The sequence below is a fragment of the Quercus lobata genome, chromosome 5, assembly GCF_001633185.2.
Source record: "Quercus lobata isolate SW786 chromosome 5, ValleyOak3.0 Primary Assembly, whole genome shotgun sequence".
Lineage (NCBI taxonomy): Eukaryota > Viridiplantae > Streptophyta > Magnoliopsida > Fagales > Fagaceae > Quercus > Quercus lobata.
This window is the reverse complement of record NC_044908.1, coordinates 71,951,207-72,016,292: the sequence shown is the minus strand read 5'-3', so window position 1 is coordinate 72,016,292 and position 65,086 is coordinate 71,951,207. Positions and strand designations below refer to the sequence as shown.

General features: G+C 33.8%; 6 protein-coding genes across 8 annotated transcripts; 2 read left to right on the top strand and 4 right to left on the bottom strand.

The window, feature by feature from the left end:
- Positions 1 to 4,554: 4,554 nt before the first annotated feature.
- LOC115991732 (protein STRUBBELIG-RECEPTOR FAMILY 8) lies at positions 4,555 to 10,683 on the top strand. 2 transcript variants are annotated; one of them, XM_031115607.1, is made up of 16 exons: positions 4,555 to 5,011; positions 5,402 to 5,534; positions 5,632 to 5,703; positions 5,801 to 5,866; positions 5,967 to 6,038; positions 6,142 to 6,213; positions 7,161 to 7,232; positions 7,331 to 7,396; positions 7,478 to 7,543; positions 7,644 to 7,948; positions 8,325 to 8,581; positions 8,761 to 9,032; positions 9,174 to 9,309; positions 9,443 to 9,582; positions 9,712 to 9,868; positions 10,201 to 10,683. In XM_031115607.1, exons 1-16 carry the CDS (start codon positions 4,888 to 4,890, stop codon positions 10,351 to 10,353), a joined length of 2,163 nt encoding a protein of 720 aa, XP_030971467.1. In that variant the 5' UTR covers positions 4,555 to 4,887; the 3' UTR covers positions 10,354 to 10,683. The 2 variants fall into 2 exon arrangements, with proteins under 2 accessions (XP_030971467.1, XP_030971468.1); XM_031115608.1 differs by lacking the exon at positions 4,555 to 5,011 and having other exon boundaries at positions 5,461 to 5,542.
- Positions 10,684 to 14,333: 3,650 nt separating this feature from the next.
- Positions 14,334 to 21,096, top strand: LOC115993115 (O-fucosyltransferase 15-like). Its single transcript, XM_031117393.1, has 10 exons — positions 14,334 to 14,835; positions 15,526 to 15,615; positions 15,737 to 15,836; positions 16,016 to 16,077; positions 16,252 to 16,340; positions 17,164 to 17,284; positions 17,367 to 17,510; positions 17,651 to 17,985; positions 18,683 to 18,923; positions 20,583 to 21,096. The coding sequence occupies exons 1-10, from the start codon at positions 14,437 to 14,439 to the stop codon at positions 20,889 to 20,891; spliced, it is 1,890 nt and encodes a 629-aa protein (XP_030973253.1). The 5' UTR covers positions 14,334 to 14,436; the 3' UTR covers positions 20,892 to 21,096.
- A 960-nt stretch (positions 21,097 to 22,056) lies between these two features.
- On the bottom strand, positions 22,057 to 26,596 carry LOC115989546 (subtilisin-like protease SBT2.4). Its single transcript, XM_031113272.1, has 10 exons — positions 26,528 to 26,596; positions 26,234 to 26,373; positions 25,714 to 26,108; positions 25,180 to 25,275; positions 24,817 to 24,886; positions 24,214 to 24,496; positions 23,782 to 24,122; positions 23,235 to 23,502; positions 22,813 to 23,079; positions 22,057 to 22,728 (listed from the first exon to the last, which is right to left on the bottom strand). Exons 1-10 carry the CDS (start codon positions 26,535 to 26,537, stop codon positions 22,310 to 22,312), a joined length of 2,289 nt encoding a protein of 762 aa, XP_030969132.1. The 5' UTR covers positions 26,538 to 26,596; the 3' UTR covers positions 22,057 to 22,309.
- A 2,509-nt stretch (positions 26,597 to 29,105) lies between these two features.
- On the bottom strand, positions 29,106 to 34,494 carry LOC115993045 (chromatin remodeling protein EBS-like). The gene is made up of 5 exons (XM_031117318.1): positions 34,145 to 34,494; positions 33,676 to 34,018; positions 33,455 to 33,523; positions 32,212 to 32,350; positions 29,106 to 29,423 (listed from the first exon to the last, which is right to left on the bottom strand). The coding sequence occupies exons 1-5, from the start codon at positions 34,215 to 34,217 to the stop codon at positions 29,397 to 29,399; spliced, it is 651 nt and encodes a 216-aa protein (XP_030973178.1). The 5' UTR covers positions 34,218 to 34,494; the 3' UTR covers positions 29,106 to 29,396.
- Positions 34,495 to 37,647: 3,153 nt separating this feature from the next.
- On the bottom strand, positions 37,648 to 42,367 carry LOC115993101 (50S ribosomal protein L4-like). 2 transcript variants are annotated; one of them, XM_031117380.1, is made up of 9 exons: positions 42,162 to 42,364; positions 41,378 to 41,542; positions 41,225 to 41,259; positions 40,912 to 41,038; positions 40,211 to 40,359; positions 39,590 to 39,697; positions 39,380 to 39,499; positions 38,778 to 38,951; positions 37,648 to 38,098 (listed from the first exon to the last, which is right to left on the bottom strand). In XM_031117380.1, the coding sequence occupies exons 2-9, from the start codon at positions 41,484 to 41,486 to the stop codon at positions 37,997 to 37,999; spliced, it is 924 nt and encodes a 307-aa protein (XP_030973240.1). In that variant the 5' UTR covers positions 41,487 to 41,542; positions 42,162 to 42,364; the 3' UTR covers positions 37,648 to 37,996. The 2 variants fall into 2 exon arrangements, with proteins under 2 accessions (XP_030973240.1, XP_030973241.1); XM_031117381.1 differs by having other exon boundaries at positions 37,992 to 38,111; positions 42,162 to 42,367.
- A 15,718-nt stretch (positions 42,368 to 58,085) lies between these two features.
- LOC115991070 lies at positions 58,086 to 60,941 on the bottom strand. Its single transcript, XM_031114819.1, has 4 exons — positions 60,150 to 60,941; positions 59,077 to 60,051; positions 58,443 to 58,940; positions 58,086 to 58,100 (listed from the first exon to the last, which is right to left on the bottom strand). The coding sequence occupies exons 2-4, from the start codon at positions 60,022 to 60,024 to the stop codon at positions 58,086 to 58,088; spliced, it is 1,461 nt and encodes a 486-aa protein (XP_030970679.1). The 5' UTR covers positions 60,025 to 60,051; positions 60,150 to 60,941.
- Between the last annotated feature and the right edge of the window lie 4,145 nt (positions 60,942 to 65,086).

Here is a 65,086-nt window from a genome sequence, read left to right as displayed (position 1 = left end):
AACGACAATAGTACAACACTCTTTTGTCTGTGACTGTGAGTAGTTACACTTATGTCACTCCATGAGACCTCCATCACCATCAAAGAAAAGGATAGCAGATAATTATTATTATTATCATTTTAATTGTCATAAATAATTTTATATATACATGTTATTGTCATAAATCCGTCATGATGGAAATGAATTATCATCAAAACAATATATCTGAGCATGCATTACAATCCTAATTACTTCTAATCATCTTCTCAAAAAAAAAAAAAAAAAAACCTCTAATCACTATCAGAAAGTGAAAAAGGTTATCAGAGTTTAACCAATAAAAAAAAAAGAAAAGAAAAAGGTGATCAGAAACTTTCCAAAGTCTAAAAAGCAAGTGTCCCTACAGCGTACAAATTTAGCCATCTTCTCAAAAACTTTTATTTTTATACATATGTGCAATCCAAGTCTCAGTTTGGTTGTCAGGTTTGGTTTTTTTACTTTTGAAACCAAAACCAAACTACTCGAACCTGACGACTTGGACCTCTCATTCTCAGTCAGTACTCACCACAACAAGTACCAAAAGCTGTGAAGAACAAAGGCTTTTATCGTAATAATGGTCCACAATCATGGGTAACCACGACAACTGATACCCCTTGTTTAAAATACTTGTCGTCTTCGAGTTTAGCTAGGTTAGGTAGACTGGTAGAGTAAGGAATTTTGAATCCCCTGCAATCAGATTCAGAGTGTATCTTAGTAGGTTGTTGTAGCCTCTGTCAAAACCGTTTATATAATCTTGATTATTTTCTCTAAAACTAAATATAATATTTTCTATTAATCAATAAATGAAAATAATATACACCTTATCATTAGCAACAACAAAAGATAATACTCTAAGAAAATAGCCACCTTAAATTTAATATCTTATAGTGGATTGAAACTTGGGTTGTTCCTGATTTGACAGAAAATAATAGGTTGTGTTTGTTTAAGATGAAAAACCTTTATTATAATATTTCATATCCTTAAGGGTGTTGGTGGATAGGAAAACACGTCAAACTGAAATCAATTTTCAGCTGACCCTGAAATAGGCTAAGTGAACTGAAATTAGTTTTACATTTTTGTTTTCCCTATATTCATTTTACACCCTTCACTCAACTACCCAGAGAGAGAGAGAGCCCTCGTTCCTGTAAATGCTACCCTTAACCTCACCCTCATCGCCGAACATCCAATGCCAAATGCCGCTCTTGTTCTCCCTTTTCCTCTCTCTCTTTCCCTTGGACCTACAAAGCCCCGAAGCTCGATCTATCCAATTGAGCTAGCAAGTACCAAAATCAAATCACCCATGACCTGATCTTGTCATCTTTGCTTGAAGCTTGTCGTCACCGCCTTTGCCTCTTGATCTCGTCTTTGTCGCCTTTCTCTCTCTCAATTTGACCAATTTTATGAATGTTTTGTTTTGATTTTTGTTTGGAGGCTAGGAAAATGTGAGAAATTAGTAGAAAGTGTGTTTTCTAAAGTTTTTTTAGGAACACAACTAAATACTTGAAAATATTTTCCAAAACATTTTTTGGAATGCAACCAAACACCTGAAAACTTGAAAAACATTTTACGTCAAGCCAAACACACCCTTAATCATTTTTGTTCAAAGTTATTAGGTCTAGAGTGTTTAGTTTGACAAACCGTGAACAAATTGTTAGTTTTATGTGTCATAGCTTTTATTTTATGTTTTCAAAATCAAGGTTCAGTCCTAAGAACAACTCAAGAAAGGGAAGTTGTTGTCTTTTCGACATAGCTTGACAATCTTAATCGATTGAGTTGTACGTTATCTCTCAATTCACCAATATATATACAAAAGACACAAGGGTGAATTTGAAGATCGGTAGTACTACTATTTGGTGATCAAGTTGAAGCTACAGTACATCAATACAGTTAATTTGTTGTAAAGTTTTTAAGATAGCCTTTGAAGTTATGAGCGGGAAGTTTGTGAGGACAAAATCCACAATAGAAGAGTTCAATTGGGTTGGAGTCACATGGGGTCACGTGAATAAGTCACTTTTGGATGTAACAATTAGAAATTAGGGTTACTTTTAGTTGTAAAGATTTCAATTTTATTAATGGATTTTTGTCTTAGGGTTAGTGGTTAAACCCTTAGAGTGTTTTTTTTCCTTCATTTTTTCGCTATGCTATTGGTTTTTCACTTCGTTATCTATTTGCTTTACCATTCTTTGTGATTGGTAATTTGTTTACTATGGTATAATTAACCTTGAATTGAATTTGAATTACATAGTTGGTTAATTAACATACTCAACTTAATTTTACGGAAATTTATAAACATGGTCCAAATAATACCTTAGGAAAAATAATATAGCTTCTTGGTGTATCCATGACATCTAGGGATCAAATCTCCATTCCCCCATTGTAATGATTGAATTATAAAAAAAGTAAAAAGAATTTAAATGCTTATAAATATGGTGTTTTTAAATACAAACAACTTGTTATAAAAATAAAGAAAACTTTTTACAATATAAAATTCTTTCGGAAAGAAGATATTAATCTAATGATATTTGCATCGTAAATTGGCATTATATTTACAACTTACAAGTTAAGGTATTATCAGAATCTGTGATAGTCCTATCAAAAAAGAAGAGGAAGAAAAAGAATGTGTGATAGCTAGTGTTTCACTTTAAAGCATAATTCAATATGTGGATAGTATATTTGACTCTTCAAATCAGATTATATGCCTTATGAAGTTAACGTAAATCTATGCTCTAAGAGTCTTAAATACTATATTCTTAAATGCTCCGAGAAGATAGGTGCCATCATCATCATCACATTGGCTGTAACCACATTTTTGTAGGATCACAGATTCAATTGAGATTTATATAGAATGGCATTGAAATGGTCGATTCAATTTGAAGTATTTGAATAAGTAGTATAAGTTTTGTATTAAACATACTTCAGCATCATTATTATCTTTGAATTAATCTCACGGATCATTTATTCAAATCATATATAAGTATAAATTTACAATATTTTGAAGATAGCTAAGTTTTATGTGAAATGTGATCATATCTCTTGCGTGCTTTAACAAAGTATCTTTATCTCCCATAACAAATGTCTTACTCATTATTCAAGCAATGTGTCGAAGACGAAATTGTCACCACCAGGGAACGCAATAAACAGCTTTAAATTTTTTTTGGGTTTTTTTAATAGGTCAATTTGTTTTAGTTTCAACTTCAGTCAACTTGTGTACATTTTAAAATCCCACATTTTTTTTTTTGGATTGACGTGAATTGAGTGTTAAACTGGCAATGGTACATTTTATAGGTAGAGACTAGAGAGTGATAGAAGGGAATTGGGATTCAGATTAGCACTTAAAAGAATAGCAGAATACTATAACCATTGGCCACTTCATCCCTCACTTTCTTTCTAAATAACAATAATCACATGTATTGTCACATTAGTAAGATTTACATTTAAAATTTTTCTTTTTTAATATGTTTTAAAGTATTTCAAACCTAAGACGTTGGTTCTATGATGATTGTTTATTATCATTAGGCTAAGACACCAATTGAATCCTAGATCTCTTATTTGATGATAAAAGATTTTATCCGTTAAACTAACTAAAACCCACAATTTATGTATAAAATTTGCAGTAACTTTAGCATTTTCCCTACTATTTCGTTGGCACTCGCATCAGTGCTTGACTGCTTTTATAATAGAAAAAGAACTACATGCTAGCCAACTAAGCCCAAAATTCACCCACATCAGCCCCTATAAAGTTGTGTAAAAGTACATAGTTGCTGTAGTAACAATGTAAATTTACGATAATACTATTCATTTTGCATTTATTTTTTTATTTTTTCTTTACATATTCTAAAGATAAAAAAAGATAGTGGATAATTGTTGTATAGGAAGAAAGATAAACAATTAAAAAAAATATTTTAATTAAATGTTATGTAAAGTAGATAATCTAGTACTATTATTTTGAAAAAAAAAATATGTAAAATAGAATAATTAGAGGAATTTATGTTAAGAGAAATGTTATATTTACAAATTTTTTACAATACTTTTATAATAAATTCTAAATGGCTCAATAATAGATTCAAATTAAAATCATTAATAATTTATTATTTATAATTTATTGTGAAAATATTGTAAAAATGATATGATGAGGGCAAAAGAAGAGAAATTTAGGCACTACCAGTGCTCTTATTTCAAATGCACTCTATTCAATCTTGATAGCCGACATGGCAAATCTCTAGACACGGTGTAGAAATAATGAAATACCAAAGAGGAGAAATTTAGGCGATCCAAAAAAAAAAGAAAAAAAGCCAGCATGGGAAAACCCATAGTCAAAGACCACAGAAGAGAGAGAGAGAGAGAGAGACACCCACCTCAAAAGCTTCATAATCATACGTTGCTTGCCTACTCCAAACAACCTTTTCCTCTGTTTACATTATTTTTCTCTTTACTCTTTTTATTTTTCTTTTAACCAAAATTTCCTTTCTTCGCCGACACACACACACTCTTTCTCTCTCACACACACACAAAAACAACACGTATACACACAAACACACACACACACACACACACACTTTTTTTTCTTTGAATACTTCTGTCATGGTTTGTGTTTTTTTCTCTTTCTTCATAACTCCAAGCTTCGAATCTCCATCTCACTCTCTGTCCCTTTCTTAATGACCATTTTAAGAACCACTTGCTGTGATCTCAACCTCAACAACAACCTCTCTTCCTTTTCTTCTTCTTCTTCTTCTTGTTCCTCTTCTGCTGAGAGTCCATGTTGCTCTTGCATGTACTCTACCTCACCTGAACCCCACTTCTGAAGCTGCCCCCCCTGCAAAACACAACACAACACTGGACTCAGTACTCTCACTCTCTCTATCACAGCTCACAATGGCTAACAAACAAGCTGCTTTTTCGCACTCTCTAACTCGTTCTCAACTCACTAAGTCACTGTTCATTGCCTTGATCTTTCTTGCTCTACCTCTTGTTCTGGCCACCACCGACCCCCTTGACGGTACATTTCGTTTCTCTTTTCTTTTTGTACTTTTTGGTTCATTGCGATCAGTTTGGTATATATTGTTGTGTTTGATCGGCTTGGTTGTATTGGTTTTTTAAAATGGTAAATTTGGCTTTAGATGTTGGGAAATGCGCATTGACTATCTGGGCACTGGGTTTTCTTTTTTATGATTTTATTTTTGCAAAGTTTAATCCTTTAAACCCCGTTTGGTTGCCCAGAAAATGTAGAAAAACTAAACAAGTTGGAAGATGTGAACTTTTTGCTTTTTTTTTTTTTATTATTTATTTTTTAAAAGATATTTTTTTAAACAACTTTCTCATTAACCAAATGGGTAATTTATTTTTTTTTGGTTTTGGGTTTTGATTTCTTGTTTATTTTGAGTTGCAGCTCAATCTCTTCAGGTCTTGTTCACCTCATTAAATAGTCCTTCTCAGCTAACTAATTGGAAAAGTAGTGGCGGTGATCCTTGCGTAGAGTCATGGAAAGGGGTAACCTGTGAAGGCTCAGCTGTTGTTTCCATGTATGAAAGTAAATGTGATTCCTTGATTTGAATTTGGTAGTTTGATCAGTCAATTTTTTGTTAATGGGTCTTATTGTTGTTGTTGTTGTTGTATCAGTGACATTTCTGGACTAAAACTCAATGGGACAATGGGGTACTTGCTTTCAGGCCTCACGTCGTTGAGAACATTGTGAGCCTGTTATTGCTTTATATTTGTTTATGTTATATGGATTGTATTAATTTTGGGTTAAGTGAGTTATTAATTTGATTTACTTTGTGTTTGTTAGAGATCTGAGTGACAATGGCATTCATGATACCATCCCATATCAGTTACCACCAAATCTCACAAGCCTGTAAGTTCAAACTTTTATTGATTGTTTCTGTAGTTTTGAAGTCATAACTTTTGCAGTTCTTTTATTTGATGCAATACTTCTTATCGATTGTATTATGCAGAAATCTTGCGGGCAACAACTTAAGTGGGAATCTTCCTTATTCTCTTAAGATCACACCTACACTCCATTATTTGTGAGTGGCTTTTTGAATGCTATGAAATTTCAATTCACTTATTATGCTTTTAGTTGCAATTTGGAGGTATACTTACTTCCTGTTTTGAAAATCTTTTTTACAGGAACTTTAGCCGTAATTCACTTTCCCAGTCAATTGGAGACATTTTTGCTAATCTTTCTGGCCTCTCAACCTTGTAAGATTACATACCTTGCTATAATTTTTTTTTTAAAATCATATTCATTTGATTATTGTTGATTTCTTTAGCAGTTTAGCTGTCAAAGGGTGCCTAGCAACTTCAATATAATGATCAATCAAATAAATTGAATCAGTTCAATTCTCTTTATCAATCCTTATGTTTAAATTTAGGTCACTTATTGAACTGAATTTAATTTGTAGAAATCAAATTGGAAGCTTTTGATATTTATCCTGGGTTTGAGTGTGGAGAATGCCCTCGTAGGATTTGTTATATGACTGTGGTGTACTGCTGTTAATCATGCCTACTAAATAAGACCAGAAAACCGGTGGTAGGGAAGATCATGGACATGTATCCTATTACATTTAGGAATTTGCTAATTCAACCAAATAAATATATTCATGATTGCTCATCCTATTAGCGGTTGGCTTATTGCTTTCATTTTCTGTTTTACACAATGTTGTTCTTTTTTTTTTTTTGGCAGTTCAATTTTTTTTCTATTGAGACTGAAATTAGCAACCAAAAAAAAAAAAGCATTGCTGAGTTTATTTTAGTGTGATGAAGAATTTTCTCCTTCAGCACCTTCATTTCTTAAATGCAAAAAAAAGTCAGTGTGTACAGAGTTGCACTAAATGATCCCTGGAATTAATTCAATTCAAATACAAAGGCCCCATTACAAATTTATTTCAGATTACCTTGGATAGAATTCATGGTTGAATTGTCAGTGAAGAGGTGATGATGGGGTTTAGATAGAGAAGAAAGCTCTCTAATTTGAGAGGGTACGATTAGCCAGAGGGAGATAGTGAGAGACTTCATGTGATGCTCAAGCCATATCCTCTTCACTTTTTACTAATCCTCATCCATATTTTCAGATAATTTGCAGTAAAAGATTATTTCCTTATTTTTGAGATTGTTTATGTATCGTGCCATCTTGCTTGTGAATGTAGGGATCTCTCTTTCAACAAATTTTCTGGAGATCTTCCAGTTTCCTTAGGTTTGGCATCCAATCTTTCTTCGCTGTGAGTATTTAATTGTGCTACTTTTTCTTGAAGAGGCATTGTTCTAAATCTTTGTGCACTTTTGTTTAAACGTCTCATGATATCTGAACTTGTGGCAGCTATTTGCAGAACAATCAATTGACTGGTTCTATTAATGTTCTTACTAGTTTGCCTTTGACTAATCTGTAAGTTCTCTTTTTATATCTTGTGATCTAGAGTTGCATTATCTACCTTCCTACTGTTATTACACCCTATATTTTCTACAGAAATGTTGCGAACAACCAATTCAATGGATGGATACCTCAAAATATTATTTCAATCCCTAATTTTATGTAAGTGGTCATGCATCTTGTTTTGTTTCTCATATGCCAATTTAATTTGTAAATTCAACCTTTTGCAACACTTTTAACTTAGTTTTCAGGAATGAAACAGATATGATGGAAATTCATTTGACAATGGTCCCGCTCCTCCTCCGCCACCATATACCCCACCTCCTCATGGAAAATCAGCTACTAATCGCACTCATTCTGGATCTCATGCACCGTCCGCACAGAATTCTAATGGAGGATCATCTAATTCTGATAAGGGATTGTCAATTGGGGCTATAGTAGGCATAATCCTGGGTTCTGTGTTTGTGGCTTTAGTTGTGCTACTTCTTGTTTTTTGCATTCGAAAGAATAAAAAGGACACTGGTGCTAGGACTCCCAAGGGTAGTCTCTCGGTTGGAACAAGTAATGGTAGATTCTCTTTCCCTTGTTCTTTGTTCTCTCAATCTCACTTTTTCTTCTGCTATTAGCTAGCCTTTATTGTGATTGGAAATTTTAATTTATGGAGGGCCATGATTTTTATGAAAGCAAATCAATTGAAATAAACTGTAAAATCTGTTAGGTTTGCAACAAAAACAAGTTCATGTTTCTATCTTGCGGAAGTATTAGATGTTAGTAAATAAATTTGTGCAGGTTAATCAGTTGTTCTACCAACAAATCAATCTTCTATAAAATCTGAATATCTCCTTCAGGTCAAAATGGTTTTAAAACTCTCATTGATATTTTAGACTGAATGCTATTGTGTGACATTCTGACTGTTTTTATACTTCCTCCTTTCTTTTTACAGTAAATAATGTGATGCAAGAGCAGAGAGTAAGAAGCATAGCTGCTGTTACAGATCTGAAGCCCCCGCCTGCTGAAAAACCAACAGTTGATAGGATGCAAGGGAAAAATGGATCTGTAAAGAGAATAAGGTCACCCATCACTGCAACCTCACATACTGTTGCTTCTCTCCAGACAGCAACAAATAGCTTTAGTCAGGAATTTCTTATTGGTGAAGGTTCCCTTGGTCGTGTTTACAAAGCAGAGTTCACTAATGGAAAGGTGATTTTACTTTATTATGGTTAAATTTATTTATTTATTTATTTGTTTTTGCTGTTGTTGTATTGCCGTTAAAAATTATAGCAATATTTGCTGTGGTGCTGTCATAACCCTTGATGACCTCATTATTCCCTGTAACAAGGATGATACTGAATTAATCATTATATCTTCTGTTTATCTAGATAATGGCCATTAAGAAGATCGACAATGCAGCACTGTCACTACAGGAGGAAGATAACTTTCTTGAAGCTATTTCAAATATGTCACATTTGAGGCACCCGAACGTCGTTACACTGGCTGGATATTGTGCAGAGCATGGACAGCGTCTTCTAGTTTATGAGTATGTAGGAAATGGGAGTTTGCACGACATACTCCATTTTGCTGAAGATAGTAGCAAGACTCTGACTTGGAATGCGCGTGTTAGGATAGCCCTTGGAACTGCTCGAGCCTTAGAGTATGTAATATGTGCATGAAACTTTAAGTATTCTCTATCTTTTTCACCCATAAGTGTTTATGTTGTGTGGGTTGGGATGTGTATCTGTGTGCTCCAATACTTTCTTCAATTTCCCTTCTAAATTATAGTTTTGATTATCAGGTATTTGCATGAAGTGTGCTTGCCTTCTGTTGTACATAGAAACTTCAAATCGGCAAACATTTTACTTGATGAAGAGCTCAATCCCCATTTGTCAGACTGTGGTTTGGCTGCTCTAACTCCAAACACAGAGCGGCAGGTAGATAAACAAAATTATGTTATGCTTCTGGATTAGTGAAGTATTTCATTTCCTTTGTGCATTTTGGTGCTTGCTGTCTACACGGTTTTTGTTGTGTGCTGGCCTGAAAAATTGTCTGCTTGATGCTTCACAGGTTTCAACTCAAATGGTTGGTTCGTTTGGTTATAGCGCTCCGGAATTTGCATTATCAGGGATATACACTGTAAAAAGTGATGTATACAGCTTTGGGGTGGTGATGTTGGAGCTTTTGACTGGTAGAAAGCCGCTAGACAGGTAGAAGCGTCCTACATTGCTTGAAACCTTGTTAATGTTCTTGGATTCTTTGTGGCAATTTCTTTATTATTCTTGATGTTGTTTTATCCACACAGTTTTCCTCTATGCTTATATTCTTCTGTTGTATAGTTCAAGGGTGAGATCAGAACAATCACTTGTGAGATGGGCTACCCCACAACTCCATGATATAGATGCCTTGGCAAAAATGGTTGATCCTGCCCTGAATGGCATGTATCCTGCAAAGTCTTTGTCACGATTTGCTGACATCATTGCACTATGTGTACAGGTAAAAGACTTAATTAATACTCAGATTGATTCTAAGATAGTGTTTAGATTCTGATAAACAAAGAGGAATTAACCATTTAAAGAAGCTCATTGCTACATAGCACCAGCCAAAAAAAAAGCAGTTCATTGCTTTATGCTTCAAAAATCTTTGACCTGGTTGTAAAAGTTTGGTTCAAACATACTTTCATGTCTATAGTATTAGGTGCATGTCACAAACATGACCTATTCATGTTTGAAACCACTTCATTGTTAGTCCTATAGGCATACTTATTTGGTTGCCTTATGTTTATTTTTTTAGAATCTTTCAACTTACAATTTTGGTCTTCTGTATAGCCGGAACCTGAGTTTCGGCCTCCCATGTCTGAAGTTGTGCAAGCATTGGTGCGTTTAGTGCAAAGGGCAAGTGTGGTCAAGAGGCGTTCAAGTGATGAATCTGGTTTCGCATATAGGACCCCAGATCATGAGGCCATCGACATGTCATTTTAAGTGGCCGAGCCATGTCAGACTTACAAGTCTTGTTGGCAGTTTTGTATACAGCTACTCAAGAGCCAGGGGATGGCCAAAGCATGCAGATGAAAGGTCCGGAAGGTGTATCAAGATTAGATCTATGTAATTATGTCCCCTACATTTTTCCGTTGCCATTTTCAAAAAGCTGAGAATAAGTTGTATCAAAAGGGCACTTAACTTGAAAATTGCATATTAAGGTATATATTTAGCTGGAAAGGGTGCTATATATTTTGTATTTTACAACATGTGATATTCAATGTGAATTCCGAATGTTTTGCGGCATAATAAAAATTTTAACTCATTTGAGCATAAGCAAATTTCTTTCTTTGTTTTTGGATTATCAGCAGTTGCAAATTCCATTTGTTGAGCACTTATATTTTGTATATTCTGGGGCTAATCTTGGCACTCATTTTCAAATTTGTTAGCTAAGTTTTCCTCCCAAACAAAAAGGGTGAGGGAGACCAGCTGTGGCTTACTCGAGCTAGCATGATCATAGTAACTCTTCTACACAGACGAGAGGTTGCGGGCTCCCTCAAGTGAGTTGAGTCATAACTTGATCTCAGTCCCACCCAGAACACTAGTAGAGGTGTTAATAAGCCAAATCAATGCAACTCTGTCATCCTGAAAGGCTGGAACTAAAGATCTACCTATTCCAAGACCATAACCGCTGTACCACATTTCTAGGTGGAAATTTGTTAATCTACTTGACCCACTATGTTTTTAACTCAGTGCAGGTAATTTTGATCTGTAGTTTTGTACTTCGGATTGGGTGTCATCCACTCATTTGAATCAAAATTCAAATCAAACCCAACTAGGACCCCATTGCAACTTCGGTGCAGCTCTTCTTTGTTGGCATGAGATGTCATGCATTGATGTGCAGCCAAACTTGTTAGTAATTGGTACAGTATACTAGTATTGTCATAATTTGTTTTGAGTGCCTTGTAGTCACTTTCAAGTTTCAAATATGCTACTTTACCAGAATTTTCAACCTCCTATGTAAAAGTTGAGTCTAGGAAGGACCAGCAAAATGCCATTAAGACGGGTCGGTCATGTGATAAATCCTTGAATAGAGAATACAGAGTGTACTTCTGAGTGGTGGAAAATATAGTAGTAGTAGACAATAAAATAAAACACCAAAAATGTGGCTTTGCGGGCTGTGAAAGAAAAATGTGAAGTGCAACGCGACAACTTTGGTGAATCAGACCCAGGCTGTACCATCATCACGAGCGTTGGTTATCATCATATACTATAAATTAAATTGATCCAACTGCTTCAAAGTGGTTTAAGCAACTTGGTTTTACTACTACTTTTATTCAATGAAGTTTCAAGAATACGTGAATTCTAGATGGATGTTTTGTTCATTTAAAAAAAAAAAAAAATAGATGTTTTGTTTTACCTGTTTGGTTTTTTTTTTTTTTTGGTAAACAAAGACAAAAATTATATTAAATAAAATCAGCAGTTACAACCTGAGTGACTCGGTTATACAAAATAGCATTAGCATCATTAGATAAGACCTCCATAATACCAAAAGGGGGGTCACATAGTAAACAAAAGGTTCAGACAGACTATGGCCTAGTTTAGCAAAGAAATCAGCGGCTTTGTTGGTCTCCCTATAGCAATGTTGCAGCTGGACCTGGAAAGCTTGGAGAATGGTCCTGCAATCACCCACAATGGGTTGGGTTAGCCGATTGGTGGCTTTAGTGTTAGATAACAGATTGACAACTTCAAGGGCATCCACATTTACAATTAGCTTTTCAACACACATATTTCTAGCCATATCCGGTTTGGTTTTCAATAAAGGTTTTCTGTCAAAAAAAAAAAAAGAGAAAGAAAAAGAAAAAGAAAAAAGATGTTTGAAATGAATGATTTTACTTTAGTAGTGTAGTGGGTTCAATTGCAAAGAGGGGAAGATATTAGAGGACTAATGATTTTTTTTTTTTTTTTTTTTTTTTTATAGAGTTTCAACTTATACCATCCACAAGACACCTAATCAGTTTTTGGTGTAAGCAGGAATTGAACTCTAAGGTTGTGTTTGAGATAATTTATATTGGACAATTTCTTTTACTATTTAGCTTATTTTTGTTACTATTCATGGTCTCATTGTACTTTTTGGTACTATTCATGAATTTCACTATACTATTTCAATTGACTTTTAACTTTCTCTACCGTACTTTCAGCAAAAAAATTATCAGTTTCAGCTAAATAAACTGTTTCCAAACGGACCCCAAATCTCTTATTCAATCATCAAAACTTTTACCAGGTGAGCCAATTGGAATTATATGACTAATGAATAGTGTGAAACATAAATGACCATACATTTCACCAACAACGATTTTTCATTAATAAGATTCAAGACTTCTGTTTTGTGAGGAATGATAGATACGATTCATAGACAATGTTATCCTAATACTGAAACCGAAAAGTCATTGAAGGGTACTTGCCAACTTTCAATTATATATATATATATATATATATATATATATATATATGAAAATGAACTATTAATTAAATAATTTTTTTTTTTTGAAAATATTAAGTATTTTTTAATACACACACGGGAAAAGGAGAAAAGATTTTTTAAAGAAACTTACAGTAGTGTATATCCAAAAGGGTTTAAGGATACACAACATAGACTTTAAACTTCTTCAATTTTTTTTTTTTTTTTTTTTTGAGAAACCAGTCTATGGGACTGGGACAAAACCTCTTTAATTATTATAATGCAAATATCATATCGTTTTGCTTTATTAGTAAATTAAAGTTCATCACATCATCGGCATGTAAACTAATATAAATTAGTACTTTTTAATATTTATTCAAATTCTAAATCACGCGTTGGTTTCAAATATATAGACAATAAAGTCTATTGCCGTTGATCAATAGACTTTTCTTTTTAATAAAAAAATGGGAGTTGATCAATAGGCTTGGAATTACATAATAAAGAACCTAGCTTGAGTTCATTGTTTTTGTGCATTGGATCTATTGAGATTTGGGCATGTGTCAAATAATTGTCATTTGTTCACATCTTAATAGGTCCAGTGTTTCTATGGAATGGATCTGTTGAGATTTAGGTATATGTCAAATAATTGTCACGTGTTCATGTCTCAACGGATCCAGTGCAGACCCAACCATTCCCCAAGGGATTTACTAAAAAAAACAACCCTATTACTATCTTATATTATTATAATAAAGAGAATTTATCATGAAACAATATATCAATAAATTCAAACCATATTATATATATATGATAAGAAAATCATATTATATTCTTTCCTTAAAAAATCCATTATCTCTTACCAATATTAATAGTTATTGTAAATTGATTAAATTGCAATTTGCAACTTTAAATTTTTGAATAATTTTGGTTTTACCTCTTAAAATTTTAGATGTTGGTTTCATAAAGAGTAAGGCTAGTGCCACAAAAATTTTCACTACTTTTACCACAACTTGTCTATATGACGAGTTATAAGTGGTGAAAATAAAATAGTGGGTCTATGTGGATCCATGATTTCACCACTTATGGGTCGCCATATGATAAAATTGTGGCAAAGTTATGAAATCAGTTATGATACCAAACTTACTCTTTCATAAAACTAAGTTGTTTGAATTGAGGTGATATTTAGCGTACATCTCATTACAACACTAAGATGAAATTGCTTACATTCAAATAATTGTATTGCTAGGAGTTCGAGTTCAAATTTTGATACTTTAAAGTGGTAAAATCAAAACTTCCCAAAACTTTAAGGCTGTAAATTACAAATTGGTCTAATAAATTACTATTTTTTTTTTTTAAAGTAAACAACTGTTATAAAACTACCTATAAAATAAATAATAAATAAAATGGAAAGAAGGTAAACGACATAGAATTCAATTCAAGAATACAAAACGACAGCGAATATCTAGTGATATATATTTAGGAAAAACAAACGAAAAAACCGCGAGCTGAGTGAACAGTCTTCAAATATTTAACGCTCCCATTCCTAGGTACTTTTTCCCAACATTCAATTCAATTCATTCCGCAACACCAAAACGCATTCATTGCATTCGGGTCGGATCTCCCGACCCATGGCGACAACCCGTACCCTCTCAGACCCCACCCTAGATCTCCAATCCAACAGTAAGCTAAACCAGCACCAAAGCGCTTCTCTCGACTACGAGACCGGCAGTTCGGACCGGTCCCGGTCGAGCTCGTTCCACGCCCGGCCAAACTCGCCCGCCACTCCGAGTCGATCCCGTGCGGCGGCGGCGGAGGAGGCGTCGTTTTGGGATCTGAAGGTGAAGGTGAAGAAGCGAAGGGCTGCGAAAGCGTGGTACAGTCGAAAGCGAGTGAAAGGAGCTGTGGCTCTGATTGGATTGGTGGCTTTGTTTTTCTTCGTCAATTGGATTATGCTTTTGCGATTGCAGGATCGACGGCCTGATCCTGATTCTAAAACTCGGGTTTCGGAGAATTCGGTTTTGGTTCAGGTATGTTGTGAAATATCAATTTGAATTTTTGAAAAAGAGCTCTATATTTATTGAAAAAAGATTAGAATTTCCATTATTGTATCAAATAGAAATGCTATTTGGAATTTGAGATTTATGACATTTCAGGTTGGGATTGATGTAAAAAAGAATTGAATTTTTGATATGCGAAATGTGAGAACGAGTGAGAAAATTGTAATGAATAAGTGAAATTGGGAAGAAATATGAAATTGAATACAATTTGTCAACTTTAGGCCGAGTTCATAGCCGTAGGTAAATGTATCGTGAACTCTTCGAATAAAAATCTCCTGTTCCTCTCTGAGTGTTCCACTTTACGCGCTACCAAATACTGCATTATGTCATGTGTCTTATTGGCTGAATTAGCTGAATTTTCTCATGTTGTCAGCATTTAAGCAAACGTCGAATGGCACTGTTTTTGTATCTATTTAGATTGTTGATAATGTGACGAAATCCAATCTATGTAATGGTGTTACCTTAAGAACAATAGAGAACTGTAATCCCTCTGTATAGCATGCATTGACAATATCTTTTAACTCCATTTATAAAGAAAACATAATTGATGTTAGTTAGGAGCAGTGATGTATGTTGAAAAGTTTAAGAAAGGTTAGGAAAATTGATGTCTTGAGGTTATTGAGATTTTCATTTTGGTTTTTTTACTTGAAATGTTTGCAGGAAAATTTGAGAAAGTATGCTAAAGGTAAAAGACCACAGACAGGTATTTACGGAAGGTTGTTGGCTTTGGCTGCCCATGCCTTGGCTGAGGTATTTGGATATCATTTTTTATCTTGACTCTTTATAATTCTATAGAGGAAGAACACTGTTTTTTTTTCCCCCTTTTAAGTGTTTTTGCATGATTTCATTGGATTTGTGCTATGACACACAGGGAGCGAATAAACGTGAGCCAAAAGATTTGTGGCAGGAGCCATTTGTTCCTGCTTCTGCTTGGAGACCTTGTGCTGATCAACGTAACTGGGAACCTAGTGGTGACTCTCTATCTCTCTATCCCCCTGCATGCATGTGTGTGTGTCTTAAAGTTTTTGTATGGGTGACTGCTGTGAATGCATTTGTATGTGTGTGCATGGGTATCCTAAATATTTTTAAAGACATGGATCTAATGTTTTAAGCTGGTTCTCACAAAGCATTTTCTTTGATATTGTAATAGAGGGAAATAATGGGTACATTTTGGTAACTGCAAACGGTGGGATTAACCAGCAGCGAGTTGCTGTAAGTAATACCTGTGGATCAAATTTTGCTGTTATGATTACTCTTTATGTATCTCAATCTCATTAATGATGAATCTACATTATTCTTTAGAAAAGAAAAGGCTTTGCTTCTAAAGGAGCAATTTTTTGTTATGAGTACCTTTTGTATTTCTAATGTCATTCTGATTTGCAACAGGTTTGTAATGCTGTCATGGTCGCACGTTTACTTAATTCAACTCTTGTTATTCCCAGATTTTTGTACAGTAGCGTATGGAGAGATGCAAGGTGACATGCTTCTTTTTTTATTGTTCTTGTTCTTTTTTTCTTCCTCTTCTTTTCTCCAATCACATTATTTGTTTCATCGATTGTTTCTTTTTGCCATGGTGATTGTGCTCTTGCATTAGGAAAAGGCTATATTCAGTGGCTGGATTCAAAATCATCTGAGCTTTTAGAATGTTAAAGCATCCAACTCAAAAGCTTAAGCTAGTAGGTGGAGAGGCCCAATAATACATATACCTGTAACCAAGTATTCACCCAATTAATATTGTATTTCTTAACCCCATTTTCTCACTTCCAGATGTAATAGAAACTGAAACAAAGACAAACAGATCTGATGACCTATCTGAAACCAAAACAAGGATAAATGAGTCTGGCATGTGGTGACAAGAACAAACAAATTTGACTTTGATTTAATGTTAAATGACTACTTAGCCCAAAAGACTAAGCGGATAAGACATAATGAATTTGATTATTTAGAATATATTTTTACATAGAAGTCCTTTTTAATATTGTTCTATTGTTTTTTAGGCGTATGCATTGAATCTTCCTACAATAGAGGTGATATTAATATGAATGGTGGGGAAAAGGAGGTGTTATAGTTTGCCCTTGGTGTTTGTATGTATGTCTTTTGCTCTAATGGTTATTGTTGATCATGTATTCTAAATGGAATTGCTTCATGTAATGTGTGTGTGTGTGTGTGTTTTTTTTTTCAATGTTGTTTTAGTGACTTATATTGGTTTGAGATTGTGTGTGTGTGTGTGTTTTTTTTAAATATTTATTTTTAACTTTAGATGGAAATGTGACAATATCAAATTGTATAATTTCATAGTCAATTCAGCGATATCTATCAGGAGGAGCATTTTATTAACTACTTGACTCCTGATATTCGGATAGTGAAGGAACTTCCTAAGGATTTGCGGTCATTAGATTTGGAGGCTATTGGTAGTGTTGTAAGTTCCTCAAATTAATGAGTATTAAGTATTAATTCCAAATGATGGGTTATTCATGGTGATTCTTGAAATGCTGTCCCAGGTGACGGATGAAGATATCATGAAAGAGGCAAAGCCAAGGTTTTACTTGAAGATGATTCTCCCTATTCTATTTAAAAATAGAGTTGTCCATTTTCTTGGATTTGGGAATCGCTTGGCATTTGACCCTATACCGTTTCAGTTGCAGGTAAATCACTAGCCTTTGACATTCTAGTCTATTACAAGTTTTCGATAGATTTATTGGACTGTCATTGTTACTTGGGCTTCCTTAGTTTGTTATGACCTTTTCACCTACTTTGCTCTTCCTAATTGGGGAACTTCATATAGAGACTTCGATGCAGATGTAATTTTCACGCTCTGCAATTTGTTCCTAAAATACAAGAAACTGGTGCTTTGCTTCTTCAAAGGTTACGCCAGCATGCAGGTGACACTGGGCCACTGGATCATTATCTTATTGGTCCATCTGCAGTATCAAATAAGAAGGAAAGCAGAAGTCATGCTAAGAAACCTTCCAGATATCTAGCTGTACACCTGAGATTTGAAATTGATATGGTGGCTCATTCTTTATGTGAATTTGGTGGTGGTGAAGAAGAGAGACAAGAGTTGGAAGCATATCGTGAAATCCATTTCCCTGCATTGACACAGATCAAGAAGACCACAAAGTATGTGCCATGTCATTTTTGTTTTATATTTGTTTCATATATGTGTGTGTGTGTGAATATATGGCTGCTTTATTTTGGTTTTAGTTTGTCATTCTATTTGGCTTGTTTTCAACATTTGTGAAGTTTCATAGACATTTTAAAGACTCAATTTTTCTAATTAAAGAAACTGTTTTGTCAGTGGCTTGACTTAGTCAAGACACATTGACCAGCCTAGTCCTAGTTAGACTGGGAATTGAATTAGTTGGCCCTAGACTACTGTGGAAAACCCAATATTGAGCTGACAAAAGCTTAGACATATTCATGTGGTTATGCGGCAATTGTTTCTTGGGAGCGTGCTGAAATATTAGAGCTATAGAATAGGGATTTCTCTATTCTTTTTGAGAGAGAGAGAGCTCTCTAGGTGTATCTGGGGTTTGGGTTTTGTGAGATTGCTTTGTGCTACTGTTATAATCTCCCTATTTTATACTGGTACTTTCTCCCTGTCACCACCTATGGATGTAGGCACACTGCTGAACCATGTAAAATCTGTGTGTTCATTTCTTTTCTCTCTTCTTTAATCTTGCGTAATCAGATTATTTCACAACGGAAACACCCACATTTTCTGCCTTCTGTCTTAGGAAGAAAAAGAGAAAAAATAGAGCACTATCTGTCATCAACATTTGTTTATTATCTAATCAAAATGTTTAAATCTGTGCAGGTTACCTTCTCCTGCAGAACTCAGGTCAGAAGGCCTATGTCCTTTAACTCCAGAGGAAGCAATACTTTTACTTGCTGCTCTTGGTTTCAAACGTAAGACCCATATATTTGTGGCAGGTTCACAAATATATGGAGGTCAGTCAAGATTGGCTGCTTTGACCAACTTGTATCCTAAATTGGTTACTAAAGAGAAGCTGCTTTCATCAACTGAACTTGAACCGTTCATGAATTTTTCATCTCAGGTAATAGCATTGCTTTTATTGTTATTGTTTTGTCCAGCTTAAGTGTGATTTCAGTTACTTGCATACTCCCTCAGTCCCATAATGAATGTCCTCATTTCCCCTTTTTTATGTCCCAAAATGAATGCCATTGTTCAATTGTCAAAACATTAACTATATTATTTCCTATGTTACCCTTGACTATAAAATTGAAAGAAATCAAATGAGTGACTGTCCACTCTTCAATTGTCAAAGCATATAATAAGGGTAATTATGAAACCACTATCAAAGCGATAGTTGTCCTTTGATTTAATGTCTTTTCTTAATCTGTTTTTTTTCAAATACAATTTTCATCATGGACGGAAAGGAGAAGGAAACTTTGATGTCATCTTTTTTTCCTTGCACAAGAGCTAGCTAATGGTTGTTTTTTTTAAAAGGTTTTTAGTGCTAATTTTGGGTTTTGGCACTGATGATCCAAACTCATATTGTTGAATCAGTTAGCATATAATACAGGTTTTTTATTTTATTTTTTGGGGGGGGGCAGGGGGGTGTGGGGATGAGATGATCAAGTTTTATTTCTTAGACACTTGTATTGAATTAATTCTGTGCTGTATAACCAATAAAGTCTTGTTAGATGAAGGCTCAAAACTTGTGAATAACAGTTCAGTGGATGTGCATTCTGATGCATGACAGTTAAAAAGATTCCACCATTAATTTTTGATCAATTCTCAAGAAAACAATATTATAGACAAAATTTGTCCCAGTGCCTCATGAATTTTCTGAAGTGGTTACACCTGAAAAAGAATTCAGACCTCAGCTAAGTTAGAGGATAATTTTTTATATCAAGCATGTCATAATTGATGAATGAGACATGAATTCAGGAAGAAAATGAATCTGCTATAAATTTTTTTTTTTTTTTCCTGAATTGTTATAACTGGTAGTTCACTCTAAAATGGCTAAATTCCTTTTAAATTGGTGCTATAAATGTCATATCGCACCTTGTAAAAACTTCTGATCAAATTGTCTATTTGAGAAGACCTAATTGGTAAATTCACTCTAAAATGTCTAAATACCTTTCAAATCATGATGGTCATCTTTGTGATGAGAGGACATAGTATTGGACATAAGACAAACTTTAGAACTAAAAAATCCTGAAGACCCTTTGGAAACTGCTCACCATGTGATGGACCTGGAATTACCAGCCAACCAGAATTTCATTGTTGGTTTGCTTCTGTCTGACTGCAAAAAGAATCCTATATCTATTTGACTTTATATGGAAAGCAACTCTAGATACTTTAGCTTTCATTGGAAAAAGCATCAAGTAGGTTTCTCTTTTGGTAGCAGATTGAACTAAGCCTGTGCTTATAGTCTTGTAATAGCCTGAAATAGCAGAAAAATATGTACATGGTCAAGGATGATTGTTGGCTAGTTTTTTAAAGAATATTTATAGTTGTTAGCTAAGCTCTTTTGGAATTTTCAACCAATTCCAGTTCTCAACCTAGTAACTTGGCACTCACATTGATAGTGGTGCTTCTTTCTTCTCTTTTAGTTATCTTGCACCAACAAATGATTTCATGAATGGACAAGTTCTTGTCCATGTTATGTACTATACATAACAAGTTTAATTTGTTTTCCCTGTTCCTGTCAATTGGTTGAAGAATAATGAGCTTATTTCTTCTGTAGTTAGCTGCCCTGGACTTCATAGGCTCCACTGCTGCAGATGCATTTGCTATGACCGATTCAGGGAGTCAGTTTTCATCTTTAGTGTCTGGGTTTCGAATATACTATGGTGGAGGGAAAATGCCAACAATACGGCCAAACAAACGCAGGCTTGCAAGCATCTTTTTGAAGAACAACACTATTGAATGGCGTGTGTTTGAGCAGAGAGTGAGGAAGGCAATTAGACAAACTAAACATGTCCAGACAAGACCAAAGGCGAGGAGTATTTACCGGTATCCACGATGTAAAGAGTGCATGTGCAGGACAGACTAATGCATTTCGTTTTTTAATTTTTTATTTTTTAAGTAGACTAGGGTATTTTCTGTGGTTCTAATGTTAAATACTAATTGTAATTTATAACATTCATTGTCATTCTTTTGTTATGATTCAGGCTTTGTGCCGGTTATAGTTTAAACCATTGAATGTTCATTAGCTTTTGGAAGCTGTGACAGAGAAAGAGGACATCTGATTAATATTATACCTTTGGAAAAAAAAATTATAAGCAGCCATTTTTTTTTATTCATTGGCTCATGTAATCAAAGTCCTTTTCCAAAATGGATGTTGATAAATAAATTTAGTTTATATCAAATTTTAAGTGTAAAGTGTCAAATTTATTGAGAAAGTTATCTGACATAAGGGATGTGGTGAGACTCAAACTCAATGCAGACGAGGGTGAGTTTGCATCTATATGTGTAGTGTTAATCAGGTCTTTTTTTTCTTTTTTTTTTGGATGGAGTGTTAATCAGGTCTTTGAAATATGTAAATCTAAAACTATTAATCTGCAAATTTTATTTTCTATTATTTATTATTTTTCCTCTATTCTGCCTCAGAAAAAGTGACAGCAGTGATTGAGTTGTGACTTGTGAGTTGTTTGGACTTCGGAGTTTGGACCAGCCCTGGGGCAATGTAGGAAGAGTGAACTGTGTAACGAAGTTGGGACACGATTGACAATAGCGGGTCAAGAGTTGGCAGCCCACTAATCTATATCTATTTATGTATTAATAGTAAAAACTTAGAAAAAATTTAATTGATTTTAAATTGGATTTCAATTGAAGTCCAATTTTTCGCCACGTGTTCATTTATTTATTTTTTTTAAATTTTTGTGGAAAGTAAATTATTAGGTGAAAAAAACCAAAGAGTCTAAATTCAACTAAATTCTAAATCATATATATATATATATATATATATAAAACGAGAAATTATTACATATTTTAGAAATTTATGATTTTAAAAAAGTGTAAGCTAATATTATGTATAATTTGAATTTATTCTTAAAAAAAAATGTATAATTGTGATTTTTTTTAATTGTACTTGTGCGTAGACATAGGGCTACACATTAGTACAAGGGTAATGACAATCACACAATTCTTATTACCCATTTATCATACACATTTTGTTGACTGAAATCATGTTTTGAAAACACAATTTCAATTGCGAGTGTGTAATAAGATTTTTTGCTAATATATAATTTGTGATGAATAGGGGGAGCAATATGAAAGCTCCGCCCTATAATATTGCAGCAACAATTAGTTGAATCAATTCTCAATCACACACACACACTCACTTATTTAAAGCATGCATTTCTCTGCAAGTCCTGTTCATCCCATTATATTTCTTTCATATTCTTTGTTCTCGAACAATGATATATGTACCATGATATTTAAAGCCATGGATACTGTGAAAGAAACCTATCAATTCTTATGAGGACATTGAAATAAAACTGACAAGGTTATTCTCACAATGTGATTTAAGCTGCCTGTTAAAACTATTTCACCAAAGCTCCAGTTATTCATTGCTTTGGTCACGTTAATTTGTATGTCCAAATCTTGGGTTCCTTGTGGAGCTATGGTAAACCAAGGTGGATTCAAGTTAACCAGTGTCCCATTTGGTGGCATCACAGAGCACAAGTATGTCTCTGGCTTGAGCCCTACATTCTTGACAGTCCGTCGCAATAATTGAGCCCCAGCCAATGATGATATTGTCACTGAAGGAAGGTTCAGGTCAGCTGGGTGGCTAAGAGAGTGATTGCACAACTCTCCAGTAGAGTTTTTGACTAAAGCTGGATCCATATTGGGTAGAGAGCACAAAAAACTGATGTAGTCATCATATCCTGCTTAAGGATTAAATTATAAGATATGGAAGAGGAAGAATCATCAAACAAGTTTTTTGGTGTAGTATATGGTAAATTTTTTACCTGAGGATAAGACTAGACCAGGATCCAATGCACGGGTAGGATTGACATGGCCAGCACCAAAATCAAAAGGAGTGGAGGGATACAAGTTATCTGATCCTTCTGCCATTATATGTTCTCCATTAATGTCATACTTGTTGGCTGTGGTTGAAATTGCAGAAGCTATCATTGATGGAGTCCACAAAGGATTATATTGCTTGATGAGTGCAGCTATTCCTGCAATATGAGGTGTTGCCATGCTGGTACCAGACAGTAGTGCAAAATCGTATCCTACATTAGCAGTTAAATTTGATCAGTTCTTAATTGTAATAACATAGAAAGCAAGTATCAACATGCAACATTGTTGCTGCTTAATTAAGTAATTAACAAATAAGATACAATGAAAATAACATAAACATTAAATGTTAGCATTTATATATACTTACCCTCTAATGTGGGTTCTAAGGCACTAATGGGGCTCCAAGCTGCCCAAACTTGGTGCCCTGGAGCAAGAATATCAGGCTTAAGTATATCAGCAGGATTTTTGTCTTTGTCAATGAAATCTGGTCCCCTTGCAGAGAATCTACTAACTATAGGTGCCTGCCCCTTGAAAGAAGAAACCCTTCCATCTCCTATAGCCGCTCTAGCACCAAATTTGGTCACAAATCCTCTCCCATCCCTTTCTATTTGCTGCTCATAGTATTGTGATATAACCTACATAAAAACAATGATGTATCCCTAAGCATGATTTATTGTTCTTAAGGTAAATTTAGGTACAGTTCTTTAGGTATTGTATCTTAAGTTCCTCAACTAAATTCAACAATGTGATTGTATTGATTAGTAAGTCACATGGTTAAATTTAATTGTCATTACAGGAAAATGTGTTGCATTGATTAATACAGCAACATGTTTTCATTTTATTGGAGAATCTAAGCTACAACACCTAAAGAACCGTACCTAAGTTTTGCCCTTGTTCTTAATACTAGTTAGTACCTTGGCATCAGCAACAGAGGGTATCATAATGCCAGGAACAGCGAAGGGAATGGGTTCTGCAATAAAATCACCATAGGTTGGGTTTGCAACTAGAATAAAACCCATGATTCCTAAAGTTCTTGCGGTGTCCATGATGGCAGTGAGAGTGGAGATCCCGTTGTAGAAGCCATCTGAGAAGGTGCAGATGATAACACTACCTAGCACTACATTACGGTCCAATGCTTCTGGAAATTGGCACTCTTCAATATACTGTGGAGTTCTTGGAAATGTCCCATTTATCTTAATTGCATCCTTAGCTAAAACCAGCTTATATAGAAATAACCCGTCTCCCAAAGTTGGTCCTAAGGAAATACATTAGCAATTCCATGAATAGATTTGGTTTGAGTATGAACTATATTAATTTTGCATATTTTGGAAACTGGAAATTAGTACCTGATAATCCTACACCACCAACTTTTTGTCCATTTCCCAGGAGAAGAGAACCAGGGTAGGTCCTGTCTGTGCCAGAAGCAGCTACACCAACAGCCCAAGGGCTATAAGACAGCACAGTAGAAGGCCCTGGGCCATGATTACCTGCTGCTTGCACCACAAAAACTCCAGCTCTTTGTGCAGACAACATGACAATATCAAACACATTTAAGAAGGTGAATTTATCTTCTGGTGGTTCATCTGGTCCAACAGAGAGTGTAATGATATCCACTCCATCTTTTGTTGCCTGATATAATATTATGATCAAGATTCAAGAGGACCTTTAAATTATATTCATTAATGAGAGAATGGTGTGTTATATGCTCCAAATTTTGAAACTTAATCAATAGTTGTATGCATGCATGCATCAATTTTATTCATGCACACTAATTGCAGAAAATTTGTTGTACATATAATATATTCAAATCCAATCATCATATTGGTGCACTTGTGGATTTCTCCATAAGTGATATGATTAAGAAACCATCAAAACTAGCAATTTATTTCGTTAAAAGAATGTATGGTATAATCTTTTCAGACTAAATTTTAGCTGGGAATTACTCTTACTTGATCAATTGCTGATACCACATCTGCTAAAGTTCCCACAGTTGGATAGACAGCTTTATAAACGGCAATTCTGTGGTTTAAAAAAAAAAAAAAAACATAAATAACATAAAAATGTCAACACATTCAAATTTGTCCTGCACTGCTTATTCAAAAGCTTTGGTTATTATGACATACTACAACAATAATCAAGCTTTAGTTCAAAATTTTGGGGTCGACTAGGAATCCTTAACATATACAAATCTGTCCTAAACTCCTCATTCAAAAGCTTTGGTAATTTTGATATACTAATCTAAAAATAAGACAAGGATTAGCATTATTCCCATCCTTATAAAAATCCTGCATAATACAGTAGAGATAACATACTGTGCGCGTGGTGCCATTCCACTAGCTCGTCCATACAAAAAGCCATTCACCAAAACGGAAACTCCCGTATTTCCAGCTGCTGTTGATGCCACATGACTAAAAAAGGCAAAAAGAACAGTCATAAGAAAAGCATATCATCACCCTTATAGTTCAATAGCATCTTGAACATCCTCCAAGATGGAATTAATTAATGGAGTACAAATCATTGTCACCACATGCACCGCAAGAAATGAGTTTGCTTTGTCAACACGCAATATCTCTAGCCCAAATGATTTAAGATCATAGTAATAGATAAAAGTTTAAGAAAATATTAAAATTACAAAGGCTTTTGAACTAAAATGGCAATGAATATAATTAGTGTTACATAAAACAGAGATAATAAATAAATTTTTGAAGTACTATTTTGTAATGTATTAGTTGACTGGTCAATTTGTAAAATTTATACGGTAAAAAATTTGCAATAACTCATTACTCACACATTAATTTATGGAAACTACGAACCTTATATCTATATAACCATGGTGGTGACTTTACCTGCCATGTCCAACAGCATCAAAGGGTGAGAGAAAGTCCACTGATGTATTAAGAGTTGCAGCCGCTTGAGCCCCAGCTGAGAAGAACCTTGCTGAAACTATCTTTCCATTGCAAGAACAAGCCGGGAATTGAGGACCCGTCTCACAAGCTCCCGAAAAGTGAGAAATATTTGAGGTGAAAAGCTTCATGGGATCATAAGCAAAGCTTGGGTGGCAAGGATTGATGCCTGTGTCTACGAAACCAATCACAATCCCTTCACCTGCACTTTTCTCTCCTCCTTCCTGTGTCCATACTTCTGGTAAGTCAAGGAATTGAGGAGTGTATGTTGTCATCAATTTGGCCCCTCTATCTCTCTCTACCAACCTCACTCCTGAAGCATCTTTGAGTCTTCTAGCCTGAAATTTTCATGGCCAACAACTTTCAAGAACCTTCTTTCTTTCGAGCTAGGAAGATATATGGGTTTGAAGTTGGAAACTAATTCACACATACACAGACATGGATAACTAAACAAGGAGAGGACCTGGGAAGGGGTGGTGTGGACTGCAAAGCCATTTACAATGTGTTTGAAGCTATAGAGCTTGTTGTAACTTCCACTCTCTAAAGTTTTCTGCAGAAGTTGGTCATGAGAATCCACCAAGTGCTTTGCATGAGCCTCGGAAACTTCACTATTTATCCATGCACATGTAAAGAACTTTATGGTTCAGTTATTAATTATTGAGCTAATATTGTTCACCACAAAATAAGGTGCAAACTAGAAAGAAAGAAAGAAAGAAAAAAAAAACAAGAGTTAGACTTCTTAATTATATGACTCCACCTTTTTGCATGCTCTTATTTCTCTGGTCTCTACCATATAGAAAACGTTGGAACAGTCGTTATATTCACAGTTCATGTTGGAGTATTTAGAAGTGGGCTTTCAAGATACTTCAACATATACCAATCAATTAAACTAAATAAATAAAAAACGTTGGAACAGTTGGGTTTATATGAATCAGTGTATTGAAACACGATCAACTACTATACATCTACTACTTTCTTTTCTGAGTGGAAGGCATAACTGATGCTGAGGATTGTATATCTATGCATTTTAGTGAAAACTAGGGAAAAATGGGTGACACAACACAGATAACCATGTAAAGGTAATTTACCTGATTGCCAGTCTGTCTATATCCACAAGAACTGTCTATATCCACAAGAATAAGTGGCTAATATTTCAATATCACAAAGAGAATAGGGTTTACTAGTGATTCATAAAGTCTCATGAGATCCAAACTTTAGCTACAGTTCTGAAATAGATTAAGTTCTTCAATTAAATTTAAACATATAATTACATTAAATTTTATTATTTTTGAAAAAGATATTAATATTGTTTATGCATCAATACAACTATATGTTTGGTCATAAAATATATATAACCATATGTTTAAATTTAATTGAAAACTTAAAGAACTGTAACTAAGTTTTACCTCTATATATACTAGCTTATAACTCCATGCATATGCATAAATACACTTAAAAATATACAATAAGATGCATAATATAATTTTTATATATAATTTAAATACTATTGATAGTCATTTTTATATTTTGTTAACTCTTTAAAAATTTTGTAAGGATATTATTAGGTATAAAATGTTAATTGTCCATTTAAAAAAAAAAAATAATAATTGTGAAGCACTTTTTTTTTTAGGATTCATTTATTTTAGACTCTTTGATTTTGTACTTAATAACTCACACGGATGAATATTTATGATATGGTTTCACATTTGATTCTAAAATTAAGAAATAAACTCTTTAAGAACAAATAATTTAGGACACATGACATAAAATTGAAACTCTAATTTAGAATTTTAATTTATGTTTCTCTCAACTTCATATATTATTATATATATAGATTTATTGCCGCAGGTAAGACCCTCCAATATATATTTACTTGCCTAGTTAAAACCCTAAACCAACCTCTAGAGATCAGTGTTATTTTCCAAAAAACAACTGGGGACTAGGCAGTGCCATTTACTAGGAAACAAGTTTTTAATCCAAACCTGTTCAGCTCAAGTCTTCTTCCATTCTCACCAGGTGAAGAACCTCTATGGAAAGCAACCGGGTCTCCTTCCATTAAAACCAAGTATATTGCTCGCTCTTCTGCAATACAAGCCGCGAAATTCACGTAAAACAGAAGCAACATGAACTGTAAAGAAGCCATCATATCAAACCCTCGTCCCATGCTTCACAGTTTTGGATATTGTTCAATTCAAAATGGTGGTGAAGAAGAGAAGCTCTTAACCCTTATAAAGGCAAGCAGAAAGCCAAATTAATGATGAACCACACTGTTAACGTGACTAAAAGCGTTTTGAGCTTTATTATAACAAAAAGATGAAACCCATTTTGCACCAACCGTTACCATTCTCTTCTACCTAGATTCAAAGTAGGGCGGGAATGAGGATTGGTCACTAAAGTCTAAACGTACATTCATGCATGCCTTGCAATCTCACGCCAAACAACCTTGACTAAGTCATTTATTTATTTATTAATTAGCAAAAGAAGTTATTTAATTATTTATTTTAAGGGGTAGAAATGAAAAGGGTTTAAAAAAAATTGGTAAGGATTGCTTTTGTGAAATTACAATTCACTCTGACTTGTCTAAGCCTTAGACCACAATTTGTAATGGCTTTATCAAGTACTGAAATTGCCCTAAAAATATAGTATCAAACAAGATTTTGTTACAGATTTATCCTATAACTTAACAATCTCCAGGGTGAGATGAGAATTGAGAGAGCATAAACTACCACAGAGGATTGGCTTCATGAATCATGACATACACCGATGAGTCAGCTATGCTACCAACTAACCACCTCATGTCACCGTCAACATTGTCTAGGCGTTTTCATGCAACAGGTTGTATTGAGCTAGATAAAGCCAATAGGAAGCAATCAAATACTATATTTGACCAGCTGCTTTTCCATGTGATTGTGACTATAGCAGTCATTTGTAGCAAGATTTCCCATGGATAGAAAGCTAGGAATTATCACATTTTCAAACATTTTCCAGTGGCTACCAGACTGGAAAGCATTGCAGAAGGCATTTAGACAAAAAATCATCCCTTAGATGGTTGAAAATATGAGGCTTCCAGAAGGCCCAGGTGTATCTCTGTTCCAACAAGGATGGTAATAGAAGCTATTGTTTTTTTCAGTAAGACAGAAACTTGACTTGCAAAACTGCCACCTTGTTCATCCCCCTCCATTCCCAAGTGCTTGTTTGGAAAAAGAAAATTAGGAAAAACACATTCTACATGTTAACAATATACAGTAGATGTGCAGGTGCATAACATGGTGATTTAAAGATGAATTAGTGAATCTAGATTATAGAAAAATTACCCAACATAACAGACGATGAGGAGGTATAATGGAAATCACCAATTACTACTACTAGAAAATCAGAATCCACAGTTTCTTTTTCACTTAAGGTTTTCAGTTCAATGTGATCTTAAAAAATCACAATTTGAACTGAAATCTCTTTATGGACAAAAACAAAAACCGAAGACTAATATTCTAACCCTAGCAGAGATACATATATTAGTCAAATACTTAATAACAGTCTCCAGTCTAAGCTGTACATTCCACATAACAATAATCAAAGAGCCAAATCTGCAGCAAGAGTTGTCTCCTCACAGAAGCTCCAAATTGTGGTCATCGCTTTCTTCGCTTAGGCTCCACCTGAGAGATCAAAAACTTCATTTACAAATCATATATTACAAAAGAGAGAAGCAGAGAAAACATGCAATTGAGAACAGCTGTATAAAATCTCTACATATTCCCACAGCCCAAAATTATTTCAGCAAAACTCTCTGTGCATAGATATGAATAATTTAAAACAACAAAGGTACTACTAATAAGTTTCTAGTACATCCTGGAAGTTACAATTATTTTTATTCAACAAAAGGACTAATTATTGCTTGGCCATTCAAATCCATCAGAAGTTCATGCCAAATTTTAATCACAGGGTAATAACTTTTTATCTGAGTGGATCATACACCATGTCATATGTTTGACTAGAAGTCTTCGCAGATACATCAATGAGTAAGATTTGTTTCTAGCTGAGTGTTTTAACACCACAGAAAATTTAGATTTAATGTTTTTAAAGGTTCATGCCTCTAGATAAAATCAATGCAGAGTATTTTTTAAGTTAATAGCTCTAAAAGCAAACTAATCAACTATGTATACTACGAGATGTTGATTTAGTTGCCATATAAACTGAATACACATATCCACTACAACTAGGAGTAGACCAACCAATATAAACATGGCAATAATACAGAATATTTTCTGGATAATCCATCAAGATTGAGCCTTTCCTTACATAAACACCATTTTACTATATCAGCACACATATGGTAGATAAATCAACTAATGAAGATCTAACAAGAGAGAAAGAAACATAATGGCAGACATGAGAATAAATTTTAGGATTTTTTCCAAAAATTAAGAAGAAAGATGATAGAATATAAAAAAAGAATCTGCATCTAGCAGCTGCAATCCATAGCTCAAGTTAATCTACCATAAAAGGCACAGAAAGATGACGAAAATGACTATCACAACCTTATGAATTATATATGATAGTGTCAGAAGAAGACTAAATAAGGTTTTTCATATGAGCACTTCAACATGTAATATGTGATACAGAAACTTTTACACAATGATATTCTAGCTTGACCTATAGCACCATAAAGAACATAAAAAATTAAAATTAAAAATAAATAAAACACATATTACAAGTGCATGTGTATCATAGCCATACTACTCACAGACTAAAAGGAGATCAGCATTGTAAGATTAAAGGGAAAACGAAAAAAAAAAAAAAAAAAAAAAAAAACCCTTCAAAGGACAAATTACTTCGAAATGATAATATGATTACAACAGGCCAAAAGTTTAGTAAAGTAAAAGAAAATTTCAAGTTTCAAGCAGGAACAGGAGAGAACAGGAAAGATTTAATTTATTGTAAATACAACCACCATTGACCTCTATAACACTGCTTTAGCAGTAGTATTTAAATCACTAAATCAGATATTCTTGTGTCTCCAACATAAACGTTGTGTTATGTAGATCCAAAATGAAATGTAGTAATAGGATGATAAAGATAAGGGAAGGATAAAAATCAAAATTGGGGATTGCCAGATGGAAGTTCTATAGAGCAGAGTGCATCAAGGGTAGCTTAATAGCATTCTGTCAATCATTTCAAATATGTACGTTGTTGCCATAGTAAATACTTTCCTCCTAAACACTTCTTAGTTCTTACTAAATTGTATATACTAGGACAAGATTCAAAATGAAAAGGGAATAAAAAACTCAAGACTAAACTACTCCAAAGTCCCTTCAAGTTCAAAGTTTTGCATGTTTCCACATTCTCATAATAAAATGAACAGGTGCTTTTGTCAACAAGAACTACATGATGATTGGGGAACTGTACAAAGAAAAGATGCATCTCCTATGGAAGTGGCCTAGAACAAAATTGCTAACCAACAGCTTAAACCCAGCAAGTTACAATTTTTGACAACAAAATTGAAACAAACGTATGTGTGAACAAGCAAGCATACCATCATAATGCATAACCATAAACAGAAGCAGGATAAAGTATCAATTACAGTTGACGGTCATTTAGCTCAAGCAATTTTCATATACAAAGAGAAGAAGCAAGTACTCCAATATCTATATTCACAAAGTGATAAAAATCACAAATTCATCTTCAGTAGTGAGAATGAGATATGAATATCTACCATGCAAAAGGAAAGCTCCCTAGGAAAATAGGAAAAACAACTACACCCAACTTAGATAAGCATTAGCAGCAATCCCACTACCATCAGACAATTCAATCTAAATAGGCATTTAACCAAAAGAAATACACTAAAAGCAACATTTTAGACTAGGATTGATTGTCAACACTAGAGAAGCCAGAATTCTGAGAATTTTCATATGCATGGATAAACCGCATATCATGACAAGTTTAACTTCTATTATGGATATAATCTGTAGCCAAGCATATCCATTTAAACCTTTAGATATTCACCAATTTACCAGCAAATAAGTTAGAAGTACTTATTAACACTATAGCTCATGTGATCAGATTTTCTCATATATCTTCTTCAGGAAAATAGTGATTCTCACTATAGAGGAAACATCATATATTTTCCTTTACTAAACAAGAAAATTCTACCACAGGATCCACTACACCAACAACAACGATATACCACAGAATGAGTTTAAGATGATATACCTCCTTCCCACCAATTTTTTTAAAAAAAGGCCGGTTTCATTAAAATAAAATTTCTAAAATTTTCTATGGTTTCCTTTAGCCTCCAATTATGCAAACCCAGAGCCCACTATTAGCCCAAAAATAGGCACATTGGGCATCAAGCACAAGCTGAGACAAGAAAATGAACTAATGCAAACAAGGACACCAGACATGGAATTATAATTATGTGGAACTGAGAAAAAAATTTAGTCACACCTTGCCGTCGGCTGCTGGAGATGCTGAAAATGCAGTCAGGGGTTTTTTCACATCGTCATCGGATGAACATTCAGAGCATACAAAGCGATCCAATTTTTTAGCTTCTTCAATAGTCATGCCCACACAAGCAGGATGATACCTTTAAAACAAAAGAGTAAGATTTACAATAAGCATTTAAGCAAGTTACAAGAAATTCGAACTCAGTATATCATGGATTTCAAGGTGCAACCAAAGCAGCATAGTCAAATGCAATAATAACATCAACAGTAATGAGTTTTCCATTTTTCTACAGAAAGAGTTATCACACACCAATACAACATGGATTTCACAAACCAATATGTTGCAATTAATAAGAAGTTACACATGAAACTAGTGGGCCTCAAAACCAACAATCTTACCCTCCACCTTGCTCTGGCAAGGAGAGAAGGTGCCATTTGAGCTAGAGCTCATTGGCAATTTGACAAACCAATATCCATGCATTGATGTTAATGGGTGAACATCTAAGCAATTAACACTAGGAAATTAAGCCTCCATACGATGCAATTTACATCAGTTAACTGAAATTACAACAAGAAGTCATAGAAAACCAGAATTATGGCACAGTGCCAAAATAAGACAGAGGGACATATGCCTATCTAGCAAATTTGGTATCTAGATAGAACCTATTAATACTCAGACTTCAATTAGTAGTAATTCACCAACTTCACATGCCAAAAGATGATAAGCTCTTTTCCATTTTTTTGCTAATTATCTTCTAATTGGCAGGATAGTAGATTGCTTCTCCCATCAATGTGCACTTCATTTATAGAGTCTCGCATATACTTTTTTCTCATCAAAATTAACATAGACCCTAAAGCTCCTTCCTTTTCAACAATCTCTCTTTTTGAGGCAAGGTGGACAACAGATGGATGGATTTTCCCTCTTCACTTCACCACATTAATTTTGGATTTGCTTTTCCTTTTCTTTCAAATCCAAGTTTTGACCTTTTAAGTCTTTAACACACTTAAAGCAGACTATGCAAATAGTAATCCAATCTTTCAAACCTCTATATTAAATATGAAAACAAATAAACAATTCACATTCAACATAGAGAGAACTTTAACATTAAAAAAAAAAAAAAAAAAAAAAAAACAAAAACAAAAACAAAAAAACACAAACAAACTTAAAACTAGTCTTACCCGCAAACCAAGTTTCAACACACTCAAAAACAAAACAAAAAGAAGAACCCAGATCAATTTTTTACCAGTCCTTGCACCCCTCACACTGCACCATGAGGTCGTCCGGGTTGTAAGGCATCTCACATTTGCAGTACCTTCAACAACAAAAATCCCACCCAAAAGAAGAAGAAAAAAAATCAAAACCCATCAATGTACCAATCCAAAACTCAACAAAACCAATGAAAGAACACATTTTTATCAAAACCCACAAAGCCAAAACCAAATAAAAGACTAAATAAACACTCACACAGCCACACGGTCTGGTGTGAACCCCCCAGTAGCAGCCTTATACTCGAATCTACAATAGTAATCCTCAGCCCCAACATTCTCAAGCTTAGTATAGTTCTTGAAAGTGTGAACCGTGCACTTCCCTTCTATAGTGTGAGCACTCTGAACATCATAGTGGTCAGAAAGGAACAGCTCTTTAGCTCCATGGAACTGTCTCCTCCCTCCGATCGATTCCTCAGGTCTATAGTACCACCTCACTCGAACTTTGATGTTGTTCCTATTGTCTGACTCGATCTTCTCGATGCGTGCCACGTATGGAGGCTTACCTGTGTCCGATGGTCGCATGAGCACACAATCCCCAGCTGCCCAAAACCACAAAAAACCAAAATAAAAAACAAAAACAAATTGCATTTTTTTTTTTTTTAAAAACCCAGATGAAAAAAGACATTTTTATGAGATGGGATTGTGTTAGTTGAAAAGTTCGTTACCTCTAACAACCTTGGTAGTGCCTCTGATGGTGTAGGCATCCAAGTCCTTTTTCCCAGGTCTAGGTTTGGCCATGAGCAAAGACAGATTAAGGATGTTTGAAAATAAAAAATGTAGGAGTTTTTAACAAAATGAGAGAGGTTTTTGTTTTTGTTTTTGTTTTTTTTGGGTTTTGCAAGTTTCAAATTTTGAGAGAAGAAGAGAAAGGAAACCCAAAAGTCCTCTCCTTCATGGAGGTGGAAGGAGGTGGAAGGAGGAGACAGAGAGAGAGAGAGAGACAGAGAGAGAGTGACTGTGACGCTTGACTGAGTTACAGTGACTTTATTGGTACAAGAGAGAAGCGTCGTCGTTTCAACTCCCCATGTGTTAGTGTCACATAAAAAGTCGTTTACCTTCTTACTCTATAGATTTCAAATTTTATCAAACGGAGCAATTTTTTGTCCGTCTATTTTTCACTCTATAAACATTTTAGTGCTTCTCTTTCTAATAACCGTTATTAACGATGTGTTAATAACTAATAGTAATAGTTAACTTAATGTGTCTGTGTCTTGGGTTATCTATGGTTTACTCTCGATCCATCCTTTTTTGAACTCTATTACAACAACATTTAACTTAGAAGAAAGGGTACTATTAAGGTGGATTAATTAATGGTCAATTTATGAGCTATAAACTGTAATGCACATTTTTCAAGGAAAATATTTTCAGAGTACGAAGAGATGATGTTTTCTCCTCTCACATTTATAGTGGACCTCACCATGAATTTAATGAGTAGACTCCATCATGAATGTGAGAGGAGAGAACATCACCATCTCTCCCAGAGTAATTAGGAATTACTCATTTTTCAAATAAGAAAATTTACTTGTTAATGACTTATTGACTCATATGTACAAATTTATTGTCGTTGTGTGTGCAGTTTGACTTTTTTTTTTTCCAAAATGTATTAAAAATTATTTAATAAAGTATTAAACGCATCTTAATCATTGTTTTTAGAACATTTGTTGATAAAAGTAAAAAATAAAAATAAAAATTAAGCAATATTTAGATAAATTTTGTATTTGTAATTATTAAAATAAAAATAAAAATATTTATTTTAATGTGGTTGAGTTTTTTTTTTTTAGAGAAATGTTGTTGAATCAATTAGTATCAACATAATATGTATATATGAATAACAAAGTTCTGAAATTTGTTATTGAATTTTCACAAGATGAAAATTCTTGTCAATACCTTACTGGATGTGGCTTTTGTTATGAAATTTAATTTATTATAGACTTTATCTAGTGTCACACTTAGTTGCCCACTTAATCTTACCCCAAATTTTTTTTACCTTGTAATGGCACTAGATTGGATGAGTTTGACAACTCTTTCTGAAAAAGTGGTTACTAATTGCTGAACAAAAATGGACTCATGAAAAGTTTTAGAGGATTTAGCAAAAGTTGAAAGAAAGTGCAGTTTCAATAATCATAATATATGGCTAACAAACTAGAACTTACTAAAACTTTTGTTTGAGGTTTAAATTACCAAAAATGACAATATATATATAAAAGGAAGTCTTTTATACTTGTGGCTTTACCTTCTCATAATAATAATAATAATAATAATTCTAAAAAAAAAAAACATATATTATGACTTATTATAATAATAACAATAATAATGTTATTAAAGTTTTTTTAATTAAGGAAAGATTGTAAAAAAAATAAAATTATTATTATTATTAATGATAAAAGTAAGGGTAATTTAAGGATAAGATCCAAATTCTCAACGGACATATTTAAAGCAAATTGGTCTCTTTATTGTGTCTTCAAAATTGCAGCTTCTAGATGCCATTTGAAAAATGCGCTTAGTAAGCTAATAATTGTACTTTGGAAAACTTACCAAACATACTAGATAAGCGTTTAAATTACGTCATTGTGATTTTTGGCCCAAATATTCCTAAATAATACTAACCAAATGGGCACTTAATCTCAGCCAACACCCAACACTCACACATGGAACACTCAAATAATTTATGTGAATCAAATAAACACAACCCACAATTCAAGTACATAGTATATACGAATAAGCACACAGCGTATTGCTTTATATCAAAGTACAAAGGAAACACTAGACTTCACATCACCAAAATCTGCCCTAGTCTAAACACAACAAAAGTCAAGTTTTGGTGGGAATGGTCATAATGCATTTTGGATTTTTTTTTTTTTTTTTTTTCATGAAATTGTTACTCTCATTCCGAGCTGAATTCCTACTTCCTCATCTTGTCTCCTGTTCAATGGGAGTAAACTACAGTCTTTTCATTTATTTTAGGGGATTAGACAAGGAGACTTGCTTTCCACTAGTTTATTTTGTGCGTGGAGTTCCTTGGAGCTTTCATGACGAAGAGGTGTGGACTCTGGTGAGATGTAGTGGACTATACTCTAAGCTTTTAGAATGGGCCTGAGGTTTTCTTGAATCTTTATTGATGATCTAATATTATTTTCCAAAGCCAACTCAATAAATAAATATAAATAATGGTGGACCTATTGCCGAAGTGCTTGATTCCTTTAAGGGGAGATATCAGAAGGTACCTCTCTCTCTCTCTCTCTCTCTCTACATATACAATTTTTCTTTTTTAACTTGAGATTGCAAATTTATGATTAATGAAACACCTCTCTTACATAATCCACCTCTTACACTATTTTCATAATACACAAATGACAATATACCAACTCAATATTCTGCAAAGAGTTATAAAAAGTTTTGTATAGCCAGACCTATTATTGAATATACCAATCACAAATTTATTAATGATTAATGAAACATTACTCTTACATAGTCCGCCACATACATGATACATGCTATATTCATATTATACGCAAATCACAAAATACCAACTCAATATTGTGCAAAAGTTTTGTACCGCATAACTTATTGAATTTAAATGGAATACTGTCGAATTTCCAAAAGTCAGAGATATCATATCACCTATGGCCACAGAAAATTACAAAGGTATTTCTGGAAAAAGGGATGTGTTTTCATTGAATGCAACGAACTCACAGGACGTGGGCCCCACAGGCCATGAGTGTCTGGCTGCATGCATCCAAAAACACAGGATACCCACCTCGTATTTCAAACCGTTCAGAGTTAAAAGACCATTTCAGACAAGTTTGAATATGAAATCATTCACCACGCGGTGTAGGTGTGACATCAAAACAATGTTTTCTCACACTGAAGGCTGATGACAAAGCTATTAACATTTATTTATCATATAAACTGACCTAAAAGTCTAAAACATAACATCATGATAAAAGAAAAAAAAGCCTTGGGTTTTATCAGCCATTGTAAAAGACGACCATGGTCTAGTAATTGTCAATACTAATCGGATATGTTTCAAAAAGCACAGGATACACTGAACCTTAAGAGCTTCGGCACACCAAATTCTTTGTAATGTGAGTAAGTGGCACATCAAGAAGAAACTAGCCACTTTATAGAAACCACGTTTCCCGGCCATTCTAATTGAAACTAGCCAAAATTCAACAAAAAGGATTATAGTTAAAGATAAAAGATCAATACAAAATAAATAAAAATAAAAATATATCCACATGTCCAGACATGCATCTGCATATTTGGGCAGGAAAAAGCATACAATTATTTTTTGGGCTTTTCCAAAATTCAACAAAAAGGATTATAGTTAAAGATAAAAGATCAATACAAAATAAATAAAAATAAAAATAAATCAACATGTCCAGACATGCATCTGAATATTTGGGCAGGAAAAAGCATACAATTATTTTTTGGGCTTTTCCTTTTTCTTCTACAAAAGAGATTTGATACCTATTCTCAGCTAAAATTGGAGTAGAATTTATGGAATGGATGATGCTTTAACGGTTAATTGGAGTGTGCATCCTCTCAACAATTTTGTTTACAGCATTACGGGACATCACCAAAGTGTCATGGAGCAGGATACTATAGACATTCAAGCCCTGCAAAACATGACTAACAAGTGTCAGCTGTGATATGCAAGTTGGATTAGGATCCGGTGCAATACCCTGGGTGCAATTCACCTCATTTGTCTCACAAATTTTTTTTAATTTTTACTTTTCATAAAGTTTTTAACTTTTTTTAATCAATGGTTGAGATTGAAAGTTATTTTTTGCAACTATCAATCTCAGCCATTAAAAGCAATTGCATCAAGTGCAATAATACCCTAGGAATTGCACCTGATCTCATTCCCTTTGCTAATGATGAACACAGTGAAATTTTTGGTTTTTTTAAGAAACTGTTTAATACCAAAAACCATTCAGTCAAGTATTTGAGAGAGAGAGAGAGAGAGATCCAGAGTCATGAGGATATAAAATTCAGATACAAGTAGTATGATTTTTCATGTATGATACTCTTTCTTTTTTTGCAAATTTACTCATGAACCCAGGGTGAATTGAACCCCCAAACCACACTGACCACCCCATATGGGGAGGATGATAATCTAATATTTCTGGGAATCTGAGAATTTTCATCAACCTGTTGTAATCCTGATTTCATTGGCCAAAGAAAATGAATCCTATTACTTCTAGGAACACGTTTGACCTTATCTTGACTTAGACCTACAAATTAATTAATTTGCTTCCAACTGATAAACAGCAAGGATCAGAAGAAACAACTTACAATAGATGGCAGTACATTGACATAATGTAGATTTTGTGTGGCCAGCTTCAGCTTTTCATTTATGGAGTCACCATCCACCAGAAGAAGTTTTTTAGCGTTCTCCATTTGCGTGACATAGTTCACAATATTCTTCGTTTTATGGTTAGGAACCTCCAAATCATCAAAAACCAAAAGCTGTACATTTGACCAACTTTCTCTAGTTAAGTTTCATAAATCAGATAGGAGAAAAAATCAGTGTTCAATACATGAAAGCAAATGTAAAAAAATGTGATAGCAGGCACTATAGCCAACTAAATTAGAATACAAAAAGAGTGTTCATAGGCACAAAGAAGAATTCATGATTGATATTCTAGAATAATCATGATATGCTAATTTAGTTAAACAGGGGACACCCCGAGAAACCCAAATAGAGCAATATAAGGCTTCTTGGTTGTACATTCACAACAATGATGATGAAAATGCAAAAAAAAAAAAGGCTCAGAAGAACTCCCCTAAAATAACAATAAAAGAAATTTTGCATTACATCATATTGCATGAATAAATTCTCAACAACCCTAATCAGTGTAAACCACAAATGGAAAATATGGGGGAGAGAGACTTGCCTTTCCTTCAGCTGCACGAGCTGTCAAAGCAATCTTCAGGCCTAGACGCCGAACCTTCTTGTTAAGCTTGATAGCATGACTTCTTGGCTTAGGGCCATGCATAACACAACCGCCCCTAAACTATAACACATTCCATTGATTAAAGTCAACCAAGCATCTTAATGTTAGAGCAACACTGAGAACCTTAAAATACATAAGAAGAGTAATTACCTGGGGCCCACGCAATGTTCCATGCCTTGCTCGACCAGTACCCTTCTGTCGCCATGGCTTTTTCCCAGTGCCACTAACCTCACTAATGGTTTTTGTAGAATGTGTTCCCTGCAGACCACTCAATCAGCAATAAGTCTTACAGACATCCAAATCTAATACATCCCCAAGAGTCACATTAGAGAATTAATAACCCTTTTATTTTCCCTTTTTGGCTATTTAGGCAGACTAACCATATATAATATGAAGGTTGAAAAAACTTTAATGGACCTGAACATTCTAAATAAAAAATGACAGGTAGCCATGCAAAAACAAAACAAAATGATCAGTAAACTTCCTTTAATGAGAGAACCCAAAGGCTTGATATCAATCAAGAACAGATTTGCCCTCCCTCACCATCCTAATCCTAGCAAAATGAAAGAACCTAGACACTTCAAAAAATGAGCTACTAATTGGAAGTCAATACTGCAAGTTTGCAACAGTTTCAGGACAGATTGCAGCCACACTCCCAGCACTATACATAAGTGTATTAAATTATTAATTATAGGATATTAATACCATTATTGGCATTATAGCCACATATGCTTTAGGCACCAAAACTTAAAAATACTGATCAATAACTACCTGTTGTCGTTTTGCAAGCTGCCATAGTACAACACGATGCACAATATCCTTTCTAATAGGCACATCAAAAACATCACCAGCTAAAACCATGAAGCCCTTGTCTTCATTGTGAAAATTTGTCACTGGAATTATCAAGTCCTGACAAAGTCCTTCACCACAATACTTAACATCATTATATATACAAAGTTTGAAAATAGTAGCAACAGTTAAATTACTCTGCAAATTTCATCATAGGCAACAGGATAAAATTTAGGAAAATAGAAAAATGAGAGAAAGAAGTCAAAATTGAAAATGAACAAGAAGTATATAAATATGAAACATTTGCTAAACTGTCACATAAGATTGATAAAAAATATACCTACCAAGAAAAACAATAAGGTTGATCTATAAAATATAAAGTCGATTTCAACAAACTCTGGAACTTCCAAAGAGAACATAGTTATTAGTATATTTATTAAAGGTGAGCATGCACGCACGTGCGCGCGCACACACACACACACTCTCAATAACTATTATATTTCTCCCAAGAAGCAAGATACCTGTAAATTTAAGCATTAAATGTTTTTACTTTTTCCCCATACCTATACAAAGGTGAGCACGCAGGCACACACACACACACATTCTCAACAACTACTATACTTCACCCAAACAACATGATAATTGTAAATTCATGATGAAATGTTTTTAGTTTTTTCCCATACCTATACTACGTTCTGCTGTTACCATAGGCTTGGTGGATAATAAATCTGTGGGAAATGCTCCTTCCCCTGAATCAGGAGTTAGAATGGAAGTTGACAGCCATCGATTAGCAAGGACAGATGGCCCGCCCTACAATAATACATACAATATAGGCTTGTAACTGAAACTCCAAATGTATAGAGAGCAAACAAGTTGGTTTACCGAATATGATTGTTCTATAAATTTCCTTAAAAATTCTAATAGTATATCTTTTGACATCCCTTTAAAAAAATCATACTTTAGAAATGGAGGGAAGAAAATATAATGAGAATGTACCTTGAAAAGACCTGAATATCCCAATGTGGACAAATCTGTTATAAGCAAGATAAATAAAGATTTAGAAAAGTCACAAAAGCAACCAAGTTTGCACTCTAGAGCAATAATTATTGACCTCCAATGAGAAAGCAATTAGATACAAATACCCCTTACCATGAGAACCATGAAACGATTGACACGTAATACTTGGAGAATCACAGCGGCTGAACGTATACAAGGAACCAAAGGAACGTAAAAGCCTTCTGGACATCCACGCCGCCATACTCTCCCCCGAATTTTATTTTATATAAATTAAGGCAAAAAAGACACAAATTTTCCCTGTTCATATACACTCCAAATATTAGTTTCCTCAAACCTTGGTAGAAAACACACATCTTTAAACCTTGACAAACAGATAACAACAAAGCCTTAGTCCCAAAACTACAGGAATTTATATAGATTCATTCATGAAAAGTGACTAAATTTTACGCGGGCCATCAACCTATTGCAGCCATCCTCCTTTGTTCGGGCTTAAAAACATGAATTCATAAAGATCCACAAACTCAAAAGCTATAAAGTGTGTGCCCAAGTTATATTCACATTTTCAAATACTGTGTTTTAAGGCAAATTGATTAGAATTACAAAATGTTATCATTTGGTGTTAATTAGGGAACTAAAAATTATATTTTTCTGCTAAACTTGAGCATTAAGAAGCAGTATACAGCTCTCTACCAATGACAATGTGAGTGTCTACGAAGTGTTCGACAAAATTCCCATACCAAAAAAAAAAAAAAGTATAAAACAAAAATAGCGGAGAAGCTGTTTGGATTGCAAAAAGCAAGAGATATGATACAGTTTAAGCTTATCTAAATTTCTTAAGCAGTTTCGATAAGAAAGTAATAAAATGAATCGTGGCTGGCTACCAAACGAAGCAGAAGCTAGAGAGTAAAAGTGGTACCGTAGTCAACGTCTGGGTTACAATCTGGCCATCGAAATGAGTCCGGAGATTGATCGCCGTTGATGCTGTAGCCGCCGGAGATTGTGTTTGGTTGGAGGAGGTGGAGGCAGCTGAGAGAGTGAGGGGTTTTGAAAATGAAAACCAGTGAACGAGATACGTGGGTTTTTGGTGAGGCAACAAAACGCAGAGTTTTGTTTAAGGACAAAGTGGCATGTGCAAAAAATGGCATGTGCTGCACATGATTAAGTTAACCCAACAAGTCCTAATTAATGGCACTTTGTGATGCGGTTTACCTAATATCATAACTACATTATATTTTATTTTTATGGTCACATGTGTAGTGCGGTTTAGAGTTCAGCTAAAATCATAATCACACTGCACCTTATTTTTAGGGACACATTTGCAGTGTGGTGTATAAAATACAGTTTGAACGGCTTGAAGTTGATATATTTTTCAAATTTTGGGATTTTTCTACCCAACCCTAAAACTAAAATTTCCCTTTATTTTGGGCCAAGTTTTAAACTATTGAGCTAATTTTTTTTTGGGCTAGCTTTCTTAGTCAACACTTAGTAGGGTTATCAAACTATTATTATTATTTTTTTGAAAACTAGGGCTATTGAACTATTAATAATATATTAAATATTAAAAATAAATAAATATATTAATATATAGAGAGAGTGCGGTGCAATGTGATTTGGTTTTCTTATTATAAAACCGCAAATTGCACTGCACCATGCGATACGGTGCACTATTACTTGCTATGTGGTGCGGTGCGGTTATGCCATTTTGCGGGCAATTTTGATTCGATTTTTGCGATTTGTGAGGTTTGGTAAACACCCCTACGTACACATGCCATTTTTTACTTAAGTAATTATGTGCAGTGCAAATGCCATTTTTTCACATGTCACTTTGTTTATTAGAGCAATTTGTAACCTTAAGTTATAACTAGTTTTGTAACTAAATTTTGTTCTTTAATTAACTAGTTTTTTTTTCCCCTTCTACTAAGTCTTCATCAGGGGTGTACAATAAATCTACCAAAGACCACCAAACTCAACCCAATGTCTTTAGTTGATTTTTGTGGATTGGTAAGTCGGGTTGGAATTTTCAACCAATCTAATGATATGCTTGAATCATGTTAGGGGCGAATTAATAGTTTTTTCAATTCATTTGACTTTGTTTTTCTATGAATTAAAAATTTTGATTTTTGCTTCCTAAGGTACCAAAGGCAATAACTGAATTTCAATTTTTAATTTTTAACTATTAAATTATTCACCAGACACTTTCTTAGCAACCAAGGTTTGGGTTATTAACTAGGGCTTGAGGATAATCACATATTCCCATCCAACATAGTAGCAAATGGCCTGTCTCATAAAGATTTTGGTCATGTATTGGGCTTTGATCTTTATTTTTAAGTCACTTGAACCTTGAACCTTATCCTTTAATCTTCACAACATTTTATTTATCTATTTTATTCTTATTAATTATGGCCTTTTAAGTACTTCAATTGAGGAGAAGTTTCTTATTGTTGAATAAGAGAACATACGATAAATAGAAATCATCATGAAACAATCAAAAGTCTATAATATCAATCTCATACTATCATGTCTATCTCAATTATATGCCAATGACAGCTTCCTAAATACCAAAAAAAAAAAAAAAAAAAAGTCAATTTGGGAATAGCTTAATTAGCTGAAACTGAAAATTTTTTTGTTAAAAGTATTAAAAAAAAAAGATTTAAAAGCTAGCTTAATAATACAATAAGACTCATGAATAGTATCAAAAAGTGCAATTAGGCCTATAAATAGTACTAAAATGAAGTTAAAAATTCAAATAAGCTGAAACTTGTACCACATTCCAAACGAGCTCTAAAGTTCAAGGAAAGCTCATTTTTACTTAAAAGTCCCTCATCAAGTAGTTGAGGATATGCTTGAAAATTTGACTATTCTACCAACACATTGGAAATCCCCCATATTTTTTACATCATTGTTCACCATATCCGAAAGGATCATTACTGGGTTGAGATAGACCATTAGAACATGCACTTGGGAGTGTTACTTGCTATTGACAACTTGCAATAAAATGTTTATTGACAGGATTCAATTGAATTGTGGAACCCAAATTCTGATCCATTTCATTGCCAACTCTCTCACAATTTTCCACCATATTCTCTTCACCCTCATTTTCACAAACATCAGGTAAACCTATAATCCATATTCCATCATTTTTCTTCCTTCTTTTTTAATATTGTTTTCAATTCTAAATAAAATGTATTTCTTTCTAAGCTTTAAATGTTTTTTTTAATGCATAAGCATATCAATGTTTGTGAAAGTGCCCAGATGGTTTTTTCTTATATACATTTTTGTTCTTGGTTCATAATTTTCTAGAACTTGGATATTTTACCTTTGCTTGGTTATTTAATAGGTTATAATGATTTTTTTTTTTTTTTAATGTGTTTGGATTTAGTTAGCTTCTTGCCATGGTAATAGCTATACTCAGCCATGCTTGGCCAATCCTTGCATTTTTAGGATAATGTCTAGATTCTGTTCTTTTCGTTTCTTTTGTTAGATAAAAAAAGGGTTTAGGCCCTTTAGGGTGACTTGGTCGAATCGGTCCTAATGCATTACTGAAATGTTTTAGGTTCCCACTATTTTTGTTAGGTTATAAATATTTAGTATTAAATGTTTAGTTTCCAAATATTTGTATGTTGGTAAACTAAGAACAAAAACATATCTAGATTAGGTGTTAGACATTGCTTAAGTTTGTTCAAGTCAAGTTTCAAGAACTGTCATGTTGTAGAAAGAAGAAGCAAGCCTCTATGAAACTCGACCAATCGAAGGTTAGGTTCGACCAATCGAAAGCTAGGTTCGACCGATCGAAAATCATATTCTACAGATTTTATATCAGGCTCAAAGCCTGTGAATACGTTTAGGGTTTCAGTCCAATGCTGCCTAGTATAAAAGGAAAACCCTAATCACTTTTTAAAAGCCCATGGAAGTCTTGTGAGTTACTACCGTGAGATTTGTGAGGTTTCTGTACCTTCTAACTCAACAAACATCTACCGGAATGAGATCTACAATCAAGAACTGGAGGAAACAAGTTGCTACATAAAGATCTACTACTGATGGTGATCTGAAATCTTTGAGTAGGATCTCAAAGTCACAAACAGAGAGTTTGTGTTTAGCAAATTCAAGATAGAAGAGTCCGTGGAGTTAGAGCTACATGTGGTCGTGTTAGTAAGTTCTATATGAGGTAGTTTTAGATTTAGGGTTTAAATCTATTATAATCTTTCATTCTATCATAGTGGATTTGTTCACCTTGAGGATAGCTAAGTTAAGTCATTCTCAGGTTTTCACCTTGAAACGGTTGATTTCATTGGTTTTCCTATGTCATCATATTACTGTCTTCTTTATTTTTCCACACCAGGTAATATGTTTGTATGTGTTTAATCTAGATCTCATAATTAACCTAAGTAAATACTTGGCTAATTCATTAGGTTAAACTAATTTGTTTTTAAAGGGTCTAAACAAATCTTCCAAAAAAAAAGGGTCTAAACAAACAAACAGTTTTATTCTTTCATATTCTGTGGCAATAGTTTATAGTTGTTGTTAATGATACAAAATGCTTGTTTTGTTTTGTTCTCTAATAGTCTCATTATGTTTTGTTTATGTTTATTTATCTAAGAGTCATCTATATCTAAAATGGATTTTTTTTTTTTTTTTTTTTAAGTACATGTTGATGATAGGTGGAGTAGTTACTGGAGTTGCGAAAGGGGACATGGTTACATGGCCAGTAGTATTGGCCTGCTTCTTAAGGCTTGTGGACTCCGTGTTACATCCATCAAAATTGGTCTCTGCTTTTGGATTTTTTTTTTTAACATAATCTTCAACAAGTCAGTTATTCTTTTTTTTTTTTTTTTGGTTAGCTGATTTCTTCTCTTGTATATTTCCTTTTTTCTTGACAAAAGTAGCTCTATATATATCTTTTTCTAGGTCCCTAATAAGTTTTATGGCCACATTATTACCTTTTTGGAATAAGCTCAACCCCCTTCCTCAAAACTCAGATTCTAATTTTTAAGTTTAAAAGAAGAGATAAATTTCCAAATGTATACATATTATTTGTACAAATGTTTATAATAAACTGGGTAAAGTTTCATTTAGTTTTCCTCATTTAATTTTTTTAACTAATAATTTTTTTGTTTTTCTGGGCTTCTCTAATTGAGCAGAAATTGGCAATATCATAGAACCATATATCTGTTTTAAGTTTCAATACTGGGTATCTTTTCTTCTTTAAACTCTTGATATGATTGCCTTGTATTGTTCTTATTTTCTTCTTTTTCAACGTTTCGACATATGATTTGGCTCCATTTTATCTTTTGTAATTCAAATCCTTACTTGAACACAAATCCTGGAACAATGTCCCTTTTGATTGAAAGAGAAACAGATTCTTTAGAGAGAATTGAGAGAATCCACGAAATGGAAAATTGTATTATCAACACTAATGAAAGATTACATGATTTAGATTATATACAATGTGTAGCTAACATCCTCTAACTAACCAGGGGGATTTAAGCCAAAACTAACTAACTTTCTAATGAACTAATCACAGCTGTACGTACACATGGCCACTAATCAGAATTAACTCAGCCACTAATGCTATATACTGAGCTACAAGTAGTTTTACAGAAATTATACTAAACTACATGCCGTTTTCTGCTGTTTGTGCTGCTCTTCCTTCTGCTCTGTACCTTCTGCCTTTACATTGACCACAGGGAAGTTTGTGTTAGGTGATTGCGGTGATGTATAAAACTTCATTCTCTAATTTCCTTGTTTTGTTAGTTTTATAGTATAAATGTATGTCGATGTTATTTTCCTACTTACTTTAACACACTTTGATGAGGTTTATAAATTCTTGGAAGATTGGTCCCCTTTATGGTCTAAATGGATTCTATGGACTATGATGACAAAAAAGTTGTCAAAACTGCTTAAGTAAACATGTTGGTTGGTGTCAATGCCTTGTGGTGGTCGACCACCCATCGTGGGGATGCTTGTGGGCGAGCCAAAGTGCATGACTCAAGAGCTCGGGTGCTATAAAGAAGGATAGACCTCTGGTGTGTGACTTGAAATGAGTCAATTTTAACCTATTATTACCAAAGCTAAGTGAAGTCGCCACCAATCATTAGGTTTTTTTTAAGGTGTGATTGGTCACTTGACTTTAATTGATTTTATTACCGATCCTAGGCTAAGAAAAATGTCATTTTTCCTACTCTAACATGGATGGGTAAAAAATCTTGATTCTTGAGTTTGGAAGTCTAATTACGTGCGAGGAAGGTGTTAGGCACCTCTCAACACCTGTCCGGAGACAATTCTTTTTTTGGTAAAATCTTAATTTTTGTACTTTGGCAGTTAAAACAAGCTATTGGTGTTTGCTTTTGGGGCTTTAAGAGAATTGGGCTTTGAGGTTTGATTTTGGAGGGGGTGTGATGCTGATCAATACTTTGCTATCATATTTGGAATTGTTGCCAAATTTCTACAACGAAAATTAGGTAGCATTTCGCCTCTGGTGAATCATAGCACACAAAACACTATTCTCACCAAGCTTTTGCTATGAGAATACGACAAACAAAGGTGCCCCATTTTCACAACGAAAATCTGCCAGAGTTTCACATTTGGTGCGTTATAGCACACCGGCAGGGTTTTGCGCCTGTGTATACTGCGTGCATCAACATGTTTATGCATGTCGCATACAAGGAGAAACCAATATCACTAATTGACATGGATTGAGACAATCATATTGCGATGATCACGCATACAATATGACATGAATATGCACCTACGACAGTTGCCTTGAATGCATACCCACATCACAAGGTCAAAAGCACCCACAATTATGAGAGATTTACTCTTCTAACCATGGGAGTCCATTATACAAAGGGCACAATCATCCATAAACAAGCACGCACGTGCGCACACATATAGACATACATACATTATGCACAATGCAAACACACAAAGCAAAAAAGTAAAGTAGACATCATCAATGTTCCAAGGGTATGGCTCAGCAAGGTACGAGAAAAGTAAATCAGACATTACTATATCCAAGAAACGCGACCCAAGCAAGGTACAGGAAAGATAAAGGATACGTGCCTACATCTATAGGGTATGGCCTAACAAGGTACAAAAAACGTAAATCGAGCATTGTCATACCCCATGAATGTGGCTTAAAGCTAGACATAAGGAAAAGGAAGCCTAATACATGGTTCTAAAGAAGAGGCTAAGAGAGAGAAAGAGATGACCATATGGGGAGGGGGCTAAGCGCCCTAAATCTACAAAACATTACCCCTTTTAGGCTTGCTTCTTCTCACTTGCATTTGCCCTTTTAGCTTACATCTTGAAAGTTATGTCCTTACTCCAAGCGTCTACATGCAATAACAAAAGAAACACAAAGCCAGTAGACAAGCCACAGAAAAGACAAAAAAACAAAAGAAAGCACACAAAGGGGCAAACGAAGGAAAGCACCCAGAATGGCAAACAAGCATGTAATAGCACGCAAAAGCGACAAACAAGCATATTATCAAACAAACATGTTATCAAACAAAAGAGCAAGAAAGGGTGTTCTAGAAGGACAAATGTGGGTTTGGATTGAGGTCCATAGTTCCATTATATTGGAGTATGAACGACACTCGTGTGCCATTAAGCAAAGTTCCCAAAAGGGACTTGAGATCTCGTGTACAAAATATAGGTATGAACCCATCCGAGATTATATGTAGGAACTAAGCTTGATGACACAAACAAGTACACAAAGACACATGCATGAACATATAGACAAAGATGCAAGGATGCAAACAAAGTAAAGAAAGCCAAACAAGATGGCACAAAGCAAGCAAAACGAGCACAAAGGAAGCAAAGCATGTTATCACACAAAGGGGAAGGGTAAACATGTTGTAAGGCAAATAGAGAGTCTAACAAGAGAAACCCTAACATGCAAAGCTAACAAAGGAGAAAAAGGCAAGCAGCAAGCAAACCAACATCATGAAGATTTTCTCTCACAAACATGGTTGCATTCAAACAAACCACCAAAAGGGTATGCATGCAACCAAACAAGCAAATGGCCCAAAGACCAACAAGCAACAAACCCTCAAAGGGAAAACAAACAAGAAACATGGCAAGGATGCAAGAAATGAGATCTAAGCATACAAGCATGGATCTAAAGCAAAAACACATGGAAAAGCATGGACAAGGGCAAAACAAGCATAAACATGCATAGAGGCAATAATCCAAACCCTTTGTTGTAGGCCTTGGTTTATGGATATGGTCTTAGACTACAAGATCTAGATCCATATCCTACTCACTAGCCAATGCACAAGAAAAAGGCATAGGCAAGAGACATAAAGACATAGCCAAACACTAGGCACAACATCCAAACATGTAGATCTAAACTTAAACATGGAAAAAAAATGCACACACACAAATAGACATATAGATCTAAGCACAAACAAGAAAAAAAATGCATATCCTAGCCCAAGACAGTTAGGCCAACAACATCAAAAAAATAAAACATGTTATAAAACAAGTAGACATGCTAGGAAGTAAGATAAAGCAAGATAAATACTAGGAAAAGCTATAAAGCATGTTAGATACTAGGAAAACTAAATGGGTGTAGATAGTAGCTAAAAAGCTACATCTACACCCTTAAACCTCAAATCCAAGGTTCTAAAACCAAGGAGAGGAAGATGAGAGCAAGAATACTACCTTTTGATTGTTGGAAAAAAGCAAAGAATCAAAGGTTTTTGTGTGTTTTTGGAGAGAGAGAGAGAGTCTGCACAGAACAACTCCAAGAATTGTCCAAATTCCTTTTTTATTTTTTTTGGTCTTAAGGGGTCAAGGGGTATTTATCTTGAAAATTTGACCCTTCAACTATCAGTGGTCCCAAAGGGTGCGTCGGGGCTAATGCTAACATCAACAATCCTGACTTTTTCCTGGTTTAAATTTGGTTGCATATTTAAATGTCTTTCCAAACTCCAATTGAGTTAACCTCAGTGTCCTTAGAAAGGTCTAGATGTCTAGTTTCCATAACACTAAAGAAAATGAAATTCCAATGGTCAAATCAAAAGTTATGGCCTCAAGAAGTGAGTTAACTTGCCTGGCATAGTTTTCAAGATATCTCAACCGTTTTAACTCTAATTTTGACCAATGAATAGTCATTGGAAGTGAAATTAAATAATCTTCACAATGGCAGTGGTTTCAACTCGTCCTGACGATCATATCAAAATTTGGGTTTCTAGGAGTCAACTTTAGGTCAAACTTGGTCAAATGTGACAAAAATCTCCGAATAGCTCGGGTTTGACATAAAAACCTGAAAAAAGTGGTTTTGGAGTGATTTTGACCAATTTTTACTTTCGGTCAATCCAAGGTTGATCAGGAGCATTTTTGTCATTTCGACCTGAAAATGTATTTTGAGGGCTTCGATGCCCGAATGGGTTGTGCCACATCAATTTAAATGTTTCCGCAGTCCCATGGTGAAAATTTAATATCTTTAGAATTTTCAGGGTTCAACATGAAAATCGAGGGCAGACAATATACAATATGAGCAAGACTTAGGTACAATATTTAAGTACTGTTTCTTAAGTTCATCTCTTAAAATTCTGCCATGTGGCTTTTTTTTCATGGATATTTTTAAAATTAAGTAACCACGTGGTAGAATCTTAAAAAGGGAACCTAAGGAATAGCACCTAAAGTACTGTACATAAGTTTTGTCCATACAGTATATACAATTGGCAATTTGGTTGTCTATGTAGATTGGAGTACAACTCATTAGATTAATCTCATGTAGTTTTTTGAGAGAAATACATATTAATTTATCACTATCAAATGTGTACAATACCCTATTTCTTTTGTATAGATAATAGTTTAAAGTTTTGGTTAAGTATGATATTTGAACATAAATTAATTGAGACTAAATTGTGAAGGTTTTGAAAATTATGGAAGATTGGTCAAGACTAGCAGTAACAGCATGAAAAAAGACTTGTGTTGTGTTTAAAGGTGAAAATGGGCTTTGGAAATAATATCACTACTAGAAATATTTAACAAGCAAGTTAATTAAACTACACATCTCCATACCTATATTAAATATTTGCTTCTTGAGATGTTGAATATTATTATACTCCCCACTAAAACCCAATTACTAAAACTATAGTTATCTTTTCTTCTTGTATGGTAGTCTGATATTGATAAGTAGTGAATGGGAGATTATCTGGGGAAAATTATGTTGGATATTTTTTGCCCCTTTCCTATGAATAAATCCATTTTTATTTTCTTGTTTCATTTGAAAACTTGCTATAAATCTAGGGTCCCCAAGTTTGTTTATTCTTTGGTGATAAATATATGTTTATGTATATGTATATGTTTATGTTTATGTTTACCGATATGACATGTACCAAAACTCTACATCTCCATCAACATGTTTTATCTGAAATATATATTAAATTCAACATTTTCATTTGCAACCACTTTCATTTAGGAAATGGATTTTATAGATTACTATAGAAGTATATGTTATGGATTGCTTACAATTATTTCTTTTATTCTTAATAAATATAATGCATACATAATTTCATAAGAAAATATATATATAATTTAAAATATAGGAGGTTTTTTTTACGGATTTTCAGAATTTTAACCTAATTAAAAATTAAACCTAATATATATATATATATATATATATATATATATATATATGTATATGTATATGTATATGTACGTGTATATATATTAGAATAATAATATTAAAAATTTTGTGACCTCAAATGCTTATGTAGAAAAATTTAGAGATTAACTAATAGTTAAAAACTTTTTCGATTTATTATTTATAATATATATGTATTAGATACTCACTAGAACTTTCTAGTTGGAAGGTCGCATTCTCATATTTTGATTATCATTATACATTATGACCAACTCTATTACCATATTTCAATATCATCCATCCTTAGTAATTTCCTTGCATAGAAAAAGTAAGCCAATGTTATCATTGTGTTTTCCTATGTCTATCGTAAGCAAGCTAAGCTTTTTTATTTTAATGTAAAATATCATTTTGAAAAAAACTACAATGTTATTATCTACTATTATATATTTTAATTTGTAAATTAAAACTTTTCAAACAATCATGGAAAAAATGAAATTATGATTGAATTCATTATCAATATTATGATTTTTGATTAATTGAATCCAATTAATGTGCAAATAAAAAGAATAAATACAACAATATTGTAAGATATAGATAAGTATTATGCTCAACAATAGAGCCTAATAATAATGTAAGAACCCATTCTCTTTTCCCTTCTTTCTTTTTACATTTATGTCTTGTTTCATGACTAACCTCATTTTTAGACTTAGGAGATCCCTACTCTCCAACATATTTATCATGGATACTCGGTCAGTTCTACTTCGACCAGTGTATCTTCATTTATCTCTTCTGGCCAATTAAAGTGGACTAGTGGGAATTATAAATTACCTATCTGTTCCAATTACTCATGTCGTCCCCGATACAAACACTAAACAAAACTTTAAAGCTTTAAGTTCCTTGCTTTTTCATCTCATCCAGGAAAATGATGTAAACAAATGGATAATACTCAGCAAATTTTTTAAAAGCATCAATACCACAATTTCCCAGCTCTCTCAAGCCAAGGCAACTTCGGAGCAAGCAGAAAAGCAACTTGTGGATTATAAGGTAAAGCTTGCAACTCATGATAAGTATTAGTCTCGACTTAATTTTGCTAACTTTAGACTGGATGAAACATCTAAAGCTGAAAAACAGAAAGACCAAGTATTGAGAGATCTTCAAAAATAATTTGAGATCACGAGAAAAAAAAGAAAAAGAAAAAAAAAAAGATAAGGCTCATGATTATATTCAACAACTCTTGCTCCAAAAAAATAATGTTAATGAAGTTTCTAAGACCTTGTCCAAATCTCAAGTAGAAATTTCAACTCTCTAGGATGAAGTTGCTTCTATTTTATTAAATTAAATGTTTGTTTATGTTTATATTTACATTTACATTTATATTGAGATTCATATTTATTTATGTTTATGTTTATATTTATATTTAGATTTAAATTTGTATATTTCTCAATCATATTGTTTCATACACTTATATATATATATATATATATATAACCATACACGGTTATAAACATAAACATGATGGTTTATTTTTTCATACAATAAGTTGATCGCGTCCAACTAGTTGAGGATGTGTGAATTATCAAAAAGTGGTACACTCTTGTCAAATCTACTTCAACTAGTTTCTCTTCAAGTTTGATATTTGTCTTTAATTTTACGATTTTGCCTAACTTCACATCAATGACCTACCCTTTTCAGTCTTCACCACTCAGAGAGAGCAAAATTTTTTTTTAATTGATCAAAGAGACCAAATTAAAATTTTTCTTTTCCACTTACCCCATTTTCCTTACCAAGTTATTGTTTTGTAGTGTACATATCTACCATAAACTAAATGTAGAGTAAGGACGCCATGGCCAACCACTTTCTAGTGAGCCGGACCGAGCCAAACGAATTGCCCAAGCAATCATGTCGGAAAAAGTCTTTGTTATTTTTTGATGTATATACATGTTGACATCCCATTTTGCAACATGCATTTAAACTCACACGGAGGGTAAAATGGTAATTTCACATTGAAAATAGGCATCTTAATTGTGGCCATTAGATCCTTAATTTCATTTCATCAAAATGATCTTGATGTTGTAACGATCAAATCGATTGGTCATAAATCCTAATTAGACCATCAGATTGAAAATTATCATAAATCAAGTTTTAATGGCCGAGATGCACTATTACAAATTGAGCCTAACTATATGTGATTATGAACAATTGATTCCAATTGGTTATAATTATAATCAATTTGAAATTAATGATGTGTCATAATTTCATTGGCTAGGACTACATCTTATGGTAAGGTTGCACACACTTGATTAATTAGATAATCAAACATTAATTATTCAATGAGCAATCTATGTAATTATCTTTTTAATTAGGGTAAATTTGGAACTATTTAAGTCTGAAATGAGAGTGATTGGAGCCTATTAATGTTAATTGAAAACTAATTTGAGACCTATTAATGTTAATTGTGCTGAAATTATTTTCTAACAAATGACCTCTACTCACCATTTTGTTGATATCTCTTAGAATATTTTGAACTTGTGAATGAGGTTAATTTTCCCAAAAACTTGACATCCGAGGCTTCAATTTGAGCACAAGAACGAGACAATTCCGATCAAAATTGAGTAACATATGATTTTTTGAATTTAGCTCTATAGGTTATTACAATAGCTACGGAAAAACTGAATTTTGCTTGATAACATATTGGATGATGTGATATAAATGTTGGCCACCATAATCTAGAAGACCGGTTTCACCGGGCAAGGTGTGTGTCTAACATCTTCCCTGTAATGCCCTAAAATCATAAGCAATAAAAGTTTATTTAATCTAAATAATCTATAAAAAATATTAAATAAAAGAAACTAGCAACCTAAAATCTCTTCACAAATGTTAAAGCTCTAATCCATCAAAGACAAAATATCCTCAAAATAATTTTCCAGTATAATGTTTAATGCCATAAAAATCATGATAAAATTCTTAGTTCCACAAAATAATTTGTAACTGTTGTCTTCCAAGAGTCTCTACTCCAATAATTCCTCTAATGTATCTGTAAAGGGAAATAAAGGGGGGGTGAGATAACACAATAAGTGGAAATCCATTCATAATTCTCAGAATATAAAGATATATTCACACATACAAGTTTAAATAAATTTAAGTTGTCCCACAGGTGTTTCATAAAACGAATAGTCAATGTGTACATCAAACATTTATAAAATATCAATTTATATGTAGAATATCAACATATTTCTTTGATATAGAATAGTTTAATAATCAACACTGTTTTGGGAAAACCCCCAAAATTAGTAAACACTACTTACCTCTTAGTTGCAAAAATAAAGGAAATCAACCTCCCTTAAATCACAACAATTCAGTAGAATTAGAGCCTAGCAACACCAAAAATAGGTCCATCAATACACGAATTTCCCACTAAAATTTGTTTTCATACTTAGACAATATAATCCTAGAAAACACTGACATTTCCAAAATTTTACATTTATTTACGTAACTCTCCAATTCACTTTCAGCTTTAATCTAATTGTTTAGTTTCACATATTTTTACTATCCATTAATAGGAATGATTGTACTGCAACTCTATAAAACTCTAGCATTTCACTAAAGGTCAAGCCATCATATATTCTACTATTCCTTAGAAGCCACATGATATATAAACCTATCTGATCAATCTAATATTTATATCTATTAATCAAAGTAGAAGCCACATATTATAGTTCTGTGAAATCAATCTTAAAGCCTATGGAGAACCATATGGCTATACATAGTTACATACTATTTTTACGTAATCAATTTCAAAGCCTATGGAGGACCATACGGTTATATATAAACAATTCCTATTATAATATTGTAATCATCATGGTCGGCTTTCCCATCAATATAGTGATACGTTTAGATTCATGAACCCAATGCCAATTGTTTTACTTGGTACCAAAATACAAATGCACAAACTCATGTCTTCCTATAAGCGTGGGGACAATTGTTAGCCATAGAATAATTCCAACTCTCTAAATCTTTCAACTTCTAAAATTACAGCAAGACAAACCATACTTGAAATACTTGTGCACAGCTGTAGAGAAGAAAAGAAACAGCTCACTCGAATGTTGCAGCTGAAAACAAAAAGGAACTTCTTATGTGCATACACGTGTAACTTAAAAGGTAAAAAGGCTAGGATTATCAAGGTCCATATATTTACTTATGCCACCTCACTTGGGTTTCATATCTCATAGTATTTATCTTATTATTAATATCTTAGGCCCAAATCAATTTAATCTATTTAATTGTAGGCCTCCTTTATAATTTATGCATAATAATTAAATTGGTATCAAAATTATGGGGTGTTACATTCCCACCTTGTAACATAGCCTCTGAGCTTAGATCAAGGGTTGATAGATCAATGCTTATCCTTGTAATTTTAAATTTCTAGATCGTAACTAGGAAATAAAGTCATGCACTTTATCTTAGATTATATCTAGGACCAAAGTCATATAATTTCCTATAATCAATGTAAATTCAATTTCAAATTAATAAAATGATGAATTTTTCAATTATGGTTTTCTTATTTATTCTAACAATTAAATAAGTGGCGACTCCATTGTAAAACCATTAATCTAAAGAGAAAAAATAGGGTAAACTACATAAATGGTCCCTATCCTTTACATCATATTTTAATTTAGTCTCTAACCTTTCAATTGTGTCAATTTGATCCCTAACTTTTTAGTGTCGTGTCAACTTAGTCCCTGTCGTTATCTTATGGATGGAAAAATCTGACGTGTCAAACGGCCTAATTTTTTATTGCCACGTCAATGGACACAAGTCTTGCCACGTTAGTTTTTTTTTTTTCTTAACCCAAATTAATTTAACCCAAATCATTTTTTTTTATATAAGAAAATTTGCAGATTTTATTAAACAGGGGCACGCCCTCCTTCCGACGGTGCATTCTCTCTTCCGCCAACACCTTCTCTACTCCGGCAACGCCTTCTATCTCTTCCGACAGCGCCTTCTCTACTCTGGCAGTGCTTTCTCTATTCTAGCAGCATCAGGTGTGTCTCTTTCTATCTCACGATTTCTCTTTCTCTCATCCTTACTTCATGAGATAACGGCAGTGGAGATTTTTATGTCTTTTTTTACTGATTTTTATGCTCAATCTCTCATTAGTGGAGATTGGCCCTATGGATGCTGCAATGCAGAAACTCCATTTTTTAACCCTTTAACTTTGTTATAGTCGCAGTAAAAAAAAAAAAAAACTTCGTTGTAATCCACTGTGAAACTGTTTGAGACCATTTCTACCTTAAATTGTTGGACCCACTTGTAGTAAACAAGTGAGTTTGTTTATTATCTATTAGGCTTAATTTCAATACAGGGTAATAGTAATTTTAAGCTTTTATTATGTTTATATTGAGATTTTGGTGGTGTAAGAGTAATTTTAAGCTTTTATTATGTTTTTCTTGAGATTTTGGTGGTGTAAGAGTAATTTTAGACACTCCTTAACTTGGGTGTCTAGGGGAAGTTTTTCTTAACACTTCAACAAACACTTTATTTTGCAGGTGGTAGCCCTTTCCATTTGTAAGTGAATGATTGTATTGATAAATGAACATCAGGGATTTATATATATATATGTGTGTGTGTGTGTGTGTGTGTGTGTTAATATAAAATTCTATGTGAAGACATTATTTTCTATTGCAGACCATGGATTTTTAGATTTTCTTTACTTTTGAATTATTCAAAGAGTTGTGTGAAACACTTTATTTTGCAGGGAAATGCTAGAAGGCTACTTGACAAACATTTGATGAGAATAGCCACTAAAATTTTCAAAATTAGGACTTGCCTAGATACTTTGGTGTTTAATATTTTTGCTATTGGTGACTTACTCTCAATCTGTCATCAATCATAAGTTTTAGATGATGATTTCTTATGATACTCTTGTTTGGAGCTCATATTCTTTGACTGTTTCTTTTATGTTATTGTGGGTTTTTTTTGTGGCTATTCATTTGAAACTAATTGTAATTTATTTGTACCAGGTTACAAATGTCTTCAAGTACCTCATATGGAGGCTCATATGGAGGCTTGCAACACAATGATGTTAACTTAAAGGCTAACTAATGTAATAGTTTCAAATGATGTAATTTTGAGTTTGTAATAGATACTACGATGTAATTTGAGTTTGCAATCATCCAAACTCAAAATGACACTAAACAAAAATATCCATTCAAGCACATTGGCAATCATCCATATTTTTTGGCATTAAGAAGTACCAAACTGCAAAGACAATAAGGAAAATAATGGACACGATACATAAAAAACTGGGCATCATAAAATGACACTAACAATAACATCCATTCAAACCTGTTGGTAATCATCTAGAGTACTCAATAGTCAAATTACATGACATATTAAACTTGTCAATACACAACATAACTTAAAATGAAAATCCAAAGTGCATGAACGAACTGGTAGTTGACTTAAAACATGAATCCATAATAGAATAGAAGTCAAAACAAATAAAAATTCCAACTGGTCTTTAAAATGAATATAAATAAAAATTAGCCACGACTTCCTTCCTTTCCTTTTTTCACTTTGTCCCCTAAATGATGGTGGTACATGAACTAATTCCTGACTGCCAAGTATGTTGAATGTCTCCCTATACCTTGCAATTTGACTAGCAGCCATCAGTGTTTCTTTGGTTAGAGAAGTGTTTCCTTTCCGTGAAGGAGGTGGACCCCATATTTTTGGAAGTGGTACATTGCTGACCCAAGGCTTTATTTTCCCCCTTGGCGTATCAATTGCTTTTCTCCTAGGCCTCTTCGGCTTTTTACCTTGTGGTAGTGGAACAAATGGACCATTTTCAACATTGGTAAATGTCCTAGCTATTGCGGAGGTCACTGCTGTGGCTATTGCATTTGCAGCTGATTGTGTATTTGCACCACCTTCAGAATGTGCTTGTGCACTTGCAATTGACCATGGTGGTATTATTGGCTGTAAAGGTTGATTTTCATATGCACCAGTACTTGCACTTGCACCAGCACTTGCACTTGCACTTGCACCAGCACCAGCACCAGCACCAACATTTGCACTTGCACTTGCACTTGTACCCTCTCCCTAGCAAAGCAATAAGAGACAATTATCACAGTAGTAAAGCATAAAATGAAAATTACTATAGCATAGTTTAATTTTTTTTTTTTTAAAGACGGTAAGAATGACAAATATCACTTTTATGTAGTAACTAAAATTATACCGTAGTAGGCTGTGTGAAATTACTCTGTTGTTGACTTGTAGGCTGCCTTTGATTGCCACCAACTTTTCCTTTGCATGTCCTCTTGTTATGACCAACCTTTTTACAATATTGACACTTCATAACTAGATTCCTTCTCAATTTTGAAGATTGTGGCCTCTGCTCATCAGCATCTCTCTTTCTACGCTTCTTAGGCCTACCTAGAGGTCTCTGCTTACGTGGAGGTCCCACAGGCTCAAACCCAGTATCTTCCCACATATCTGTTTCATTCATAGGCATGACCATTGGCTCATAACATGCTGCATAAGTTTGCATCTTGAGGCACTCGTTGACATAGGGCTCCACAGGCTCTTTTTTGTAAAAAATGCAACTGATTGCATGACAACAAGGCACTCCAGTCAAGTCCCACCTCCTACAAGTGCAAGATTTATCTGCCAAGTCAACAATAAATTGCATTGCACTACAATGCACCTCAAACTTCTCATCGCCAGCCCATGTTGACATCCAATTACCACTAGCATTTATGTTCTTCTCTAACTTCTTTCTAGTTACTTTACATAACTCATCTTCAGATTTCATCATCTGATCCTTACATGATTGGAATTTTCTCATTAGATACAACCTTAAATCTTCTACCAAATGAATGACTGGCTTCTCTCTAGAATCTAAAATAACCGAGTTGAATGATTCACACATGTTATTAGTCAATGAGTCACACTTAGGGTACACACTAAATGCATGTTTGCACCACTGTGAAGGTGAATAACCACTAACCCATTCAAATGCTTGTGTGCTAACTGATCTCAACTCTTTCATTGCCCTATCCCATTGCTTATAATAAGTTGCAGTAGCTATCCTCCAAAAAATATCCCTCAAGATCAAGCCAGGATGTTTCTTCTTAAAGTTGTTGTACAAATGCCTAACACATAGTCTATGGTCCACCCCAGGCATCAACTCCTCAAATGTGGGTATTAAACCCTACATAACCAAGATAAACACACATCAACAACAAATAAATAATAGACAAACTATGAATAAACAAACAACATTAAAAGTAAATTAAAATTTGGACAAACCTTTTGTTGATCAGAGATGAATGTCAATCTACGATTTGAACCGGCATTAATATCACCTATAAGACCAAGTCCACGAGTCCTTTGTCTCAACTTCTACAACGGCAAATGCTAAAGGGAACAATTGATCGTTAGGGTCTGTAGCCACAGCAGTCATGAGTTGTCCACCATAGTGTCCTTTCAAATGGCATGCATCCACACCAATAAAAGGCCTACATGCAACAAAATCCTTCTTACATGCATCTAAACAGACATACAACCTCTGAAACAATGGACATAATGTCCTCCCAGGCCTTTCAATCTCCTCAATAGGTAAGTTAGCTGTAACCACATTCAATAGGACTGAACTACCTCTATTTGTCCTCAACAACTCAACACAATATTCTCGAATGTTGGTAAAATGTGCCGCTTGGTCACCAGTAATCATGTCTTGTGCACAAACCTTTGCTCTATGTGCTTTGCTCCTTGAAATGTGCACAACATATTTCTCCTGACCTTTTTTTACAATTGTGGAACTTGTCGTGTTTGGGTGGTCACTCAACTCGCTCACTAGTGTCTTCCCCAACCATTTACTAGTGCATCTCATATTCTTAAAAGTCCTAGTACAAGTATGTCGACCATAGTATGTTCTCATCTGAAATGTAATTTGGTCCCTCATCTTTGCGACATATGCTATCCACTTACACCCATCTTGACAAATTGCCCTCACTCGAACTTTATCATTTTTTTTAAACCGAATTCCCCAGCCCCCATGAACAGCATAATCATTACAGCATTCTTAAACTGTTCAAGTGAAATAAATAGCATTCCCTTTACAAAGTTGGTATGTTTTGGGTTTGTTGGAGGTACAAACACAGGATAAGGAGGTATAGCATTGTTGTCATCATCATCATCCATACTCAAAAGCTCCTCAGATTCATAAGGTTGGTCATTGTCACTAAGACCAGTTACAATCTTGGCATTTGACCCCATTGCCATGTTACTATCTTGTTCTTTGCTTGCTTGGCCTAAATCTATTGGTCCCATCGCCATCTTATCAAAAGCATCATCACTACCACTTGAGTCGTTAGAATTGTTAGAATAGTTTATATCATCCCCCACATCATCAATTATGTTAGGCACATCCACACAGTGCTCTACATACAACTCTATCACCTTATGCCCTTGAACAGCATCTGCCATACTCATAGCCAAATCATCATTGTCAATAGATACATGCCTAAGCCCACCATCCTCCAAGCTCACCATAGGCATTCTATACCACAACTTACCATAACTCATATACCCCAACTTCTCAACCATATTTCTCAATTCTTGGGCAGACCAACAATCTCGTTCATTACCATCAAAATAATTTATAGCAACCCCCTCATACCTAATTGGATCGCTCAAAAATTTCCCACCATGATGAACTTCCACAAAAAATTCATCCATTCTTGCAAAAAAAAAAACAAACAAACAAAATAAGATACATAAACAATATTATTTTTCACTAGTACCAGTTAGGCTTTTATGCACTTCTTTTATTTCATTAAAGGGAGAAAAAGAAAAATACAAATTTAATCTTTTGTTATCATTCTTAGAAACAGGTCCTCATTCTTAGCGTTTTCCAAACTCAGTTTTTTTGTTTTTAGTGGGTCTCGTGCACTGTTCACAGGACCCATAAACTACTTTTTTCAACAAAAACAACTTTAAAACTGGGTCCTACAATACTATTTACATATTTAAAAATTATTTTGTTACTATGTTTTCAGTTTTCAATTTCCAGTTTTCAGCAATAAGTAGTACCAAAATAGACCTTATTTATAAAGAATGAAGTGTCAACTTGACCATCTCCATGTCTTGACTCTTTTATTGAATTTTCTATGTGAATCTGGTACCTTTTGAATCAAATGACTTATCATGCAAAGGTTCATTTGAATGTGTTTGTCTGTATGTGTATATTACTACAAGTGGGTCCTACCATTTAAGGTAGAAATGGTCCCAAACAGATTCACAGTGGACTATAGCGGAGTTAAAGGGTTTAAAAAAAAATTGGAGTTTCTACATTGCAGCAACCATACAGCTAATCTCCACTGATGCGAGATTGAGCATAAAAAATTAGCAAGAAAAGAGTATAAAAATACGGGGGAGCCAAAGGTATAAAAATAAGAGCAGGAAAAGACTAAATCACGATATAAAGTAAGACACAAAGGTTGAGCCAAATGTTGAGCCAAATTGATCGAAGGAGCCAAACATGAAGTAAGAATGAGTGATAGAGAGAGAGAGAAAGCGCGAGATAAAGAGACAGACCTGGGCTTGCTGGAGTAGAGAAGGTGCCGCCGGAAGAAGGAAGGCGCCGCTAGAAGAAGGAGCCGCCACCCTCACCGTTAGGGATTTTGGATTTTAGGAAGATGTGTGTTTTAGAATTAATTTGGGTCTGCCCCTGTTTAATAAAATCTACAAATTTTCTTATCAAACCAAAAAAAATAAAAAAAAATTTTGATTTGGGTTAAAAAAAAACTAACGTGGCAAGACATGTGTCTGTTGATGTGGTAATAAAAATTAGGCCGTTTGACACGTCAGATTTTTCCATCCATGAGATAACGGCAGGGACTAAGTTAACACGACACTAAAACGTTAGGGACCAAATTGACACAAGTGAAAGGTTAGGGACTAAATTGAAATATGGTGTAAAGGATAGGGACCATTTATGTAGTTTACCCGAAAAAATATAATCAATCGAACCTCCATTTTGAGAGGAAATAACATGACTCCACCTATTCATGTGAGTTTGGCCCAACACCAAAAAAAGGGCCTGGGGTGCGGTCTCTCACAATACATAGTAGAATTCTGTTTAACAAAGAAAGTTGAATATTTATCATTCACTTTTAACCAAGTATTTGTTTAGCATGAGCTTATAAAAGCTTAATTTTTTAGCATTTTATTTACAATTTTTCTTAACTATATTGTTTTTTTTTTTCCACATTCAATTCAAAATCATGGAAAATATGCATTCTTTTTCAAAAAATTGCCATTTGTATCATATTTGCAATTTCTGGTGTGATTTTTGGTATTGATGCTCTTACATGTGTAACTATACATGGTTATAAACATAAGCATAGTGATTGAAACAATATTACAACTGAATCCAATAATTGATAATATAATTTTAGATTAATTGAATCCAATAACTCTAATCCAAAAAAAAAAAAAAAATTGTGATTGTATCCAATATTGATATTGTAATTTTAGATTAATTGAATTCAATTACTATAATCAAAAGAGAATAAATATAATAATATTATAAGATATAGATAAGTATTTCGCTCCCCATAAAGCCTAATAATAATTGTAAGCACCCAATTTCTTTTCCCTTCTTCTTTCTACATCTATGTTTTGTTTTGTGGTTCACTAACCTTGTTTTTAAGTTCTTTACAACTTCAAGCTCTCTCAAGCCAAGACAACCTCGGAGTTAGCAAAAAAGCTACTTGCCGATCATAAGGTGAAGCTTGCAGCTCACGATAAGTATAAGTCTCACTTAATTTTGCAAATTTTTTTAGCTCGGTGAAGCATCTAAAGCTGAAAATGAAGAGACCAATAATGGAGAGATCTTCAAAAACAACTTGAGGTCAAGAGATAGTACATAGTTAAGGCTCATGATTATGTTCAACAACACTAGCTCCAAAAAGATTGTGTTGATGGAACTTCTAAGCCCTTGTCCAATTCTCAAGTAGAAATTTCATCTCTCTAGGAAGATTTTACTTCCTTTTTATTAAATTATATATTTGTTAATGTTAATGTTTATGTTTATATTTTCATTTTTATTGAAATTTATATTTATATATTTCTCAATCATATTGTTTGGTACTCTTATATAGTAACCATACATGGTTATAAGCATAGTGATTAAAACAATATTATGGTTGAATCCAATTATTGATATTGTAATTTTAGATTAATTGAATCCAATTATTTTTGTAATACCCCGATTTTATTTTATGATCATCACCATCATCGTCATTATTATTATAGAGTTAAGGTGCTATATGTGTGTGCACTATAAAATGCGAGTAGACGATTTTGTGGTGCTACAAAATAGGTGAGAAAATTAAAGTTTTAGTGCATGCAATTTAGTACTGTAGTTAAAATAATAAATAAATAAATAAAAGTGGAAGATGTAACGTGGAGTTTTACTTTGTGAGTTATTCATATAAAACTTTTGGTCCCCTAATCAGTTAAGGAAAAGGATTAGAGAATTAAAACCTATTTGGACTAGAAGTTTAAGAGTTATTGGGATCCTTTGGAATTCCGGCTTATCTAAACAAATAAATCTTAATTTGAGGTTAATTGAGAATTAAAGTCTTGGAAGTATATTTAAGTTTTATGGGCTTCTTGGAGACTAAGGAGATAAGTTCTAGTGGATCTCAAACTTCAGCCCACTACCCAACCATGCCCACATCTTTGATACCTTAAATACAAGGTAGAGGAAGAGATAAATTAGGGTTTTCATATAAAGGGTTTCATCACTAAGGAGCTTAGGAGGTGCATTTTTTCTTGGAGTATAGAAGAAATACAATTGAAGAAACAACTAAATTGTTCCAGGTATGATTTCTCATTTGATAGAAACAAAGAATTAAAAGGTTATGATTTTATCATGGAATCAGTTAGTGATGTTAGATTGTTCAAAGGGTTAGTTTCGGTCCTAAAATTTTATTTATACTTTTACGTTAGATTTGCCCACTGTGTGTATCCATGAACAAAGACATGGATAAAATCTTAACTCATGTATGCCTGTTACGTTTTCATTGGTATATATATATATATATATATATATATATATATATATATATTATCCTAGATTTGGCCACCGAGTGTATCCATGAAAAAAGTCATGGATCAAATCATTACTCATGAATTTGGCTTTCACGTTTTCATTGGGGTTATATAATTAAATCCTA

Bases quoted from the DNA above. Each gene is read 5' to 3' on its own strand.
- LOC115993101 (XM_031117380.1), bottom strand. From the start codon at position 41,486: ATGGCGGCGTGGATGTCCAGAAGGCTTTTACGTTCCTTTGGTTCCTTG. The intron at 39,698-40,210 runs GTAGTTATTGAT...AGTGGTCTGCAG, and splicing joins AGCTTGCAAAACGACAACAG to GGAACACATTCTACAAAAAC. The intron at 39,500-39,589 runs GTAATTACTCTT...AATGTGTTATAG, and splicing joins GAACATTGCGTGGGCCCCAG to TTTAGGGGCGGTTGTGTTAT.
- LOC115989546 (XM_031113272.1), bottom strand. The intron at 24,887-25,179 runs GTATGTTATCTC...TTTAAACCACAG, and splicing joins GGAATGGCACCACGCGCACA to AATTGCCGTTTATAAAGCTG. The intron at 24,497-24,816 runs GTAAGAGTAATT...ATATTATATCAG, and splicing joins TGGTATCAGCAATTGATCAA to GCAACAAAAGATGGAGTGGA.
- LOC115991732 (XM_031115607.1), top strand. From the start codon at position 4,888: ATGGCTAACAAACAAGCTGCTTTTTCGCACTCTCTAACTCGTTCTCAA. The intron at 5,704-5,800 runs GTGAGCCTGTTA...TGTGTTTGTTAG, and splicing joins CTCACGTCGTTGAGAACATT to AGATCTGAGTGACAATGGCA. The intron at 7,233-7,330 runs GTGAGTATTTAA...AACTTGTGGCAG, and splicing joins GCATCCAATCTTTCTTCGCT to CTATTTGCAGAACAATCAAT.
- LOC115991070 (XM_031114819.1), bottom strand. From the start codon at position 60,024: ATGCCTGGGGTGGACCATAGACTATGTGTTAGGCATTTGTACAACAAC. The intron at 58,941-59,076 runs GTATAATTTTAG...TTGCTTTGCTAG, and splicing joins ATTTCACACAGCCTACTACG to GGAGAGGGTACAAGTGCAAG.
- LOC115993045 (XM_031117318.1), bottom strand. From the start codon at position 34,217: ATGGCCAAACCTAGACCTGGGAAAAAGGACTTGGATGCCTACACCATC. The intron at 33,524-33,675 runs GTGAGTGTTTAT...TTGTTGTTGAAG, and splicing joins ACACCAGACCGTGTGGCTGT to GTACTGCAAATGTGAGATGC. The intron at 29,424-32,211 runs GTGTGACTAAAT...TTGATCTCTCAG, and splicing joins CTCCAGCAGCCGACGGCAAG to GTGGAGCCTAAGCGAAGAAA.
- LOC115993115 (XM_031117393.1), top strand. From the start codon at position 14,437: ATGGCGACAACCCGTACCCTCTCAGACCCCACCCTAGATCTCCAATCC. The intron at 16,341-17,163 runs GTGACATGCTTC...ATAATTTCATAG, and splicing joins AGCGTATGGAGAGATGCAAG to TCAATTCAGCGATATCTATC. The intron at 18,924-20,582 runs GTAATAGCATTG...TTTCTTCTGTAG, and splicing joins TCATGAATTTTTCATCTCAG to TTAGCTGCCCTGGACTTCAT.